The sequence below is a fragment of the Xenopus tropicalis genome, chromosome 4, assembly GCF_000004195.4.
Source record: "Xenopus tropicalis strain Nigerian chromosome 4, UCB_Xtro_10.0, whole genome shotgun sequence".
Lineage (NCBI taxonomy): Eukaryota > Metazoa > Chordata > Amphibia > Anura > Pipidae > Xenopus > Xenopus tropicalis.
In genome coordinates this window covers 124,885,607-124,957,695 of record NC_030680.2, presented here as the reverse complement: position 1 = coordinate 124,957,695, position 72,089 = coordinate 124,885,607, and the positions used below count along the sequence as shown (strand labels likewise).

The 72,089-nt window shown below is 38.6% G+C and overlaps 1 protein-coding gene across 1 annotated transcript; it reads left to right on the top strand.

Moving 5' to 3' along the window:
• The first annotated feature begins 31,502 nt into the window (after nt 1-31,502).
• On the top strand, nt 31,503-58,345 carry LOC116410508. The gene is made up of 4 exons (XM_031901348.1): nt 31,503-31,545; nt 31,787-32,140; nt 34,109-34,462; nt 58,185-58,345. Exons 1-4 carry the CDS (start codon nt 31,503-31,505, stop codon nt 58,343-58,345), a joined length of 912 nt encoding a protein of 303 aa, XP_031757208.1.
• The last annotated feature ends 13,744 nt before the right edge of the window (nt 58,346-72,089 follow it).

Below are 72,089 nucleotides of genomic sequence, written 5' to 3'. Positions count from 1 at the left end.
AAAGTTTTAGGGACCTATGCGTCAAAGATGATACTCCGAATGCAAAAAAATGGTTTTCGTACTGTGTGTATTTTTTTTGTGACTTTTTCGTAATTTTTCTCGACTTTTTTGTACTTTGCAACAATTCGTGTGACAATTTGTGCGACAAAATCGTAATTTTGTGCAACAATTTGTGCGAAATTTTTATTTTATAGTGCAAGTATTCAGTTGTTGAATTGACAGGTAGCTACCACTAGATTCAAATAGTTCATGTTTATTATTATACATAATATGCACACATTAACTTCTAAGTATTTCTGAGTCAATGTTTGGGTATCTTTAAACATAAATGGATATGGACTTGTTATATAATAAAAATCTAAACACGTTCCCCCTTCTTTATAGGCTTCTCCACCAGGGACATGTAAGTCAAATTTCCTTTATGCGCAACTTTAGAATTAGTTATATTATCTGTACATGGGACACATAAAACCATGATTTCACTTTCTCCTGATTTTTGCAGAGGTCCCATTGTCTACGCGGATTTTACAGCACAAGGTAAAACTGACGCACAAATTTAACAAATACAAAAACAGATTATTTCTCGAAATAACTGCCCTCTATTGATACTGAAGGATTAGACATTTTTACTCTGAGATTTTACTATACTATACTTGTCATTTATTGCATTAGGCAAATCCATAATGGAGAAGGACCTTGGAGTCCTTGTAGATAACAAACTTGGCTGTAGCAAGCAATGCCAGGCAGCAGCAGCAGGGCAAAAAAGGTTTTGAACTGTATTAAAAGGGGCATAGATTCACGAGAGGAGGGGGTTATTCTTCACTTTTAGAATATGGGTGCAGTTTAGGTCTCCAGTGCTCAAACCAAATATTAATCAAAAAAGAGGGTGCAAAGAAGCTGATTTAGGGTTTGGAAAGTCTGAGTTATAAAGAAAGACTGGCCAGGTTGGAGTTGTTCATGTTGGAGAAGAGAGGCTTAAGGGGGGATACTATAACTATTTAAAAATATAAAAAGGGAGCATATAAGTAGATTCAGGGGCTGGTCTTATTGCCATCTAAAAGTCAGAAGTAATTGTTTCACCCCTCTGAGGCAAAATGCAGAGGCTTCAGATGTAATTTTTGAGGTGTCATTTCAATGAAAAGGTTGAACTCGATGGACATGTGTCTTTTTTCAATCTGGGTGCAAAAATATGGTGGTTTGTACCCTGCTCTGCACTATTACACATTATTAATACTTTTTGAATGTTAGGTGCGATGCCGGTATAACAATTTACAACTAAAACTATACATTAATACTGTTGCTTTTATTAATTTCTTTTATTCTAGCCTCCGGATCTGGCAGGGCACCCAATCAGCCGTCACAACAGGTAATAAAGATAATTGTACACAAAAAAATCTGCATTGTTCACTGCTCTGTAGCAATTCACTTCAGAATCTTAATGAAAAACTCTCATCACATATAACATTTTGTGTATTTATGGGAGTGATATATCAATGGTAGAGTTTAGCTTTTTATTTTGATTCAAGTTTTTTTTGCACTTAAAAATCTCAAAATTGAGTGATGGTTTAAAAACTTGAATGTCTGGTATTTATAAAGTACAGACAATCCGAAAACTTTAATGTAAAACTCCACCATCTAAAAGCTTAACTTGTAAACTAGAGTATAACATTATAGCACATTTAAAGCACATGTAAACCCTACATTATCCTACCATGTACATACTGTAAGTTGGGCACTTCTCCCCCACCCAAACCACTCCATTAGTGATGAGCGAATCTGTCCCTATCACTTTGAAAAAATTAGCGAAATGCAAAAATGGCGTGCCTCCCATGAAAAATTGCGTGCAACAATTTTATTTTGATGCGGGTTATTTTTGTTTGATGCGTGCAACTTTTTTTTGTGTGAGGTGTTTTGCTCTCATATCTTTATTTTAGGGATCACAGAATGCTGAGAATACCCTGTATAATATGGACAATGATCAGTACATTTATTCTGGACTTCGAGGCAAGAAAAAACCCCAGATCCCCAGAAATTACCATGAAGTTTCTTTGTACAGTGAGATTCCCTAAATGGCAAATGAACATTCAGACATTAACTCCCTTGAATAAGCTGATGTAACACAAACTAAAGTGCCATGTAGCACAAATATTAATTGGATTCCCCCTTAAATCTCTTAGCAATAAACAATTAATAAAATACTGGGGCTGATTTATCAAACTGAGGATTTCAAGCAATCTGATCAATCATAAATTTGACACATTTATTAAAGAAGACAGATGTGTAGGTTCAGTACAGTGTTTGTGCTCAGTGCTGCTCTAGAGTAGAGCTGAGCTCTTTCACTTGTCTGAATTCTTGTTGTTTTCTATGCAAATAAAGCTGAATAAAATATTAACCAGATGTCTGTCTTACATGTTGCTTTCTGTAACTAGTGAACAGCAGTTTACAAGCTCTTGGGTTTTATATAATTTTTTTCGGTCCTTTGAAAATTTAAAAGGGGCTTCTATTGTATCTAGCATTTTCTAAAGGGCAACCAAAAATAGAATAGAAGAAAAAATATTAAAATGATTGCACTGCTAAACATAAACATTGACTCTTCCTGCTGGTTTTGACTCTTCCAAAGATCACGTAGCTCTCCGTCTCCTGCTAAGTCAATGCCTCACAAATTATTTCAGCCACAAATTACAATCCTGGCTTTGGCACTCACATTAAGCACTTGCACACTCTGGGAGGCCCATTTATCAATATTCTTATTTTTGTGGTTTTAGTGGTCACTGAGGTAACTGACTTGACCTCAGTTGAGAAAAGAAGTCCCAGCACTCAGCACTTTTGCTGGTGCAGTCCTTTGATTATTGAGCCTTTTGTCAGGTAGAAGTTGTAGAGCCACTGAAGCAATCTTTGTAAATGGGTTGGTGCCTTATAAATAACATATGTAAATAAGCTATAACACAAATAACACCAGAAATTGAATGGCCAAGGACTATCACCTGCCATTTGCTGTGACAACTTTTAACAGATATAGAGAAACAATACTTGAAATTGAGACTGATACTGGAGGAGCTGTCTGAACATAAATGTCACAAGACAAATGTGCCTTACAATTTTTTTTAGTTCCCAGGTATTGCAGAGGAGAGTCCAGGATAGAACAGGGCAGGAGGGAGGGGGATGCAGCTCTGGATGCAGAAGCAGAGGAGGGGGAGTGCTGCGTGGGAGACACCAGGCGGAAGAGGAGGGGAGGGTGAGGAAGCACAGGGGTCCCCTTGCGATAGGCTGCTGTGTGCGGGAAGGGATTGGCTAAGTTAACCTTTTTGTGCATGGAGGGAATTGAGCAGGCAGCTTAGCTCTACAGTCCCTCCGCGCTTTCATTAGGCTTTTCGGCGCTCTCCAGACACAAGGTAAAGAGGATATGCTTCCTTAGATATTACTTTAGACCTGCTTAAAGGTGACCTATTTTTAAGCCATATGGTATGAGCAAGCATCTGTGTAAGCCTTGTTTCCGTCTGGCAAAAAATAGCCCAGTTTTTAGCATAAGAGGATTATTAAGAGGCATCAGAATTGAAAATGAGCAGTGTTTGTTAATGGGAAACATCTAGTACTCCTTTCAAGCCCACTGAGCATTGACAATTTGTCACAATGAGACATTGTGTCATTACCTCAGCTTTACAAGTTTCATTGTAAATATCAGGGAGATTCCGATGTCCTGTTGGATAAAGAATACTGAACATGAATTTCTTGACCAACTGGGTACTTCCACTTATACCCAATTACGTAGTGATCCTACCAGCAGGTTTAAGAAGATAAGTGATGCCATGGGTGCATAGATAATGATGTCAACATATTTCTGACTATGGATCATCCCAAAACACCCTTTACATACACACTTCCTAAAATACACACGTTCCCCAAGCACCCCAGGAAGGCTCAATGTATTGCTGATGGTGGCCTTACATAAGCCCATGTTAGTCTTTTTGGATTCATTTTTACGCCTCTAGTTCAAAATATCTCAAGTTACTCTCTAGACAGTGGCTTTTCTAGAGCGGAAATAAAGAAAGTTCAATGTTTACCAGAGAACTATGTACTAGCAATTCTTCATTTCTAGAGTCTCTACATGGTGATACCATGCTATGGGTATTTCTGTTTGCAGAGGTGTTTTAACAAATCAGGCCACACATTTCCCTCTACTGAGTTTGAAGATGACACTGAAATTAAATAATCTTAGATTTTTAGGTAGGTTTTAGTTAAAATGCTCTGTGATGGCTATAGGACCATCCATACATCCATACATATGCAAACCTTTTCATGTATTTGTTTGAGACTGAGGTTTTTGACAAGCAACTTAATATTCTATATTGTAAATGGAAAGGTCCAATTAACAAGCTAGAGAGTTTTGTTGAGTCTCTCAGTAGCACAAGACAGGTACAACTTGTATTAGTTTATACACAGTAAGGGGCAGATTTATCAAAATGTGAGTTTAGAGTTTAGTGCATAAAAACTCATCCACGTTCTGTTCATTCCTGTGGGATTTTTAGAAGTGTATTTATTAATGGGTGAAAATTAGAGTTCACATTTTGATAAATACACTTCTAAAAATCCCATAGGAATGAATAGAATGTGCGGGAGTTTGTATGCATTAAGCTCTAAACTCACATTTTGATAAATCTGCCCCTTAGTGACAGTGTAGATCAGGTAATAGGAGGCTTGGGTAAGTGGGATCCTGGTACCCAGATAACAGTTTCAATTGCAAACTGAAGAACTGCAGAATATAACAAACAAAAAAAAAAACAATTATAAAGTTGTGAGAATTTATATTGTATAGACAGTTCTGTAAATTTCTTACAATACATTCAAAGCACAGATGGGGAAACACTAAATAATTAGAGTGTCTGTCCTGTAGGAATTAGTCTCAGTCTCAGTAAATGTGTAATGTCCAGGCACAAACAGAGGTAAAGTGAGCGCAGTGATTCAGCGTTTTTGGCACTGGTTCATACGTTCCAAGACTTGAGCCCCTGTCTTGCAAATTAGCCCAGAGACTTCAAAGTGAAGGGTAGAAGTGTGGGTATTGTGCCCAATGCATAATAAAAAGTGCAGAGGGTAATACATGACTCAAACAATGCAAGTTGGTCTCGGGGGTCATCAGGTATTGCTCATTTTAATTTAAAATTGTTGAAGTGGTGAGTTTGTTTGGCTAAAAAGCACCAGTATTGGTGATATCAAGTGAAACGCAGGCTGCATGGACTGAATTATCAGCCATTTCTCCCTCTGGATTTCTTGACCCCAAAACAATATTACCTGGTCACAGATTGTGAGATCTAGGCTTTTACCAGGTCATTGTTAGAAGTTCACCTTTTTATCCTTAAAGTGGTTGTTCACCTTTATGTTGACTTTTAGTATGTTATAGAATTGCCAGTTCTTAGCAGGTTTTCGATTGGTTTTCATTTTATATAGTTTTAAGGTATTAACATTCTTCTTCTGCCTCTTTCCAGCTTTTAAATGGGGGTCACTGACCCCAGCACCCCATAAACTATTGATCTGTGAGGCTACAATGTTACAGCCATGTTACTTTTTATTACTTTTCTTGTATTACTTACCTCTCCTATTCATATTCCAGTCTCTCATTCAAACCACTGTCTGGTTGCTAAGCTAATTTGGACCCTAGCAACCAGAGAGCTGCTGAAATTCCAAACTGGAAAACTCCTGAACAAAAGGCTAAATAATCCAAAACTACAATTAATATAAAATAAGGACCAATAGCAAATTGGTTTAGAATAGCACTCTCTACATCAAACTAAAAGTTAATTTAAAGGTGAACAACCCCTTTATAACACTCTTGGACTATACAAAATGTAGCCATTTTTTTTTAATTTTGGGTCCACAAGTTGCCTTGAAAGTATGTTCCACGTGTTACTAATTGTCCATGTTTACGTAGCAATATTTCAAAATAAATAGTTGCGCGCGTCAAAAAATTGCCGCGGCGTCAAAATAAATAGTCGTGCGTCAAAAGAATAGTTGCAGCGTCAAAATAAATAGTCGCGGCGTCAAAATAAATAGTCGTGGATCAAAAGAATAGTTGCGCATCAAAAGAATAGTCACGTGTCAAAAAATCCTTAAATATTAACCACAAAAAGGGTTTTCAGTTGGACTTGTTGTGGCAGTAGGATCTTGCCAGAGTACTGCACAGGAAATTTTAGAAGAGGGAGAAAGGAGGTTCTCTCCTGTGACTGCACGGTGGGTTGATTGATACAGACACTACTACTGCTTGTGCTAGGTGACAGCCTGCTTGGATTTCCTATCATTGAGACACTGCAGATTCAGGAGTGGCAGCAGGGCTGCTGAACTTTGCTCATGGTGGGAGATACAGTTCCTGCTGGTAGCAGAGTTTGGGGCCATCTTCTCTGTAGGTAGAGGCAGCCTAATACTGTGTGTGCATAGTGGTGGATATAATGACATAGTGCTGATCTCAAGTCTTCAGTAAGTAACGGCAGAGCATAGTAGCGATCTCTTATGGAATTCTGGCTTTAAATGAGGCTGGCAAGATCCTATTTATTGAATAAAATGTGAATAAATGCTGTGGCCATTTTTCTGGCTCTTGGTGTTTCATTAAGGTATGTAACAATGAGGTTCGGAGGGATGGTTGAGGAGTCCCCTTGTCATGGCATAGGAATGACACCATCAGGAAGCACATAGGGACAACACCATCCTACCAAGCAGCACATTGAAACACCTGCGTACCAGGCAGCACATAAGCATGACAACATTTTATCAGGAAGCGCATAGAAATGACGCCATCCTACCAGGCAGCACATAGAAACTTCATCCTACCAGGCAGTGCATAAAAACTACACACTCCTTCCAGGTAGAACAAAGGAACATAGGGCTTTTTGATGTTTGGTACTATACAAATGTGATTTTATATTTTACTTAAGCATTTAATACAGTATCACACAAAAATGAAAGCTGCTTTATTTAAGGAATATTGGCCATGTACATATTATTCCTTGGACCATCACATAGAATTGTGAAGAGGACAACCTTCACTGAAAAGAATTTGACTTATATTGTGTGTAACAGATTTTTCAACCTAGGTAGTTTCAGTGTCCACTAAAGCTAATAAAGCACTTTTTTTTGTATAAAAAGGGCATTACTCAAGGGATAAAATAATATAATATTGTGTCATCATATAGCACTGGTAAGGTGCCACCTTGACAATATAGTGCAGTTTTGGGCAGTAAGCAGTATGAATTGTATTATCAGCTGAAACAAACTAAGGCTATACAAGATAAGGATATTTTCCCTGGAACAGAGGAACTTGGGATGGGACATGATTACTGGCACTGGGGAAAGTCTTTCTTTTGCAAAGTTCTATCACATCCACCATTTTACAGGAAGATACAATAATGAACTTCACAAAAACTCACTCTAAATATTTCTCCTAGCAAATAACTCCTATGACATCCCTTTCAATATACACAAAGGACCAGACTGAACACAGTGTCTTGCCAACTTGTCAGGATTACCTAAATAGGCAAATAATACTCCCTGTTTAACAGAAACACCTCTGGATAAAACAATAGGGGGGGAGAAAGCTAATTTATACACAACCTTCTGATTGATCTTTCTGTACTGAATAGATATTCATCAGAGACCCACTGTAATTTCCTCAGGAAGCTGAAACCTGGGGTCCTGAACAAGCAGAGAACTCTATGTTGTTAATTCACAAGAGAAGATGAAGTGGTCAGAGCTCTTGCTGATACTGGCGGCAGTGCGAGGTGAGGGAGCAGAAGCAGCACAATAATGTGGATATGGGGGGATTATCTCAGGTGTCTCTTTTCATGTAACAACCATTTTTAAGGTTGTTGATTTGATAAAGCTAAAATGTTTGCCTCCTTTTGTATATGTTTATTTGTGGACACAATCTTTGTAACTTATTTCCTGCTGTAATTACTAAGGACTGATATAAATGCATGTCTGACTTGTATGTGTATTTCAGGTTCCCTCTCACAGAACATAGAAGTATCCCAGATCCCTGAAGTGAAAGCCACAGAGGGCAGCACAGCCAATCTAGAGTGTAGCTACAACTCAGACAATTTGGATCTACCAATTGGCTGGTACAAATGGTACAGACATTACCCGCAAGGAACTGATATTTTTAACAGTGATGATTTTAAGGACAGAATTACCAAAGAAAGCAGAGAAGATTTCCTGAACAAGGGATCAGCCAGCATACAGTTGTACAGAGTAACAGGCACAGACACCGGAATGTATTTCTGTGAAGTGGAGTTTTCTGGCCAGGAGCAAATTAAAGGACACGGTAAAGGGACTTTCCTCAATGTGACAGGTGAGGGCTCTTTATTTATATTCATTCATATTTATTATTTTTAACAGCCTATTGTTTAATTAAATTTGTTTCTTCAAGATAAATGCTGTATTTTGACTACATTCTACCTGGGCATGTACCATATATGTTATTCTTGTGTACTGAGCATTACATGGCACAGACTGCGACAGACTTATATTGTGCCCCAGGGGGTGAGAGATACTGATTAGGAACATCAACAACCTCCTTTCATGTCATACCTTGTGGCTCTGTCAGGTGGGTGGAGGAATATAATAAAAGTTATACACAAAAAACCCCAAAATTGTATATATTACAAATATACACAAATACCTGATTGGGTGCCATTGGTTACTGCCCAGGTGCAAATGTGCCCAGTCTTTATAAATAACCAGCTCAGCCCCAAGCAAACTCTAATTTGTGAGGCTTTATAGATCTCTCTACTGTCTCTCTACCCTGAATAAACTCACAATTTTAAAAAACTGGAATGTTTGCTTATTTATTAAAAAATCTGAATATAAAAACCCTGACTGAATAAAATAGTGAGAAAAAAAAACTCAAATACTGATAATACTGAAAAAAAACCTAAAAAAAATGGAAAATCTCAAATGTAAAAAGAAATGGCTTGAATTTTGCCTAAGACAGCTCCCGCAGACTTCTACATGAACTCTCAAGCTTTTAGATGCTAAAGTTTGTCGAGTTTTCTGTCTTCAGAAAAAAACAAAGATTTGAGATTTTGAATATATGATTTGAATTTGTAAATTTTTGTGCAACAAAATTTCAAATTGTGGAAAAAATTCTAATTTGAAGGATAAATCACCCCCATTTATGTGAGGTAATAAATACACATGCATATAAACCCAGCACCATCAGAAGTTTTTAATGTGTATTTAAAGTTCAACTGGCATTGATATGGCAACTAAACTAATAAGGCGATATGAAATGACAAAGTGTATATAATAAGAATAGAGGATAATGACATTATAAAACACATATAATCATAATAGTAAATATGATTGTAATGGCCCTATGTTAGTGTATATAATAACAACTAGTGATGAACGAATCTGTCCCGTTTTGCTTCGCCATAAAATTTGCCAAACGGCGAAAAATTTGTGAAATGGCAAAAAAATTCGCGAAGCGCATTTGTCGCATTTTTTTTTTTTGTCGCTCAGGTATATTTTTTTTGTCGCCTGCATTTTTTGACGCGACCGTGCCCTTTTTTTGACGCGATCGTGCCCGTTTTTTATGTGACTGTGCCTTTTTTGACCTGCCTGCGCCGAATTTGACACGTGACAAAATTTTTTTTTTCCATTGCGAATGTTCACGGATGTTTCGCGAAACAAATAGCTAATGGTGAAATTTTCGCTGCAAATCCATGCCTGGTGCAAAAATTCGCTCATCACTAATAACAACATTAAACCATTACCTGCTAATAACTATGTACACATGTACCAAAACTACTATTTGTACTAAAGACATTTGTACCCTGCTCGGTCTAAATTAAAACAGGGGTTAAAATTAAAGTGTAATAGGCGCAATAGAGACCAAAAGGTTTCTTTCTGCCATCCCTGGCAGTGTGAATTGTTTATTGCTGCATTATTTCTTCAAGATCTTTAACATGATTGGATATTGCCTCTCTAAAAAGCAATCCATCATAAAAGTAATAACTGTCTTCCTTTGTCTCATCACTAGTATTATGTACAACCCTTAACATCAGGGACATCAGATATATATGATATGGATGGCTGCTATGGTAATGCAATAGGGTGTTCCTATCTCTACTATCTGCCTATCCAAAAGGAGAGGTACTTTGGGGCAGGTAGCGCTACCTGGGGAAACTAAAGAGCTCTGGGGAAGGGACTTTGCCAGAGGCTGAACTGGACAAGGGTATTTCTACCAGGAGAGGAGCGTGGGACTGTATCCTGGGAGAGACTGAGCCAGAAGTTGGTTAACACTACAGGGGTTTCCCAAAGCAGGGTTATATTGTTTGTCTTTTACAGTTATTGCATTGTTTCTAACTGTTCAACTTATATTTCTGAGACCAGTACAGTTTCGGTATAATATATTAATAATATATGGTGCAAGCTCTTTTTTAATAAATTGCTGTTTCTTCTCTTAGTTTCCCAGAATTACTATACTGTCTACATGGTAGTTGGGGCTCTGGCCATGTTTTCTGCACTCTTAGTTGGTGCTTGTTGGGGCTATCTGAGAGTTACTAAATCTGGTAAGAACAGAATTTGCTTCTTATCCATGTGCCTGAAAATAAGTGTGTATAATAAAGCTCAAACATGTATTACTATAATCTCAATTCCTATGAAAATCCAACTGTGATTTAGCCAGGTCAAAGGTCTAGAATTTGGGTTAATAATGAAATAAATTCTGAAGACCATCAAGATGCTGAGGGAAAAGAGGAAAAATAAATACAATAAATGCCCAAGTAGTGAGGGTTTAACAATAATTAGTCAGCGCCAACCCTCTCCAACTATTATTTATTAGTCCTTATTAATTGGTAGACTGAGAGACCCTCAAGACCTACCGTAAGTAAAAGGGTGTGAATGAAGTTATTTGGATTCTATTTCATGCATAGTCTGTCATGCATAATCAGCTAAGGTCTTCAATCCTAATTTCCTCCTATATAAAGGAAAGCGAGAAAAAAACCTAAATGCTACCACAACTAAATACTAAAACAATAAAATAAGGGGATATTCACTTATTAAAACCAATATAATATCAGCCTTGTGCTGTTTCTAGTTTTAGGGACCTATGCATGATACTTAGTAATTACACCTTGTCACTACTACTTATAACCTACATTTAGGGGCTGATTTACTAATCCACGAACGGTCCGAAGGCGTCTGAATGCGTTTTCTTCGTAATGATCGATATTTTGCGTTTTTCGAAAATTGTCGCGACTTTTTCGTAGCCGTTACGACTGTTTCGCAAAATGTCGAGACTTTTTCGTAGCGTTACGACTTGCGCGAATTGTCGCGACTTTTTCGCAGCCTTCGCGCCGAGTACGAAAGTTTTGGATTCATTCAAGCTTCAGTATCGTGACTTTTCTTGGGCCAGGTTGGAGCTGCAGAGTGCCATTGAGCCCTATGGGAGACTTTCCTTGGGCTGGGTTGGAGCTGCAGAGTGCCATTGAGCCCTATGGGAGACTTTCCTTGGGCTGGGTTGGAGCTGCAGAGTGCCATTGAGTCCTATGGGAGACTTTCCTTGGGCCGGGTTGGAGCTGCAGAGTGCCATTGAGCCCTATGGGAGACTTTCCTTGGGCCGGGTTGGAGCTGCAGAGTGCCATTGAGCCCTATGGGAGACTTTCCTTGGGCCGGGTTGGAGCTGCAGAGTGCCATTGAGCCCTATGGGAGACTTTCCTTGGGCCAGGTTGGAGCTGCAGAGTGCCATTGAGCCCTATGGGAGACTTTCCTTGGGCCAGGTTGGAGCTGCAGAGTGCCATTGAGCCCTATGGGAGACTTTCCTTGGGCCAGGTTGGAGCTGCAGAGTGCCATTGAGCCCTATGGGAGACTTTCCTTGGGCCGGGTTGGAGCTGCAGGGTGCCATTGAGTCCTATGGGAGACTTTACTTGGGCCGGGTTGGAGCTGCAGAGTGCCATTGAGCCCTATGGGAGACTTTCCTTGGGCCAGGTTGGAGCTGCAGAGTGCCATTGAGCCCTATGGGAGACTTTCCTTGGGCCGGGTTGGAGCTGCAGAGTGCCATTGAGCCCTATGGGAGACTTTCCTTGGGCCGGGTTGGAGCTGCAGAGTGCCATTGAGTCCTATGGGAGGCTTCCAAAATCATGCTAAGTCTGAAAGTTTTGCCCACAGTTTACGAGCTCTCAATACGAAAAAGTCGCGACAAGATACAAATTGTAACGGCTACGAAAAAGTCACGACAATTCGCGCAAGTCGTAATGGTTACGAAAAAGTCGTAACGGCGACGAAAAAATCGCAAAAAATACGAAAAAGTCGCGAAATGTTCGTTTTCCAATGGGAATTTTTCCCATTCGGATTCGTGGGTTAGTAAATCAGCCCCTTAGTAGTGCCTACCAGGCAAAGTATATTTTATAATGACAGGATAGAAATGACTGATGAATGGAAATTTTTATTTTATAGTGCAAGTAATCAATTGTTAAATTGACAGGTAGCTACCACTAGATTCAAATAGTTTATGTTTATTATTATACATAATATGCACACATTACTAAAGTGTATTTCAGTCAATGTTTGTGTATCTTTAAACATGAATGGATATGGACTTCTATATAATAAATATATAAACATTTTCTCCCTTCTTTATAGGCTCCTCCACCAGGGATATGTAAGTCAAATTTCCTTTATGTGCAGTTATATTATCTGTACATGGGACACATAAAATCATGATTTCACTTTCTCCTGATTTTTGCAGAGGTCCCATTGTTTACGCGGATTTTACAGCACAAGGTATAACTCCTGCACAAATTCAACAAATAAGAAAACAGATTATTGGTCAAAATAATTGCCCTCTATTGATACTGAAGGATTAGACATTTTTACTCTGAGTTTTTGAAATCTATACATGTCATTTATCTGCATTAGGCAAATCCATAATGGAAAAGGACCTTGGAGTCCTTGTAGATAACAAACTTGGCTGTAGCAAGCAATGCCAGGCAGCAGCTGCAAGGGCAAACAAGGTTCTGAGCTGTATTAAAAGGGGCATAGAGTCACGGGAGGAGGGTGATATTCTTCACTTTTAGAATATGGGTGCAGTTTTGGTCTCCAGTGCTCAAACCAAATAATAATGAAAAAAGAGGGTGCAAAGAAGGGCAAGTAAGCTGATTTAGGGTCTCAGTTATAAAGAAAGACTGGCCAAGTTGAAGTTCTTCATGTTGGAGAAGAGAGGCTTAAGGGGGGATATCATAACTATTTATAAATATAAAAAGGGAGCATATCAAAAAACCATTAGGTATTTCCAGCAGACATAAGGGCACCCATTCCAACTAGGGAAAAAGAAGTTCCATCTGCTGAGAGCAGTAAAGTGAAGGGCAGATACATTAACTTTAATAACTGGCTGGGTGGTAGCAAGTGAGATCATACAGTATTACCAAAATTAGCCATAAGTACAATTGAACTCATACACTAAGTAGATTTAGGGGCTGGTCTGATTGCCATCTAGAAGTCAGAAGTAATTGTTTCACCCCTCTGAGGCAAAATGCAGAGGCTTCAGATGTAAGTGTACAGGTGTCATTTCCATGAAAAGTTTGAACTTGATGGACATGTGTCTTTTTTCAATCTGGATGTAAAAATATGGTGGTTTGTACCCTGCTCTGCACTATTACGCATTACTAATACTATTTGAACGTTAGGTGTGATGCTGGTATAGTAATTTACAACTAAAACTGTACATTAATACACTTTTATTCATTTCTTTTATTCTAGCCTCCAGATCTGGTGGGGCACCCATTCAGCTGTCACAACAGGTAATAAAGCTAATTACACACAAAAAAATCTGCAGCATTCACTGCTCTGTAGCAATTCACTGGGGAATCTTACAGTTTTTTCTGATTGCTTAAGCACATTTTTTGTAACTATTGGCTATTTTTGCAAAACTCTACACACAAATAAGAAAACCTTTCACCCAATTATCAAAACATTGTAGTTCTCTTGCAAAAGCGAACACAGCTAGAATAACTCTTTACACCTTCGTAAAAATGGTGTTTTCGTATAAAACAGTACACACAGGCCATCATCTACTAAGCACACAATGCGCCAACTGCACACTGATGGTATGAATACAAAACACATCTGGCTTTTGCTTTCTCTGTGTACAGATGTCAATTTGAGGTCATACTTTTGTCATAGTGGCATGTAAACGTACAAGGATCCAAACTTCAAGTATTGGTGTTTATTCACACTCATCTAAACCAAGACAAAGTCAGAACACAAAATAGTAATTTCACAAAAAAAAAAAAGGGAAAAAAAAGACAATCAGCCTACATCATGTCGTCTTTCTGGGTTCGGCCACAAAATTTCGTCCACATCGCATGCGATATCCTCCAGTCCAAGGCACCGGGGAAAATATCTCCTTGAATACCGTATCCAGGCATGACATGAGGCCTGGTCAATATCTCCACATGCCTCCTCCATTGCCTGTAAAAGGGCTACCTGTTGATGAGGATGACGGTCGTACACTTTCCAGCGCCAGGCAGAGAAGAACTCCTCGATGGGATTTAAGAATGGAGAGTATGGAGGGAGGTTGAGTGCCATAAAGGATGGGTGGTCTGTAAACCAGTTGCGGACCAAAGCAGCCCTATGGAAACTAACATTGTCCCATATGATGACATATCGGGTATGCTCTGGTCTCTGAACAGTGAGCATGTCATGTAAGGTGTCCAGGAATGCAATAATGTGTGCAGTGTTGTATGGGCCTATGGTTGCATGATGGTGAACAACACCATTTTGGCTTATAGCTGCACACATGGTTATGTTACCACCACGTTGTCCTGGGACATTGATGATGGCACGGTGTCCAATAATGTTCCTGCCACGTCTCCTGGTTTTACTGAGGTTAAAACCCGCCTCATCTACAAAAAGTAGCTCATGTCCCATGGCATAAGCTTCTAGTTCCATCACTCTCTGGACAAGACAAAACAAATGCAACACATCAGGCCCATGCACAGCACTACAGTATGCACTTCCAAATTCAGAACCAATGACACTATAGCTTACCTGCACATAGTCATATCGCAGTTGCTTTACACGTTCTGTGTTTCTCTCGAAAGGAACTCTGTACATTTCCTTCATTCTTATTCTGTGGCGCGCAAGTACACGACTTAGTGCAGAAATGCTTGCACTGTGTATATTTTGAAAGATGGTGTCATTATCAATTATGCGCTGCTGTATTTCGCGCAGTCTTATTGCATTATTGGCAATCACCATGTTCACTATATGGGTCTCTTGCTCTGGAGTGAACATTCTTCCTCTGCCCCCAACATCTGGATGTCTAGCAATTCTGTAAAGTAACAATTTCAGTATTTTTGCATGTGTGGTACTGTTGTGTTTCTCATTAGAGTATGGCAGTGCTACAAAGTACTTACCGATTCTCATTTTGAAATGTCCTAATGATGCTTGCCACAGTGAAGCGGCTCAAATTAGGCTGAACCCGTTGGCCAGCTTCCCTCAGGGTCATCCCATGGTTGATGACATGGTCCACTATTGTAGCTCTGATGTCATCAGTTATTCTATTTCTTACTCTTCTTACCCTTCCTCTTTCCTCTCCTCGACCTCTTCTTGCTCCTCCTTGTCCTCTTCCTCTAACTTCCTCTAACCCTCTTGCTTCTTCACCTTCACGTCCTCTCCCTCGGCCTCCTCTGATTCTCACTCTTCTCACTCTTACTGCTCCTTCCATTGTACTCCACATAGACAGCTTACTTGTGGCTTATTTATAGCACTTAGGCTGATTGCAAAGTGAACTAATTATCTAAAACAGTTTTCACATGTGAAAGTGTGCCAGACAGTTGGCAAAATAGTGTTAATGATAGCCATACATGTGTATAATTTTGCTAGGAGTGTGTTGGAAATTTGGTAATTGAGTGTAAGCAGTGAGTTGTGTTTAAAGTTCTGCAAAATAGAGTGTTGTGCAGTGAATTGTGCCTACAGTTTTGCAAAGTGTGTGTTACAAAATTGCAAACTGAGTGCAAAGCAGTGTTTGTGCTTTTAGTTTTGCAAACTCAGTGAGTGGTTTTGCTATAAGTATTAATAGTTTTAGAAATTGTGCTATAAGAATCACAGTTAGGGTTTAAGCAATCAGAAAAAACTGTAATAAAAACCATCATCACATATAACATTTTGTGTATTTATGGAGGTGATATATCAATGGTAGAGTTTAGCTTTTAGGTTTTTTTTGCGCTTAAAAAACTAAAATTTGAGTGATGGTTCGAAAACTTGAATGTCTGGTATTGGAATGTCTGGACGCGTGCAACTATTCGTGGGTGTGTTTGGTAACTGAGCTGAGAAGAACTGAGCCAAAGTTGGTTCCTACGGAGGGGGGGGGGAAGGTGGTGGGGAGGTAGGTTAGAGGAGGAAAAGGATGTGATAAATGAGATGCTGCAGCCTTACTATTAAACCTTTTAATAACAGGAGTGGCAGGTATTTAAAAATTTTAAAGAGGCTGTTCACTGATTAAATTTTTTGTGTTGGGGGGTTACATGTCCTTTAATAGAATTTTCATGTAAAAATTTGTGAAAATGGGAAATAAGGGCTTGTGCCCAACATACTATTAGCCTATTTTTTAATCATAAAAATGTATGTTTTTTTAATTCTTGCAAGGTAGATAATAAGATTCCCAGTGTACAACTCTCTCTCTTCACCCTTTGTTGTGACTATTTTGTTAGCAGTGGTCCATTATGCAGGGAGAATATCTGTGCACTGGTAATCGATCAAAGATTCCCTGATTTTATAGCATCATTTTATGTTTAATTGAGTAATCTCTTATTTTTAACAAGAACCAGTATGATACATATACAGAGGGGGGCTGGCTAAGTTTAGTGATGCTGATATGCTTTAATTCCCCTTCTCCTCTTTCTCTCTCTTTTTCTCAACTCCAAGGGGCCTTGGATTTGTGTTTTTTTAAGCAAAATAGTTTTATTAATTGAAGTAAGGAAGGTTATATACAAGTCCCTGGCCCTTTTGGGATGTCTTAGGGATTATATCACAATACCAATAAGATAGTTGTTTTAGGAACATTTCCACTGTCTATACATTTCCTATTACCTTACTTTTATCTGGATGAATTACAGGCACAAAAAAAAATCTCTTTATATTATTATTTTTTTGGCAATTAATTCTAATTTTAATTGGAGCACTGGCATTTTTTAATAATGAATTAAGATAATGAATTCTCAGTTCAATTGGTATGAGCAGTTTATGAATTATCATAGATTATATTGTCATTGACGAATCATCACAAATCATTTTTTTATATATTGATTGTTTGTTCATTCATTAGATGGGCACTAAGTAGTAATGGGCGAATCTGTCCCATATCGGCAAAAAAATTCATGAGACAACATGAAAATTTGAGAAACAGCAAAAAATCCACAAAATGCATTTTATGTAACAAGCATCTTTTTTTTGACGCAACCGCACCTATTTTGATGCAGCTATTATGATGCAACCATGCCCATTTTGACGCTCATCTGTAGCACTAAGTACCTTTGAATTACAGCCTTGTAAAAAGGTGTTCTGTTCTCATATCTTTATTTTAGGGATCACAGAATGCTGAGAATACCCTGTATAATATGGACAATGATCAGTACATTTATTCTGGACTTCGAGGCAAGAAAAAACCCCAGATCCCCAGAAATTACCATGAAGTTTCTTTGTACAGTGAGATTCCCTAAATGGCAAATGAACAGTCAGGCGATAAATCACTTGAATAAGCTGATGTAACACAAACTAAAGTGCCATGTAGCACAAATATTAATTGGATACACCCTTAAATCTCTTAGCAATAAACAATTAATAGAAGTTGGCAGTCCATGTGCTGAATTATCAAAGATCAAACTGAGGATTTCAAGCAATCTGATCAATCATAAATTTGACACATTTATTAAAGAAAACAGATGTTTAGGTTCAGTAGAGTGTTTGTGCTCAGTGCTGCTCTAGAGTACAGCTGAGCTCTATCACTTGTCTGAATTCTTGTTGTTTTCTAGGCAAATAAAGCTGAATAAAATATTAACCAGATGTCTGTCTTACATGTTGCTTTCTGTAACTAGTGAACAGCAGTTTACAATTTTTTTTCAGTCCTTTGAAAACTTAAAAGGGGCTTTTATTGTATCTAATGTTTTCTAAAGGGCAACCAAAAATAAAATGGAAGGGAAAGTATTAAATTGTATTTTGTAAGATTGTACAGCGCTGCATACCCTTGTGGCACTTTATTTATAAAGTTATACATACATACATACATACATACATACATACAAATGATTGCACTGCTAAACGTGTGCCTACATAGGAGTTTTCTAATGGTTTGGCTCTCCCAAAGATCACGTAGCCCTCCCTCTCCTGCTAAATCAATGCCTCACAAAGATTTCAGCCACAAATTACAATCCTGGCTTTGGCACTCACATTAAGCACGTGCACTCTGGGAGGCCCTTTTATCAATATTCTCATTTTTATGGTTTTAGTGGTCAGCTGCCCATTGACTTGACCTCAGCTGAGAAAAGAAGTCACATCACTCAGCACTTTTTGCTGGTGCAGTCCTTTGATTATTGAGCCAGTTGTGCCACACAGAATATTTCAGGGTGTTTACTGTACATCTCCCTTCATCAGGTAGAAGTTGTAGCGCCACCGAAACAATCTCTGTAAATGGGTTGGCACCTTATAAATAACATATGTAAATCAGCTATAAATACTAGATGTCAGGGGACAGCCATGAAAGTGCCCCATTTTCCCCCCTAGGTGCTCTTCAGTGCTTGGGAAAAAAGTATGTTTCTGTGTTCTTCTTTGCTTCTTACAGCCTAGCTTTCCAAATTTTGCTTATGGGCAACAACATTGTAGAACTACAATTCCCTGCAATAGATGGTACAGTTTTATGCCCCTAGCCGTAATCAAAGAGACCATAAACTTAACAAATAAATTAAAGCTAACTGTCAAAAATATTAATGCAAGTTACAGAATTAATACATGCACTATTAGCCAATTTGTTTCAATCGTAGGTTACCTTAAAAGGGTGGTTCACCATTTAGTTTAGTTAGTTTAGTAAGTTTAGTATGTTATATAATGTTTGATTCCTAAAAACATTGCAACCAGTTTTTATTATTTCATTTTTAATAGTTTTTGAAGTATAGCTTTTGAAGTATTTGCCTTTCCGGCTTTCAAATAGTGGTCACTAGACCAGCAAAAACTATTGAACTATTGCTCTATGAAGCTACAATTGTATTGCTATTGTTACTTTGTATTACTTATTACCTATGCAGGCCCTCTCCTATTAAAATTTCCATCTATCACTCAAACAATTGCCTGGTTGCTAGGGCAATTAAGACCCTAGCAACCATATTACTGCTGAAATACTAAACTGGAGAGCTGCTGAACAAGAAGTTAAATAACGGAGAAACCATACAGTTCAAAAATCAAGACCAATTACAAATAATTGAATGTCAATGTCTACATGATACTAAAATGTAATTTATAGGTAAACAGCAGACCTTCATATCTAACTCAGGTCTTCAAGAATGGTAAGTGATGTTAATGTTCTGAAGGATAATGCATCTCCTAATAAATGACCTATCTTATCAAATTAGCATGCACATAAGAATAAATATTTCCCATTTACATTTTTTCCCTTGAGTAGCCATTTTGGGATGGTCTCTGCTTGTCACTCATTGGTCACCTGACAGGAAGTAATGCCAGTTCTCACAGTAAGAAGAAGAAGTGTGGGAATAAGAGACAGCTCTGTCCATTCATTGCCTATGTGTGAGCACAGAGCTACAGAGGGACTAACATTACTACTTAAAACTGCAGTTTCTTCATTATGGGATTATCCAGTGGTGCATATTATAGTACTTAATTCTTTATGAAACAGATTTATTTATTTATTATTATTTATTTGAATCTGCAATGTTCAGTTGTATAGCTCCCCTTTACATAGTTCATAATATGGTTAATAGGATCAGCAGGAAAATTAAATTTTTCAACAATGTCCCCCCAAAACTGATACAACTATGTTCTTCAATTGAAACACCAGCAGCAGAGGATACTTTAGAGGAATATGAATGTATGTGGGTAAATATATGTATACATTCTTACTGCTGACATCATGTGAGTGAAAGCTTTGCTGTTGGTGTTGACCGTAGTTCAATACTTCAAAGGGGCAGTTCATCTTTGAGGTAACTTTTAGCATGTTATAGAATGGCACAAATATTTATCAACTTTTCAATTGGTTATCTAATAGTATTTGAGTTATTTGCCTTCCTCTTCTACCCATTTGCAGCTTTTAAGTTAACTGTGACCCACTAGCAGCCAAAAGGCTATTGCTCTGTGAGGCTACAATTGTATCATTATTGTTACTATTTATTAATTATCTTTCTATTCAGGCCCTCTTATTTTCATCGTCCAGTCTTTCATCTAAACCACTGCCTGGTTGTTAAGGTAAGTTGGACCATAGCTACAAGATAGCTACTGAAATTCAATGTTGGAGTGCAAAATCATTAAAAAAAAAAAAAAGAAAAATTAAGTCAAACTGCAAATTTTCTCAGAATATCATTGTCTACATCATACTAGACATTAATTTAAAGGTGAGTTGCCCCTTTTACTGCTCACACATAAGAAATGGTGAGCAGCATTTCTTAAATATTTCAGTCTCAGGTATTTAGCATTTGTTGCCTGCATGACAAGGGGACTCCTCAATTGACCCTTCGCCTTGAGGCACCCCACTGAACCCCCTTGTTACATATCTCAATGAAACACCAGGAGACAGAGGTGGAGAAAATGGCCACAGCATTTATTCACATTTTATCAAATAAATAGGACCTTGCCAGCCTAACCCAAGGCAATATTCTAAAGCCATAATTCCATAAGAGGTCGCTACTATGCTCTGCCGTTCCTCGCTGAAGACTTGAATGAGTATTAGACTGCCTCTACCTACAGAGAGGATGGCCCCAAACTCTGCTACCAGCAGGATCTGCATTACCAACCATGAGAGAAGTTCAGCAGCCCTGCTGCCGGTCCTGGATCTGCAGTGTCTCGATGATAGGAAATCCAAGCAGGCTGTCACCTAGCACAAGCATTAGTAGCGTCTGTATCTATCAATCCACCGTGCAGTCACAGGAGAGAACCTCCTTTCTCCCTCTGCTAAAATGACCTGTGCAGTACTCTGGCAAGGTCCTACCGCTGCTGTGACAAATAAAACTTAAAATATATTATCATATATCCACTATTTTGATCCAGAGGAAGGCAAAAAACCCAACCTGAAGCTAGTGCCAATTATGCCTCAAGAGGGAAAAAATTCCTTCCTGACCCCCATGGCGATCGGAAACATTCCCTGGATCAAGAAATCGTTAACATGAATTAAACACAAAGCTGACTCTCAAGTTTATACCATATAAAGATACAGAAAGCACAATATAACAATGCATTCAGGTAAAATTCCACATTCAGTTATTAATAGAAAATATGAAAACAAAAAGAAGAGAAACTCCTGACATTTCGCAAAATATGCAAAATATGCAAAAAGAGGGAGGGTGGGTGGGATGTTTCTACCTGCTCAGTAGATAAGGAAGTGAGTGCTTTTCTGACATCACATCCCTCTCTTTCTCCGCCCCTCCCCAGGCCAGCCTTCTCCTGCCTTAACTCTTTCCTTCTCACCTAATCACAGTTGCACCTGGTTCTGCCAATCTCTAAACATAAACCAGTGTAATCTGGCTGCTGGTTATTCGGATCCCTTGTCATGCAGCCCCTACGCTTATATCTCCAGGGCTTTCCTTTTCAGAAGTGTATTCTAGGGTTAAGCTTAGGGATAGGTTTACTTTAATGGTTAAGCAAGTCTAAATTTCACAACATTTCAAGTAAGTGGAGTAATAGATTTTCCATTATACACATGACACAGTGATTTGATTTATTGATTTTATAAGGTTTAAATTCTCTAATTTATTCCTCCACAGGAAACACTAAAACACATTCAACAGGAATATCATTTTATATCCAAGAGAAAAGCATTAAGGGTGAAGACACACAGAGCTACTAGTAGCAGCTACACAACTGCACCTATTTTGCTGTGACTGTGCCCAATTTGTAGCGACTGTGCCCAATTTGACGCCACCGTACCAAAATTTTATGCGGCAAATTTTTGTGGAACAATTTGCCAATGGCGAAATGCGGAAATTTGCTGTGAATCCATGCCTGGAAAAAAATTCACTCATCACTAATTATAAAATGACAGAAACCAAATTAGTAGCACTTTTTATAAGTTATAAGTACACACTTCACACACAGGCAGTTTGAATTATCTGCGTGCACACACTGGGCATTGAGAAAATAAGAAGAGCAGAGAGCTGTCCAAGGAAGTAATACAGAAAACTGTAAGAAAGCATGGACAATATGAAGGCTAGAATCCACCTCCAGAGACCTTAAAGGGGACCTGTCACCCAGACATAAAAACTGTATAATAAAAGTAAAGGCATTTACAATCCCCAGCTGTCAATTATCTATTGCCTTCTCTGCCCTATACCTTAGGCACAGAAGTGGCTCAGACAATTACTTTTACTTCATTCAGCACACCCTTTCCCCCTTCCTCCTTACCATCTAATTGCATAGCCAGGGCATTGACATGGGCATGAAGTCCCTCATTCTGGCACATAAACAAGATTTTGGCATGATGCAAAGTTTGCCTTAGTAACAGTGTCCACAAAATGGCATCTGTCTGCTTGTTGTGATTGTGTAATCACTGAAGGAAACAGGATTTATATTATTTATATAGTGTGAGTGAAGTTTATTTTGCTTGACAAACACAATAGAAAAGAATTTGGAAATGTTTTTAAGGTGACAGGTCCCCTTAAATCCTGTGTCAGCCCTATGCAATGATAGAAAGTTTGAGTAAAAATAGAAAAAATATCAAAGATTGCAGTGAAGAATTGCTTAAATTGTGGTTGAAGAATCTTAAGGTCCCCATACACTGGCAGATCCGGTTACTTGGCGATGTCACCAAGCGAGCGGATCTTCTCCCGATATCCCCACCTACGCGTAGGCAATATTGGGGTCAAACGATCGAATTATAATGACGGGCATAGGCAAAGTCGGTCCGGGGACCGCATCAACGAGCCGATGCGGTCTCCGATCCAACTAGATTTTCTAACCTGCCCGATTGAGATCTGGATGATTTCAGGCCAGATATCGGTCGGACAGGCCCGTCAGAAGTGCCCATACACGGGCCGATTAGCTGCCAAATCGGTCCAAGGGACCGTTATCGGCAGCTACTATCGGCCCGTGTATGGGGACCTTTAATCAACCATTAGACAGATTCAAGCTGCCTCCAGATACCAGGCACAGCAGTTTCAATTCACACTATCCATCGCCATCTCATCAAAAGGGGGCATGGGAGACCCAGGAACACCTTATTGCTGACAGAGAAATGTAAGAAAGGCAAAACACACATACAAAAGTTAAAAATTAAAACCAATGTAAAATTAGTGTTTTTTTGGAAAAGCACAACATCTTTCTGTTTGCAGACAATCCCTATGGTCAGCCTGAAGGACAGTTGCTGATATTTTGGGGTTGATTATTGCACTTTAAACTGTGTGAGATGTGTCTATGCATCATGAAATGAGGGGATTACCAAGTGTCAGGGCCATGCAACCTTTCAAACCAGGAAGTCAGGACATAGAAGGAAGCATGACAACAAAGAACACACCACAGCTATCTATCAGAAGGGCTCATCAATATCGAGACCCAGATTCAGGTAGTCAGAGCAAGCCAGAAAAAAGAGTCCACCCAAAAACTTAGAAAGTAAGACTTACATGGAATTTAACTGAGGTCTTTGGGCTTTTTATCTTGAGTTTGGCAGCAGTAGTATGTCAATTGACAAAATTATATCACTAAGTCACACTAATTCTAGTGATCATTGAGACCTTACTGTACATTAAGGCACTTTGGAGATCAGTATAGCCAGTGACTAGAACACTCACATCATGGGTTTCTAGACAGAAAATGACCCTATCACACTTCAAGAAGCACCCAGGAATGTTGAATGACAAAATGCTGAACTGTAATTAAGCAACCAGCAATGAGTCCAGATTCAAATCCTATCAAGGACTTATAGAGATCTGAAAACTGGGGTTGGAAGAAGGCATGCTTCATTTTTAGACGAACTGGAGCACTTTGCAAAAAGTAGAAAGATGTAGAAAGCTTATTTATATCTACAAGATGCTCTTGATTTCGCTTATTCTTTGCAAAGTCAGTGCTACCAAGTATTAAATCTGCGGTGTCAATATTTTTGTCAGTGTCATTTATTTTCACATTCGAAAGCATATGTTAAGTTTTGCATGGAAAAACAAAGTTGTGTAATCTTAATAATAAAAAAATTAAAACCACTTATTTTTAGACCAGTTTGTGTGATATTTGTGTAAAGGTGCTAAGATTTTTACCATGTATTTTGGATAAAAGTCATTGGCCATATTGTTTTTATCAAAATATATTTTCATGCTTTTTATTTATTTTTTTTTTCCTAAAACAACATAAAAATCTATGCTAATGTTATTTCAGCAATCAGTTCTTACTAGTACAGGACTTTGTCAGTTATTCTCTCATTTATACATTGCAGATCTGTATTTCCTGTTTCACTATTATTCTGTATTCCTTGGATAATAAAAAGAATATATTTTTAAAGATCCTCATTGCAGAACAGACAAATCATTTCATCCATTGTAGAACAGACATATTTTCTTTAACTATTTTCTGAACAGTGTTAGCAGAATTACTTCTTAACCTACAAATGTCCAAAGACATAACCCCATGACCCTACCACCACACTAAATTTATACATGGCAATAAACCTCCTTACCAAGCAGTAAACGTGGTATAGAGACTCGATGAGAAACAAAGACATGTTTTTGTCAGAGGGAAACTAAACATCACTAAAAATAGAAGAAGACCACTACTGTACAGGAAACTAGAGCTATTACACCTGCATTATATCTAGAGCAATGTATGAAGCATACAGAAGATGTATGGGAATGTGGTGCTTTGCAGGGAGACAGTGCAGTTTTAATAAAAGCAGAAGAGGCAAGTGGTTTATTTGTGTATGGCTACAAGTAATGTGTATAAAGTCAGTGATGTCACATTCTAACCTTGCTATATGAAAGCAGCTTCTGGTTAGCACCACAGAAGGTCAGCAACCACAGAAACCACCCAGCTCTTGTAAATTACTGAGTTGGAAAATGGTGTATATACATTGACATTCTCAAATGTTATCTATTTAACTACTGATTAAACTGTCGTATGTACAAATTGGCACTTTGATTTTTCCAAAAAGAAAAACTGTATGTTATAGTTTTATGTACAATAATATTAGAGAACAGTTATCTCATTTTGGAGCTATAACAGTCACAAGACATTACTGGACTAAATGACATACAAGCTACTTAGCACCAGTGCAGTAATACTTAGTAGCTAATTAGAATTTTGCTTTCTTTCCTTTTCTAAGTTATGGTAGAGTGATTATAACTACCTACTGATTGCTGAGGTAGAGTCTCCAGCATCCATTAATAGTCCAGTATACTTTATTACCTAAGTGTGACCCTAGGAAGTGTGTATTGATATCTATTTATTGCATTTATTATATAAATATAAATATGTGTCCTCCCTGTGTGTACTGTTGTACATTTTAAGATTCTACAGAGCTTTGTTTTCTTGTAGCACTTTATAAATAATTATATATAATAGTTATGCATACATACATACATACATACATACATACAATTACGATCTAGCCAAATGACAGTTATGAAACTTTTTTCAGGTGATACTTCTCTATTGTAAATATATCATAACCTTGACTGATATGCTCTATAATTTCTGTTCCTTTATTCAGCTACTTCGATCATTCCCACAAATAACATCTGCTTGGAAATCTATTTTAATAAGTAAGCCAACAGTTTAATCACTTGCACTTAAAACAACAAAACGAGAGGCGTGGAACTTCTTATCATAGGAGCCTTACAAAGTAAGTGCCAGGGTATATGGTAAGGGTCACAGGGTTAAGGAAAGGGTCTTGTGTTTATTTTAAGTTAAAACTTATATTTTCTTGCAGACACATGACTGTAATAATAAGGTTTAATTTAGTTCTTGCTAAACTTTTAGGTTTTTGGATCTACAATTCTATAAGCCATACCCCAGGGTCGGATAGACTTACTAGGAATCAGTGCCAGCAGATTTCGTAATAGCTTTGTCTCTGTACCAACCAGATGACCTAAAGTCCCTCCTGCACCAAGTTACTTCCCTTAATGCCCTAGGTCACAAGGTATCCAACATTGATGGAGAGTTTGCTGGCCAGTGAAGCTGCCACAAATGATTTCACAGAAAAACAACCAGCCAGCATTCAGCTACACTGGGTGAAAGTATCAGGTTTTGTACAACTTTAATGTCAGTGGCAATGAGATATTTCTCAATGTGGCAACGTGAGAGTCTCACAAATTCCATTAAATAAACTTATTAATATAAGAAATACATAGGACAAACCTTCCTACATACAGCCTTAAAATAGGAAACTTTTTTTTGCATGGTGTTCTGGGTGTGTAAGATGTATCAGTGCATCAGATGAGCGCTTTGTATTGACAGCTCCAAAACTTTTCAGAATAAAAATGCACATAAGAAAAAGTCCTTATAGATGGGCTATAGATGTCTACACTTACTTTAAAGGAACAGTAACACCAAAAAATGAAAGTGTTTTAAAGTAATTAAAATATAATGTACTGTTGCCCTGCACTGGTAAAAGTTGTGTGTTTGCTACAGTAATACTACTATAGTTTATATAAATAAGCTGCTGTGTAGCCATGGGGGCAGCCATTGAACCTGGAAAAAAGGAGAAAAGGCACAGGTTACATAGCAGATAACAGATAAGTTCTGTAGAAGATAATGGGGGTTTATCTGTTATCTCCTATGTGCCTGTGCCTTTTCTCCTTTGAATGGCTGCCCCCGTGGCTAAACAGCAGCTTTGTTTATATAAATTTCTGAGGCAAACAAACCAGTTGTACCAGTGCATGGCAGCAGTATATGTTATTCTTATTACGTTTATACACTTTCATTTGTTGGTGTTACTGTTCCTTTAATAAGGTTTACTCCATCTGTATAATAAAGTGTTTTCCTGTTATTTTCGCTTTATACTTGTTTTGAGCTGAAAAGTTACCTATTGCTGCACTAAATATTTTAGCTATACATGGTCTATCTGCATGGTATAAACTTGTTTTGGTGGTATCCACTAAAATTTCAATAAACTAGATATTTAGTATTTGGACTTAACTTTAATTAAACTCTATCGAGACCTGAATTATTATGTTGTGTAATAATATTATCAAAATGTTTCCCTTGTGTTTTTTATGCCAGCAGCAGTTGCAGATTATAGAGAATGCATTTGACAGGATGGTCAACTTGCCATACACAATAGTGTGCTGATAACCTAAAGAGGAAGAGAGCACCAAATGCCAAGAGTATTATGAAATGGCTACATATTATAAAGCACCTTAGAGTTAGGATATTCTAGAATAAATATACAGCGGGGTCATTTATAAACCTTAATGCACAAAAATCTAAATTATCTCAAAGCGCTATGTTCATCGCATTGCGATAATTATCTAATAAAAAAAAATACTAACGCATAATTCACAGACATCTTTTAAAAAAGCATGAAATGTTGTGATAATTTGTGCTAATATTAACACCTACTTTGAGTAGGCATTACTAAAAAAACATTTGCGGTTCGTGAGCATTTCTGAAAACAAGATCGAGTTTGCAGTCGGATTTTTGTTGGATTGTGAAGAGAATCAAGTATGTGATCGTCCTAGAGCAGGGGTCGGGAACCTTTTTGGCTGAGAGAGCCATAAACACCACACATTTTAAAATGTAATTCCGTGAGAGCCATACAATATGTTTAGCCGCGGATGCTGCGGGGCAAGGTAGGGTGGGTCCCAAGGATGCCGGATGCAGAGGAGGGCGTGGCCTGCGCTCGACAGATGGAAGACGTGTTCTAAGGCTTAGAACACGTCTTCTATCCGCCGAGCACAGGGGCAAGGTAGGGTGGGTGCCAAGGATACCGGAAGCGATGCGGAGGAGGGCGTGGCCTGCACTCGGCGGATAGAAGACGTGTTCTAAGGCTTAGAAGACGTCTTCTATCCGCCGAGTGCAGGCCACGCCCCTCGTTATTTTTTTTATTTATGATTTGGCAGAGAGCCAGATGCAGCCATCAAAAGAGCCACATCTGGCTCCCGAGCCATAGGTTCCCTACCCCTGTCCTAGAGTGATGCATCCTCGAGTTTTCAGGGAAAGATCAACTCTAGAGAGAGGAGGAAATTTTTAGGTGCTATAGATTAAGTAGAGCAGCAATCTATGGCCTGTATGAGGTACTGGAGCCTTATCTAGAGCCAGTAACTAACAGAAGCCATGCTGTTCCTGGCATAGTGAAACTTCTGTGCTCCCTTCATTTTTTCGGATATGGAAGTTTTCAGAGTTGGAGGGATATATCATTGGAGGGATATATGGTGGAGTGTAACAGCCCACATTTTCACGTTGCCTTGGTCAGGTCCTGGATGCAATACGTTCAGTGTTTGGGAATTATATAAAGTTTTTTTCAATAGAAATGACTGGAACATTGTAAAAATAGAGTTATATTGTGTGAGTGGCATCCCAAATGTCTTAGGTGCCATAGATTGCACCCATGTGGCATTTAATCCGCCACTACACAAAGAGCATATTTTCCAGAATCGCAAAAACTACCATTATCTGATACAAGTCGTGTGTGACACTAAGATGAATATCATGAGTATTGTGTCAGGATTTCCAGGCTCTTCACATGATTCTTACATCTTAAAGCAGTCTGGATTATATGCTGATTTTGAAATCATGCATGAAATAGAGCATAAACATATTACATGCTTTAAAATATTGCTTAAAAATATGTCATCACAACATAAATAACAACAATAAAAACGCTTCTTCATTCAGACAAGTGTCCTTTTTGTGAATCAATCGTTAATTCTCCAAATATAAGAAGTGATAATATTTTTAATGCATGCTAAAAATAACACTTGTTTTTTCGACCTTTTGTGAATCGTACTTTTGAAATGTAATAAAAGCTTTGGCCAGTATTATTCCAGCAATTATATCATCACACATGGTCACAATTGGTCAGTTAGGTGGATTGGGTCATGCTACACAACTAGAGACCAAAAATTTACTATCCAACACACCTCACTGAGCTGAGTAAAAAACTTTGTAAACAAAATTGTGGTTGGATGTGAAACAAGTGAATCAGAAATTGAGGCACTTACCCTACTAATTAGCAAATATAGGAAAGTTGCTTACAATTACATTTTGTTTCATTATTTTAAAAAAATCACTTATTGGGTGTGGAACCATCTTTGGTACAAGTGACTGGTTGTTTTTAAGTAAATTCAAAAGACACTATAAGTTATGAAAATAAACAAAGGTCCAGGACTTAATAGTATTCACCCCAAAGTTTAAAAGGTGCTTAGTCTGCTGGTTGACTATTTTACTTAATATTCCTGAATTGTTTGATGTCTAGTATGATGTTGAAAGATATGCACATTGCTAATGTGGTGCTATCCACAGCCAGATAACTTCAGCTAGTTTGACAATAAGAGATAAGATACTGGAATACATTTCAAATCACAATACAATGGGGCCAATTTAGCAATATTCAGATTTGTTAATTTTCAAATTTTTTTCAGCTCGAAAAAACTTGAAAATTCACTATCATCTAATGTGACCTTATTTATTAAAAAAACACAGCACAATCCTACTTATTTTCAACAGTCTACCAACATTCAAAAAGACACAAAAACCTTGAATTAAAAAATGAACGTACATTTTGGCAGGACATTTCTATATGAATTTGCCAGCTTTTAGATGCAAGATTTTTACGTTAAAGTTTTTTGCACTTAATAAATGAGCTCATCTGTCTTTTTCTTTTTAATTTGTTAACATTGTAAGTACTGTCTCTATTTTTGCTGATGGTACAAAATTGTTGCTGTGTTCCACAGAGATTTGACTGGAGAGCTGGTTCAGTGTTGATAAATGCAAGTTTATTCTCTTGGGCCAAAATTAGAATAATATACTAAATAGAATTATATTGTGGCACTCCATAATTGAGAAGGATTTGAAGGTTATTGTGGCTAACAGACTATACAACTCTAGGCAGTGTTATTTAGTGGCTACTAAAGCTAATAAATACTTCCTTGTATAAAAAGGGCATTTTTCATGTATGAAAAACTAATTTAGTGTTATTATATATCACTGGCAAGGCATCATGTACACAGGCCATAGGAATAACATTTGTGAGCTGGGAATTACACTTTTGGGCGTGTTAATGCTACTTGCACATGGATAGGAAACTGACTAAAGAATCATGCACAGAGAATGGTTATCAGTGGTACATTTTCTATATATTTTCTATATAGGGGGTACAGAAGAGAAGAGGGGGACATAGGGGGGAAAAGCAAACATGAGATATAAGATCTCAATTCAAAACTAAATACAGTCTGCGCGGCATACATGTATTACTTTGTCTCACAATAAGTACTGTAGGTTTATAAACATGAAAGAGAAGGAGGGTGTGTGGTCCCATGTTGCTCGAATGATTAGTCACTGTATCACTACAGTTTTAGCCATTTGGGTCTAGGTATTTTTACAATGGCAATAGTGGATTAAGGAAAATGTTTTCCTTCAGTGAAGTAGCTGAAGGTGTTCCAAGTTTCCCAATATTTCTGGCTCTTATTATGGAGTATTGCTGTAATTTCCTCCATTTTTCTAGTCTCTTCCATAAGTACTAGGAGTAGGGTTCTTAGTGGGGTGCCACAGGGCTCTGCATTGGGTCCAGTTTCATTTGGTCATTATTCACTTCAGGGTTGGCATTGTAAATAGCCTATCAGTGTTTGCAGAAGACACAAAACTATGTGAGCATGTTAATTCCATCCAGGATATAGCACTATTGCAGCTGGATCTTGACAAACTGTCAATCTGAATGCTTCATTGGCAAATATTTTAAATATTCAAAAATTAAACATCCAATAGGTTGGTGAGCAACATGGGGATTACTGCATTAGATAGCTTTAAGAAGGGGTTGGATGGCTTTTAATCAAGTAAGAAAATAGAGGGTTACTGAAATTAGCTTTTAGCATACAGTTGATACAGGAACTGGAGATATTGGAGAGGCTTCAGATGGTGTTTTGTGCCTTTCTCTGGATCAACTGCCAGCTAGGCAGGTTTCAATTAGAACAAAAGGTTGAACTCTTGTCTTATGTGAACCTAAATTAATATGTTATTATGTTTAACAGGAACACTTACACACCTGCTTATTACATCTTTTATACTGACCAAATATCTTTCAGAGACCTACTGTAATTTCCTCAAGAAACTGAAACCTGGGGTCCTGAACGAGCAGAGAACTCTATGTTGTTAATTCACAAGAGAAGATGAAGTGGTCAGAGCTCTTGCTGATACTGGCGGCAGTGCGAGGTGAGGGAGCAGAAGCAGCACAATAATGTGGATATGGGGGGATTATTTTAGGGTTTTTTAGTCACAATAGTTTTAAGATTATAGATGTTAAACTTTATAAGGCTTAGATCTTGTTGAATTGGTTAAGCTAACATTTCTGCCTTGTTTATGTCTATGGATACAATCCTGCATTATTTACTGTTCTGTTCTTATCTACTGAGGGCTGATATAAATACATGTCTGACTTGTATCTGTATTTCAGGTTCCCTCTCACAGAACATAGAAGTATCTCAGATCCCTGAAGTGAATGCCATAGAGGGCAGCACAGCCAACCTAGAGTGTAGCTACAACTTGAGCAACTTGAATGTATTCATTGGCTGGTTCAAATGGTACAGACATGTACTGCATGGGGTTGAAATCCTTAAAAGTAATGATTTTAAGTACAGAATTACCAAAGAAAGCAGAGAAGATTTCCTGAAGAAGAGATCAGCCAGCATACAGTTGCACAGAGTAAAAGTCACAGACACCGGAATGTATTTCTGTGAAGTGGAATTTTCTGTCCAGGAGCAAATGAAAGGACACGGAAAAGGAACTTTCCTCAATGTGACTGCGACAGGTGGGGGAGCTTTATTTTTATGAATTATTCATATAACAGAATATTGTTTAATTAAAGGTTAATGTTTTTAAGATACATGATACATGACTTAATCACAGTAGGGGACAGTTATCAAAAATTAGCTGAGTTGTAGTGAGGATATAAGCAGTACATCGTTCATATCGGTCCCTGTCTCAGTGGATCTTACAATCTAAGGTCCCTATCACCTTTACACACAGTCGGGTCACTATTAGGAGCCAATTAACCCAACCTTTGATGCACGTGAGCCACATTCAAATGCAAATAAGTATTGGGGAGCAACACAAGCATGAAAATGGTTCCAGGGGTGCCAAAAAAGAGCCGGCTACATGCAGCCTATGGAAGGTTCTGTTTGGCATGATAATGGGTTTTAATACAACAAAAACTTGTCTCCAAGCCAGGCGTTCAAAAATAAGCACCTGCTTTGAGGCTAAGGGGTTGGTGAGCAACATATTGCCTATCAGCCATTGGTTGGGGATCACTGATATAAAGGCATGAGTAGCGATGAGTGAATTTTTGCCAGGCATGGATTTCTGTAAAAAATCTGCATTTCGCCCTGAACAAAAATTTGCAGGAAAAAAAATTGTCAAAAAAGCGAGAGAAATACCACTCATTTACTTTGTTGCATCTGCAGTGAGAAAAAACTTAAGAAAAAATCCCAATTGACTTTGTGTCAATCTGGAGTGAAAAGAAAAGTTGTGCGCATTACAAAATGGTGCACACATTAAAAAAATAAAAAATTGTGCCTCAACCTTTCGCAAATTTTTAAGCAGTTTATTGAATTTTTAAGCAAAGTGAAACAGGACGGATTCGCTCATCGATAGGCATGTGCTTTTATAAATGTCAAGGAACCGAGGTGACTTATACTATCCTTATATTTTACAACAAGGGATACATTATTTTTATAATATACACGTTTCAGTGAGCCATGGGACAGAGAGGGAATCATTAGCTTCTATCACTAAGCACTGTTTATAAGGATACAGTTTAAAGGGTTTCATCCTAGTCATGCTCTGGGGAATTATATATATTTTGACTCACAAAAAGTTATCTCAGTGCTTTGTTGCCCTCTGGGTTGGTTGCATTCCACCTGGACATATACTATACATGTTATTCTTGTGTATTGAACATTAAATGCCAATGAATGATATTGTGTAGATGGGCAACAGCAGCTAAGTTGCTTTCCAAGGGGTGAGATTTACTGCTCAGGGCCTAACATATGGCCCCTCAGAACGGTAAATGCAAGTAGGACATTCTAGTTTAATAACAGTAGAAAGGCTATAGTTTGGGCAGTTCAACTGCAAGATAGAGAGATAGATAGATAGACAGACAGACAGACAGACAGACAGACAGACAGATAGATAGATAGATAGATAGATAGATCAAAACTTGTTGGACAGGTCCAAGGTGGAAAAGTGTTCTTTCCAGAATCGAGTTATCCAGTAAGCTCTAAATTGCAAGAAGGCCATCTTTTACAGCCCTTTTTAAGGAAATAATTTTTTTTTTTTTTAATTATTTCCTTTCTCTCTGTAACAATAAAACTTAAGTTAAGGGGATCCAAATTACAGACAAAAAACCTTATTCAGAAAACCTGAGGACTTCATTCTGGGAAAATAGATCCCATACCTGTATTTGCATTTTACAAGGGGGTGAAGTTTATAACCCAGGGCCTCACAGCAGCAAATGCAAGTAGGAAGTTGGAGGGATGGCAGAAAAGGTGGAATAAAATGGAAACATTAATGTTTCATGTTGCACAACCTGCCAAAGGCTTTCGAGCAATGATGAACAACAGTTTTAGGGTTATCTTAGATGGTGTTGAATTGATTAGGCTAAAATGTCTGTCTTGTTTTTTAAGTTTATCTATAAATACAGTCCTGATTTATTCACTGTTGTGTTCTGACCTACTGAGGGCTAATATAAATACATGCCTGACTTGTATGTGTATTTCAGGTTCTCTCTCACAGAACATAGAAGTATCCCAGATCCCTGAAGTGAATGCCATAGAGGGCGGCACAGCCAACCTAGAGTGTAGCTACAACTCAAACAATTTGGATCTACCAATTGGCTGGTACAAATGGTACAGACATGTACTGCAAGGAACTAATATTTTTAAAAGTGATGATTTTAAGGACAGAATTACCAAAGAAAGCAGAAAAGATTTCCTGAAGAAGAGATCAGCCAGCATACAGTTGCACAGAGTAACAGTCACAGACACCGGAATGTATTTCTGTGAAGTGGTGTGTCCTGGCCAGGAGCAAATTAAAGGACACGGTAATGGAACTTTCCTCAATGTGACTGTGACAGGTGAGGGCTCTTTATTATGTTGGGTTGAAAACCCCAACATACTGTTCTTCGACTTTAGCTTATTCTTCCGCTTCTTCTTCTTCTTCTTCTTCTTAGCGCCCCCCATTTTCTAAACGCTACTCCTCCTACAGTTTTAGGGGTACAACACCCAAACTCCCCACACATCTTCGCCCTATAGCGGAGCAGGTTGCTTGTGCTTTTCTAAGCGATTCTGCCCCCCGTCTTTCTGTGGCGCCGCTCCGAACCCCCCAATTTTCCCATTGACTTTGACAGGGAAGATTTTCAAACTGCTGCCACACTTACAGCTTTGAAGCTACACCCCCCAAACTTGAATAACATAATCATGGGGTCACCCCGAATGAAGCAGCAACATTTGTTGGATGACCCCAAAGTGAGAGGGGCCAACAACAGCCAATCAAATTTTAATCATTGACTTTAATGGGGAAATTGAAACTGCTGCCAATCTTACAGCTTTGAGGCTACACTCCCCAAACATAAATCACAAAGTCATGGGGTCATTCTAATGAAAATAGGATGATTGTTGGATGCCCAAAAGTGGGCGGAGCTGTGAACCGCCAATCAGATTTTACCTATTGACTTGGCAGAAATCCAACCTGCTGCCATTCTCACAGTAATAACATCGGGGTCCCCAAACTTTGCAGAGTTAGGCACCAGGTAACTGTGGTTCAAGGTAAGAAAAAGTGGGTGGAGCCACCAACAGCCAATCAGAGTTTACCTATTGACTTTCAATGGGGAAATCAAACCTGCTGCCATTCTCACAGTACTAACACCAGGGTCCCCAAACTTTTCACAGTTGGTCACTAGGGGGGCTGCAGTTTTAGTTTTGAAAAGTGGGCGGAGCCATCAACAGCCAACCAGAGTTTACCTATTGACTTTCAATGGGGAAATTCAACCTACTGCCATTCTCACAGAATTAATACCAGGGTCCCCAAACTTTTCACAGTTGGTCAATTTTAGTTTTGAAAAGTGGGCGGAGCCACCAACAGCCAATCAGATTTCACCTATTGATTTTTATTGGTTTGTTGCCAGGCTTCCCAAACTTTGCACAGTCAGTCACTGGGTGACTACGCATTTAAGGTTTTTTGTATTTTTGTAAGTGGGTGGAGCCACCAACAGCCAATCAGATTTTACCTATTGACTCTAAATGGGGAAATTCAACCTGCTGCCATTCTCACAGTATTAACCCCCCCCCCAAACTTTTCACAGTTGGTCACTAGAGGACAACAGTTTTAGTTTTGAAAAAGTGGGCGGGGCCACCAACAGCCAATCAGATTTCACCTATTGAATTTTATTGGTTTGATGCCAGAGTTCGCAAACTTTGCACAGTCACTGCGTGACTTTGTACTCAAGGTTAGAAAAAGTGGGCGGGGCCGCCAAAAGCCAATCACATTTCTTTCATTGTTTTCAGTGGGAAAATTTTAACTGCTGCCATTCTCACATGTTTAATGTCAGGGTCCCCAAACTTTGCACAGTTTGTCACTGGGTGACTATGTTCCAAGTTTAGAAAAGTGGGTGGGGCCAACAGCAACCAATTAGATATCACCTATAGACTTCATATGTCTAAAATTTAAACTGCGGCCATTCTTTAAATATTAATACTCAGGTCTCCAAACTTTGCAGAGCTAGTCACCTGGTAACTGCAGTTCAGAGTTAGAAAACTTGGTTTCCTTGGAACAGTATCTTTGTGTATATTCTTTACTTTTTGCTTTTTTACCAACAATCTGTATTGCTTACACTTGAAAAACTATCACCAGAGCCATATTTTTTTCCACCATATGGGGTTTACCTTGACGTGGTATGGTGGCTTGGCAATTTTATGATCATAAACTCTTTCTTTTTTTAGCCTCTCTTTTGTATATTTTTATTTACTTTTGATTTAAGTATATTAAAGTAATTAATTTGGTATGGAGGCTGGGCAATTTTATGATCATAAACTTGTAACTAAAAACCCCTGTTGTAAAACAATTCAAATAATATTGTTCATATATATATATATATATATAATGGTTCATATAGTATCCTGTCTAAATAAAATCATTATAGTATAATAATATAGCAGCCATGTACAGCTGTCCAAGGGTTTATATAAACGTTCCTTCCATGTCCCTCTATAAAGATATTTTTTACATTGTAAGTTCTTTTGTGGAATTAGCCTCCTTATATCTTGTATTGGTTATTGGTTGCTTTTTATTATGTAATCTGTTCAGTATATGCACCCATTTGTTGCACGGCACTGCAGAATGTGTTGGCACTTTGTGAATACATATAATAAAATATAATAATAATAAGGAAGATACTATATTTCTTCCAGGGACAGGACATTGTTATTCTGCCCGTTATTAAAATACAATCTTGTTTGGAAGCTGCATTGTCCCTGGAAGCACACATGGTGCCACCTTCTCATCATATCCCCCTCACCTCTCTGATACCGTTGGATGGGGCATCTTTACCATTTAGAAGCAATGTAAACCATTTGGACCATTCAAGTTCTGAATAGCTTGGTATTCACCGGAATTTCATTTCTCCTACCCCATATACTGTTAATGTAATTGTTGTGTTTAAAGTTTCCCAGGGCCTTTCAGAATCTGCTAGAACTCTCTGTAGTAATATTTGATTTCTCGTAGCATTAAACCCATGTTTGAGCTGACTGTGCCTGAGGTTATTTAAAAAAAATCATTGAATTTCTGGGCACAAGATCACAGATTGGTGTGGGTAGTGAAGAATCTTAAGGGCAGATTAGAGTGTACCTCAGAAAAATTCATCTTCTTTCTATTCAGTTTCTTGGGATTTTTATTTATCAATGGGTGCAAGTTAGAGATTGACATTTATTGAATACCCTTCTATCTACATAGAAACTGCCAATTACTTAGCCCATGGCCATTTAAGGATTAGCTAAGATGGGTGTCAATGGATCTAGTGAAAATGTTTGGCCCTAATGAGGGTCTCATGAAAAATAAAAGCTAGACTTCCCATGGGGGGGGCAATGAAAATCCCACTCCAAGGGCATTTGAGTTTACACTGTATTGCCTGTTTATCAAAGTGTGTTACATGATTTATTTTAAAAAATAGTGCAATCATAATGGCGGGTATCTACCTTTAAGTGGTCTGAGTGCCATATTTGAAGCCATTATTTGACACCACCTTAGACTTTGTATAAGCCTCTAATGTTAATGGGAAAACCTCAGGGGACCATGGAGTAAAACACAATAGATCAGTGGTTTTATACAGCATTTTCATGCAGCTGCTGCTTTATATACTGTCATTTTATGTGACCTTGAATCATTAACTTTACATCACTTTAGTAGCACAAATTGCTGCCCCAAGCTTTTAGATGGTGTTTTTTTACATTTGAGTTTTGTGCAGTTTTGACATAAAAGAAATAAAGAAAAATGCACGGTTCTTAAATTGAAAAAATATTTTTAGTGAATTTTACTGCACTGAGGTTTACAGGGCAACATGTAAGAAGGTCAGATATATATAAATATAAATACAGTACTGGTTATGAACAAGCAATGCACTGAGGGAAAGAGCCCAACAGCACTGAGTTAGGTACTTCTCTTTGTTCTGCTTCTCTCCCATTGTTCTTGAATGATGTATTGGTGCTTTTTATTTACAGTGTAATTGTACAAAAAGCTGATTAACCCTTTATGTAGCCTCCATCTTTTTACACCATCCACACCCACTGCGCTCTCTCGTCTTAAACCTTTCTATCTCGCTGCTCCTTACCTCTGGAACTCTATCCCTGAATCCCTCCGTAGGGAAAACTCACCCACTCTCTTTAAGATAAAACTCAGACTCCACTTTCTGGGGCACTAAAACATTAGCAAATGCCCATACCTGGTGCACTCTTACCTTCCAGTTTGTGCCTGTATGTTACCCAACCACTTAGATTGTAAGCTCTACGGGGCAGGGACCTCCTTCCTACTGTGTCTCATACCACATGGCACTTATTCCCTGTGTATTTATACTTATTTATTGTATTTATTATAACACTTGCCCTCCCTGTGTGTAATTGTGTATAGTGTAAGATTGTACAGCGCTGCGTACCCTTGTGGCACTTTATAAATAAAGTTATACATACATACATACATACATACATACATACATACATACATACATACATATACCAGCCCTTCTGCAGCCAAAAATCAACCTGCATTTTCCACAGAACCAAAGTTCTAGTTCTTGTGTGTCACTTCTATAACTGACATGATGTCAAGGGTTTAATACAGGTCCCTAAAAAGTCGGTATTAAGTACAACAAGAAAGTGCTTTTCACTTTACTGTTTTCAATTAAAACAAAATTCTTTAAATACAAACTGTAGGCAGAATATATCTGTCACACATACTGTGCATTTGGCTTATGTTAAATACATGTGATAGAAACCAAGTTGTGGAAAACAGATATACATTAAAAAGAGTACATTACTGACCTATCTATCCACTCACATACAGACCCACACTGACCTATCTATACACTCACATACAGACCCACACTGACCTATCTATACACTCACATACAGACCCATACTGACCTATCTATCCACTCACATACAGACCCATACTGATCTATCTATCCACTCACATACAGACCCATACTGACCTATCTATACACTCACATACAGACCCATACTGACCTATCTATCCACTCACATACAGACCCATACTGACCTATCTGTCCACTCACATACAGACCCATACTGACCTATCTATCCACTCACATACAGACCCATACTGACCCATCTATCCACTCACATACAGACCCATACTGACCCATCTATCCACTCACATACAGACCCATACTGACCTATCTATCCACTCACATACAGACCCACACTGACCTATCTATCCACTCACATACAGACCCATACTGACCTATCTATCTACTCACATACAGACCCACACTGACCTATCTATCCACTCACATACAGACCCACACTGACCTATCTATCCACTCACATACAGACCCACACTGACCTATCTATCCACTCACATACAGACCCACACTGACCCATCTATCCACTCACATACAGACCCACACTGACCTATCTATCCACTCACATACAGACCCACACTGACCCATCTATCCACTCACATACAGACCCATACTGACCCATCTATCCACTCACATACAGACCCATACTGACCTATCTATCCACTCACATACAGACCCACACTGACCTATCTATCCACTCACATACAGACCCACACTGACCTATCTATCCACTCACATACAGACCCACACTGACCCATCTATCCACTCACATACAGACCCATACTGACCCATCTATCCACTCACATACAGACCCATACTGACCTATCTATCCACTCACATACAGACCCACACTGACCTATCTATCCACTCACATACAGACCCATACTGACCTATCTATACACTCACATACAGACCCACACTGACCTATCTATCCACTCACATACAGACCCATACTGACCTATCTATCCACTCACATACAGACCCATACTGACCTATCTATATACTCACATACAGACCCACACTGACCTATCTATCCACTCACATACAGACCCACACTGACCTATCTATCCACTCACATACAGACCCACACTGACCCATCTATCCACTCACATACAGACCCATACTGACCCATCTATCCACTCACATACAGACCCATACTGACCTATCTATCCACTCACATACAGACCCACACTGACCTATCTATCCACTCACATACAGACCCACACTGACCTATCTATCCACTCACATACAGACCCACACTGACCTATCTATATACTCACATACAGACCCACACTGACCTATCTATACACTCACATACAGACCCATACTGACCTATCTATACACTCACATACAGACCCATACTGACTTTTAGCTCTAAACCAGTAGTAAATGAACCCCTCAGAGTATAGAGCAGTCAATAACTGTCTGGATTTCTATTATAGGTTGGTGGCTCAGGGTGCATTAGTGATATCATAAAGTACTGATTGAGAATTCATTTTTTTATTACCTTTACTCGCACCACCTAGTTTCATGAGTAATAAAGTGTACTCTGCTTCCCTTATTTTTCTGTTTGTCAGACTTTTAGGAAGAGTTACAGTATATATATAAGATATAATTACCTCTTATTGGGGGCAGAAAAGTCCTAATGGGTTTATTTCATGTTTAAATTATTCCCTTTTCTCTGTAATAATAAAACAGTACCTGTACTTGATCCCAACTAAGATATAATTACCCTGGGGTATAGAGATCCAGATTACAGAAATACCTCTTATCTGGAAAATTCCAGGTCCCAAGCATTCTGGATAAAAAGTTCCATACAAGATCATTGGCATGTTAGTTACTGTCCTTGGTTGAAGATGTGGAATGTATGGGACCCAAGATTTTTTAAAAATGATGATATCTGTACAACATTTTCCTATGGAGAATATATTGTGCTGCCAGGGCAGTAAAGTATTTAAACTCTTGTTATCATATAAGTGGCCTGATACTTACTTTTGTGTTTTGTCTAAAGCACTGGATCTGGCACAGTTAGAAAATGTTTTTGTTTGGGGTTGCACCATGGGGGGGTATTCTGGGAAACTACATTCTGTAATGTTTTATTGTACCTAAAGGCCTGTTCGCACACCAAGGCTAGTACTTTCAGGGTAGTTGGAGAGCAGGCCTTTTGGGTCTCCCCATAATGGGGCATATTTGTGAATGGCTGAACCTGCTGCCTCCACTGAAATAGGAAAGATGTTATTTTTAGCTGATAACTATCTGACTAATAGTACTGTAAATATTTGGGTAAACTGATCAGTGCACTAATTGCAATTAAGGGTATGTACATAAGGCATTTCATTACATGGTTGCCGGACAGCGCAGTGTCTCCTACTGCATGGCAACTTTAGTTGGATCCATTCCTCCCTGAGGTTCTGTACCCAATGGGGAGGAAATTGCCTATAGCTGATGTTCCCCTGGATACAGACCCAGAGGGATGCACTGGACCCGTTATTACACATGTAACTAACACACTGGAAGTCACTGTATATGCAAATGTACTCGGTTTGTACCCCAACGGCTCAGATAGAGAAAGTAGGAAGGGTAATATTTCATTTTTTGTTTTTATTACAACATTTTCAAACAAACACTGGCAAGTAACAACCATACATGTAGCCCATATGTGCCAAACATTTGTGTGCAAGAAATTGTCGCCCTAGTTAATTGCAGTACCGGCTTCCCAGGTTGCTATTGGTCTTTCAATTTAAACCTGGAGATGAACTCAAACTAAGAACAATACAACAAAAATGAGAAAAGTAAGTGAAGAATCACAAAAAGGCAATATATAGGACAGATTTAACCTCGCACTATAGTATATTAGGGTGCACTAGTGTTTATGAAGTTATACAAGTTGAGAAAGCTAAAGAATACTTGAAGTTTAGGCACACCTATTTAAACTTTCTATTAAAACGTAAACTTTTATTTAACCTAAATTAAAAACTTAATTTTTAAAATTCCAAAAAAAGGGAAAGAAGAAAAAGAAAGGTGTTAAAACCTGAAGTTATCCCTATACCTATTGGAGGAGTATCGCTGGCTGAGCTCTAGCCAGCAAATTCTAGCTTTTATTGCTATGTTACAAATTGCCTTGGGTGCAACAAAACCCCTTCTTTGTAACTTTGTTACCATTTGGGCATATGTAGGGAGAATCGCTCTTAACCCCTTCTTCGAGAGTAAGGGCTTAGTGAGCGAATAGAATGAATGGGATTACTCTGTTTAATATCAAGAGGGAGTTTTTGTTATTATTATGCTAAGTCCCTTGCACATGGCACACACTGGTTATTCTAACTTAATGTATTCAGCTCGTTGCTGATTCTATTTTTTAACAATGACGGACCGGAGGATATTTAGTTTGTGTATATATATGATAGTTAGGCTTCATTCATAGATCGATCGCAACCCAGGTAAGTGTTTTGCTCCAGTACGAGTGCGTGTTTTGCTCGTTCTTAACCTATAGATTCGTGTAAGAACCCGGTGGTAAGTATATTAAAAGGTTCTACTTCATTACCTAAGAATCGTAACACCAGGAGGGTTTGTTAATTTACTATGTTCAACTATACGATTCGCGGAAACTGGATATATTAATCGCAAGAGTAAGTATATTTATGCTCAAACCAAATGAATATTAATGTTTCCGGATTTTTATTTTATTACATATCAATAAAGCCATTTAAAACACAGGATGTCATGTCTTTATTTAGATCATACAGTCTGAAAAATATGTACTTCACTTGATGGTGTAATTTAGTGCGATGTGAGAGATATACAAATATACATAGCACGATTTAGGCTGGGAGTTTGAGGTGTTTCATAGCTTTTCGTGCCTATATTGTTTTAGCAGAGTTAGTCTTAGTATTCCAGAACACAGAAACTGAGGTCACTTTTTGCGCACCCCCAAAAACTCTCAATATAAATTCAGGAACATAAAACATGTCCCATACCCGGCGGAAATACAGGTACGCCTAACCTCAAAGTGGTCAATCGCCAAACAGTGAAGGAGATTACGAAGCAGTGAGGTTGAAGTTAATTTCACACACCCTACCATTTAGTACAAGTGCATCTGGCCCTGCTTGGACAGATCGCCAAAGCAGTATCCGCATTACAGATATCCACGGAAGAGTCCCCTATACGTTACGCACTTGGACTATTAAATCGCAGTACACTGCTAATGCTAATTATACTGCCATTTTGGCACAGCCTGCATCCAGTTACTATTGCAACATACAAATCCTCCAGGGTGCTAGCAACTAGTCGTTGGGTGTGGCTAGTAACTTCCAAAATAGCACAATCTGTCTGTCACTCAGTTCAATTACGTGCATAGCAAAGAAGATCGCGCCTCCATGCCTAGCTTTTAGTGTATACGAGAGCTTGTTATAGGTCTTTCTGCTCCCCAAGAGACAATTACTTGCATGCTACCCGACCCACTTATGGTTCCGATTCGTACCTGTGGGCGATGTACCTACGAACCTTGTATATACTTCGGCACTCACTCACCATGGGTTCTACACAAAATGTATATGTGGATATTTAACCTCCACTACAGTACTCCCAAGCTATTCGGCACTCAGTGCCTCTATGATCCAACCGCAGCCCAAAGGGAGCTTCTATATTTAGGCCGGCAGACCAATTACAGCATCTAGTGCCTCCGCACGGATTATCAAAACCCCACCTCTGCCGCTTCAAATTCGTAACTCGCACTGCGATTTGTATTAATAATCGATTTTCAACCCAGATCTTTAGCAACGAGACACATTGAGGAAGTTGAAAATCGGTTATCAATAGACATCGTTGTGAGGGTTAGCAATTATAACCGGCAGAGGTGGGGCGCTGATGGTCTGGTCAGAAGCACTAGCAGCTGTAATTGATTTGTCGGTTTAAATATAGAAGTTCCCGTTGTGCTGTTGTCGGATCATAGGGGCACTGAGTGCCGAATAGTTTGGGAGTGTTGAAGTGGAAATTTAAAATTTACGCCGAACCCTTATGTAGTTTCCATAGTGGGTGAGTGCCGAGGTATATTTAAGGTATGTAGGCACATCACCCATAGATACGATCCGGAGCCGAAAGCGGGCTGGGTAGCCCGCCAGTAATTGAATCTTGGGGAGCTAAAGATCTGGGTTGAAAATCGATTATTAATACAAATCGCAGTGCGAGTTACAAATTTGAAGCAGCAGAGGTGGGGTGATGATAATCCATGCGGAGGCACTAGATGCTGTAATTGGTCTGCCGGCCTAAATATAGAAGCTCCCTTTGGGCTGCGGATGGATCATAGAGGCACTGAGTGCTGAATAGCTTGGGAGTACTGTAGTGGAGGTTAAATATACACGGAATTTTGTGTAGAACCCATGGTGAGTGAGTGCCAAAGTATATACAAGGTTCGTAGGTACATCGCCCACAGGTACAAACCGGAACCGTAAGTGGGTCGGGTAGCACACAAGTAATTGACTCTTGGGGAGCAGAAAGACCTATAACAAGCTCTCGTATACACTAAAAGCTAGGCATGGAGGAGCGATCTTCTTTGCTATGCACGTAATTGAACTGACAGACAGATTGTGCTATTTTGGAAGTTACTAGCCACACCCAACGACTAGTTGCTTGCACCCTGGAGGATTTGTATGTTGCAATAGTAACTGCAAATAGTAACATTAGCGGTGTACTGCGATTTAATAGTCCAAGTGCGTAACATATAGGGGACTCTTCCTTGGATATCTGTAATGCGGATACTGCTTTGGCGATCTGTCCAAGCAGGGCCAGATGCACTTGTACTAAATGGTAGGGTGTGTGAAATTAACTTCAACCTCACTGCTTCGTAATCTCCTTCACTGTTTAGCGATTGACGACTTTGAGGTTAGGCGTACCTGTATTTCCGCCGGGTATGGGACATGTTTTATGTTCCTGAATTTATATTGAGAGTTTTTGGGGGTACGCAAAAAGTGACCTCAGTTTCTGTGTTCTGGAATACTAAGACCAACTCTGCTAAAACAATATAGGCACGAAAAGCTATGAAACACCTCAAACTCCCAGCCTAAATCGTGCTATGTATATTTGTATATCTCTCACATCGCACTAAATTACACCATCAAGTGAAGTACATATTTTTCAGACTGTATGATCTAAATAAAGACATGACATCATGTGTTTTAAATGGCTTTATTGATATGTAATAAAATAAAAATAAGGAAACATTGATATTCATTTGGTTTGAGCATAAATATACTTACTCTTGCGATTAATATATCCAGTTTCCGCGAATCGTATAGTTGAACATAGTAAATTAACAAACCCTCCTGGTGTTACGATTCTTAGGTAATGAAGTAGAACCTTTTAACATACTTACCACCGGGTTCTTACACGAATCTATAGGTTAAGAACGACCAAAACACGCACTCGAACTGGAGCAAAACACTTACCTGGGTTGCGATCGATCTATGAATGAAGCCTATCATATATATACACAAACTAAATATCCTCCGGTCCGTCATTGTTAAAAAATAGAATCAGCAACGAGCTGAATACATTAAGTTAGAATAACCAGTGTGTGCCATGTGCAAGGGACTTAGCATAATAATAACAAAAACTCCCTCTTGATATTAAACAGAGTAATCCCATTCATTCTATTCGCTCACTAAGCCCTTACTCTCGAAGAAGGGGTTAAGAGCGATTCTCCCTACATATGCCCAAATGGTAACAAAGTGTGAGTAGGGAGCGGGGAGAGAATACTCCCTGCGATGCCATGGGGTTAGTGCTAGCCGGGGGGGTTAAGTAGACTCCGGTGGGGGTCCTATTGGGAACCGGGTTCACGCCACAGGCAGGGGTAGCGCTCCCATTGGTAGGGCAGCAGGGCCTCGGGATGCGAGGGGTTAAATAGTTGACATATTCGCAGGGCTCACCTCTGCGTTCGGCGAGCAGTGTGGAGGAACTGCAGTCTGAACTTGCCCCACCCACCCGCCCTATTTTGATATATAAATATATATATCTATAAAAAAATAAAAAAAAATTAAATTCATTCTGGTTTGTCGCAGCTTGCATGGAGGAAAATTTGTTAAAAAGATTATACAAAGATGGGTTAATGGCAGGATTTTTATTTGATAATTTTGGTATGATGGCCTGCTGAGGTTAGCAGAGGCTGGTCAGTCAGATAAAAATGTACAAGTTATTATTTACTGAACCTTAAGTTGTACTTTGACATGATTAATAAAGCAAGCTGCGGCCTTACACCACCTCACTCATGGTCTCTGTGTAGTTATTGTGCATCAAAGTTCACTATGTTAATGCGAGTTACTAACCCCATGCTATCTATTTGTGTTGCCCGGACTGTTACATTGCGTGTGCTGATTAGTTACAAAGAAGGGGTTTTGTTGCACCCAAGGCAATTTGTAACATAGCAATAAAAGCTAGAATTTGCTGGCTAGAGCTCAGCCAGCGATACTCCTCCAATAGGTACAGTATAGGGATAACTTCAGGTTTTAACACCTTTCTTTTTCTTCTCTCTCTTTTTTTGGAATTTTAAAAATTAAGTTTTTAATTTAGGTTAAATAAAACACACCACTAAAAACCCTATATAGGTGAATAGAGAGCTGTGCCTTTTCATCTTTTGGCTTTATTGTTATAATGCTACATGTATGTTGGGGATGTAAGCACATAAATAGGCGCCCCCTTACCCTAACCAACCATACCAGACCCAAGCAGTGCCAAGTGCTTAGTGGCACATCGGTACCGACCCCCTTTCCTGCCCCCTGCGCTGTTGCTTTGCAGACTGTACCACTGCTTATTCACACGGGAGCCAGAGTCTCCCAAGCAAGGCGCCTGAGCATTTTCCAGAATCTAAACAACCATTTCTATAGTAACACTTTCCCGGCCTTTTGGCCACCCATGTAGATTTATGCTAATTAGCATATCACACCACCATAGTTACCATGACAACCTTATCAGTGGTCAGAGGTTTTGCATGGTGTCAAGTTTCACAGCTGTTAGACCACCCACATAGATTTAGCATCACACCACCTCTGTTACCATGACAACCAATCAGAGGTCTCTTAACCCCTCTTATGGTTGTCATGGTAACACTCTGTTACCATGACAACCTTATCAGTTAATCAGATAAGAACAGAGTTTATGGCTTCACAGCTGTCATTTGACATCTAGACATCGACGGATGCGGTCACCTCTTAGTACACAGTGCTAAGTACACAGTGACCATCCATTTTCCAGAGTTATGGATCCAGGTGATATGGACCCAAACAAAAACACTAGTTCCCCTTTGGGGAAAAGAAATTGTTTTAGACAACAAGTTAACACAGCAATGACTGTTTTTCAGAATGCCATTGCAAGAGCCCTTGGCATTTCATCAGGTACTAATCCTGTTGCAGCTCCAGTTGGAGCCAATGCTGGCATTGTGACTGGTCAATCATCCAGTGCTAATGTGCCCAGCAATTCCAGTGCAGGTCCAAGGACCAGCTCTTCCAAAAGGAAAAGAGCATATTCTCCTGAGGACCAGACTGACAGTAAGAAACGTCACAGAAAAGATCGTGACGGTAAGGGTTGCACCTCAGACTTAAACAGAGAACAAAGAGGTTCTTCTCGGGCTCATAGTGCCAGAAAAAGACGAAAAAGACAAAATAGGAAACATAGGGGGATGAGAAGATGCATTAGAGAGCAGGAGGCACAAGCTAGTAAAGTCTTCCAGGATGCAATTGCCAGAGCCCTTGGAATCTCATCGGCTACTGGCACGTCAGGAGCAGAGACACAAGTTGCCAGCAGTTCAAAGGCAACTCCAAGTACCAGCTCCTCTGGGAGAAAAAGATCTCGTTCCCATTCAGCGGCAACGCCAAGTACCAGCACTGCAAGAGCAGGTACACAAGTTGCCTCATCTCCTGTGCCATCTACAAGCCTGGCCAGAAGTTCAGAGGCAACTCCAAGTACCAGCTCCTCTGGGAGAAAAAGATCTCATTCCCATTCAGAGGCAACTCCTAGTACTAGCTCCTCTGGGAGAAAAAGATCTCATTCCCGTTCAGAGGCAACTCCTAGTACCAGCTCCTCAGGGACACAAAAAGCTTGTTCTAGTTCAGAGGCAACTCCTAGTACCAGCTCCTTTGAAAGAAAAAGAGCTCGTTCCAGTGAGGAACAGCCAGGAAATAAAAAAAGGCAAGAGGCTGACAATAAACACAATACAACTAGCAAAAATGACACAAACACAAACAGACCAACTTGTAAGAAATCTACCAAAGGTAGAAAGCCCAGCCCATATAGGCGGCAGCAGATTAGTGATTTCAAATTATTCCAGGATGCAGTTGCCAAAGCTCTTGGAATATCAAAAAGTGAAACAAACACAAGCGCTGTCACTAGCCCGACAACTGTTCCACCAGTAATGACTGTCACCAAAGATACTAGCACAATACCAAGTACTAGCTCTTTGGTGAGAATTAATGATGGATTTAAACCGCAGAACATTAACACTGGGAATATTGCTGGAATTCCATTGCCAGCAAGAAATACCAGAATAATACCAAATATTAGTTCTTCTGTGGCCCAGAAAGACAATTCTAGCCAACAGCAATGTAACATTTTAAAATCCAATCGGTGCAATGTTCGAAATAATGACACAGCCCCTCAGAATCCTTCTACTACAACCAGGGGAATATATGAATATATAGAGCGAAGTGATAGGGAACGTGCCATTCAAGCACATCAGCAGCAGATTGCTCTACAACAACAAATGGAACATCTCAGACAGTGCCCATATGAAGATTCCCCTCTATTTAGGAACCCAATTCCTGAAACAAGGAAGAGAAAGTTGCACCCCAACCCTGGTGATGTAGCTTTATGGAACCCCAAGCGTTTCAGGCTGAGACTGGGCAGAGGACCTAGGGTACATCCCAAAGCCCTAGAGACAAAGCCAGACACACAAAATGTACAAGAAGATTGTACATCAGATGATATATTTCAACCCAGATCAGTAATAATTGCAAGATTAAGGGCAAGGGCAGAAGAAATAAAGAGGAAAGAGCAAAAAAAATCTGAGCAGTCTGAAAAAAAAGATGATTTCCCTTCAAATTAATTATACTTGCAGCGACCACTAAAGAAATGCACAAGAAAAGCAAAGGAAAGAAATATAATTTTCCACCACTTTAATTTATGAGCACAATTCTAGACCAAAAGAAAAGATGGATGAACACTACTCACATCTGTTCACCATCTAATGTTACTATTCCACTCAGACCCATAATGGAATGCTTGAGATGAGCAGTAGCAAACAATCTTAAGGCAAATTATTCAAAATGGGAGGTTGGATGGGAGATTGGGATGGATTTCCAGTACTGCTCAAAAATAGAATGGGAGGTTGGATGGGAGATTGGGATGGATTTCCAGTACTGCTCAAAAAGATAAATGCATGAGAAGTAAATATATACTCTATTCAAGTCAAGCTGAAGAAATTAGTACAAATTCAAATACCATTGTTTCTGGGAGGAAATGACAGTCTGGACAGTGCACACAGTCAAACACCATGAATAGCCCAACAAACCCCTCTGGTGTGGTGCCCTATTGAGTTTTATTTTTGCCTACCAGAAGGCAGTAACTTTGAATGTTTCCCTACTAATTCAGTAACCTAAAATATTTCATTAAGTGCATCAAATGCCAGTGTTACTGCTGAGCACAAAGCTAAAGTTAAGGAAATATAACCCAGCTACAGATTCCAGAATTGTGCAATGAACTATTTTATCTATTGGACAGAAACACCATTTCCACACTGACAATACAGCTGCTGACTTCGATATTCATCTCACCATTGTCTATATCTTTCCTATCCAGGTGACCTCTGAAGCCTGTAGGTTCCCTGTCAGAACTGCAGCAGAAAGTTCCGGGGCCCCAAAAGGGCGTCGGTGAAGACCAGTGCTGACAGGGGTTCTCTTGCTTCATGGGAGAGGTCTACCTTCAGCTGTCTCCTTAACATTCCACATAGACAGTCCTTATACTTTTAACATAGGAGAGTAGAAGAAAGTGTTTCTTTTGCACAATATCTAGATTACAGATAGAAGGAAACAAGTCTTTAAAATCTATCACCCTAAGAGAGTGATCCCCAACCCCCCCCCCTTTGATGTTGCGCCCTGTGGCCTCAAAGTAGATGCACACTTTTTATTTCTGCCTTGGACGCAGGTTTTGGGAGCACCGAGTTCTACTCCTAGCTGTCTATATGGGGCTACCAAATAGCCAATCATAGTCCTTATTTGGCATCCCCAAAGCACTGTTTTATGCTTGTGTGGCTCACCAACATTTTACATCTGAGTGTGGCTCACAATAATAAAAATCTTGGGATCACTACCCTAGACTTACCTTAGACTACAAAGGATATAGATTTTCTGCTAAAGTCAGCAGTGGTGCCAAATAATAGGAACTCCCCCTAGTGAGTGTGACTTTCGGAGCGCAATTGCGATATTTTTGTACAACCGAGAAAAGAATTACCGTGACATTTTAGAACATCAGAAATTATCGTGGTTACTACAAATTTTTACCATATCGTGATTTAAGCCCAGAAAACCATCGGATCTTAGTAAATGTGCCCCCAAGTGTTTGTATATTTTTCTGTATGTATTCTTAAGTGGGGTTTATTGGGGGAGTACTCCAGTTTTAAAAACAGATTGGCAGTGTAATTGGCTCTTGGTAACACTGACCATAGAGAGTGTAAATGTGACAGGGATATTAGAGTGTAAGCCCCACTAGGGCAGGGAATGATGTATCATCACTATAAGGTGCTGCTTAACATGTCAGCACTATATAACTAAGAATAACTAAATCATCCCTGTGACTTGGTTTCCTTGGAACAGTATCTTTGTGTATATTCTTTACTTTTTGCTATTTTACCATCAATCTGTATTGCTTACACTTGAAAAACTATCACCAGAGCCATATTTTTTTTCCACCATATGGGGTTTACCTTGACGTGGTATGGTGGCTTGGCAATTTTATGATCATAAAATCTCTTTTTTTAGCCTCTCTTTTGTATATTTTTATTTACTTTTGATTTAAGTATATTAAAGTAATTAATTTGGTATGGAGGCTTGGCAATTTTATGATCATAAACTTGTAACTAAAAACCCCTGTTGTAAAACAATTCAAATAATATTGTTCATATATATATATATAATGGTTCATATAGTATCCTGTCTAAATAAAATCATTATAGTATAATAATATAGCAGCCATGTACAGCTGTCCAAGGGTTTATATAAACGTTCCTTCCATGTCCCTCTATAAAGATATTTTTTACATTGTAAGTTCATTTGTGGAATTAGCCTCCTTATATCTTGTATTGGTTATTGGTTGCTTTTTATTATGTAATCTGTTCAGTATATGCACCCATTTGTTGTACAGCACTGCAGAATGTGTTGGCACTTTGTAAATACATATAATAAAATATAATAATAATAAGGAAGATACTATATTTCTTCCAGGGGCAGGACATTGTTATTCTGCCCGTTATTAAAATACAATCTTGTTTGGAAGCCTGCATTGTCCCTGGAAGCACACATGGTGCCACCTTCTCATCATATCCCCCTCACCTCTCTGATACCGTTGGATGGGGCATCTTTACCATTTAGAAGCAATGTAAACCATTTGGACCATTCAAGTTCTGAATAGCTTGGTATTCACCTGAATTTCATTTCTCCTACCCCATATACTGTTAATGTAATTGTTGTGTTTAGGGTTTCCCAGGGCCTTTCAGAATCTCCTAGAACTCTCTGTAGTAATATTTGATTTCTCGTAGCATTAAACCCATGTTTGAGCTGACTGTGCCTGAGGTTATTTAAAAAAAATCATTGAATTTCTGGGCACAAGATCACAGATTGGTGTGGGTAGTGAAGAATCTTAAGGGCAGATTAGAGTGTACCTCAGAAAAATTCATATTCTTTCTATTCAGCCTCTTGGGATTTTTATTTATCAATGGGTGCAAGTCAGAGATTGACATTTAATGAATACCCTTCTATCTACATAGAAACTGCCAATTACTTAGCCCATGGCCATTTAAGGATTAGCTAAGATGGGTGTCAATGGATCTAGTGAAAATGTTTGGCCCTAATGAGGGTCTCATGAAAAATAAAAGCTAGACTTCCCATGGGGGGGGCAATGAAAATCCCACTCCAAGGGCATTTGAGTTTACACTGTATTGCCTGTTTATCAAAGTGTGTTACATGATTTATTTTAAAAAATAGTGCAATCATAATGGCGGGTATCTACCTTTAAGTGGTCTGAGTGCCATATTTGAAGCCATTATTTGACACCACCTTAGACTTTGTATAAGCCTCTAATGTTAATGGGAAAACCTCAGGGGACCATGGAGTAAAACACAATAGATCAGTGGTTTTATACAGCATTTTCATGCAGCTGCTGCTTTATATACTGTCATTTTATGTGACCTTGAATCATTAACTTTACATCACTTTAGTAGCACAAATTGCTGCCCCAAGCTTTTAGATGGTGTTTTTTTACATTTGAGTTTGAGTAAAAAAAATAAAGAAAAATGTACGGTTCTTAAATTGAAAAAATATTTTTAGTGAATTTTACTGCACTGAGGTTTACAGGGCAACATGTAAGAAGGTCAGATATATATAAATATAAATACAGTACTGGTTATGAACAAGCAATGCACTGAGGGAAAGAGCCCAACAGCACTGAGTTAGGTACTTCTCTTTGTTCTGCTTCTCTCCCATTGTTCCTGAATGATGTATTGGTGCTTTTTATTATGTTGGGTTGAAAACCCCAACATACTGTTCTTCGACTTTAGCTTATTCTTCCGCTTCTTCTTCTTCTCCTTCTTCTTCTTCTTCACGCCCCCCATTTTCTAAACGCTACTCCTCCTACAGTTTTAGGGGTACAACACCCAAACTCCCCACACATCTTCGCCCTATAGCGGAGCAGGTTGCTTTTCTAAGCGATTCTGCCCCCCGTCTTTCTGTGGCGCCGCTCCGAACCCCCCAATTTTCCCATTGACTTTGACAGGGAAGATTTTCAAACTGCTGCCACACTTACAGCTTTGAAGCTACACCCCCCAAACTTGAATAACATAATCATGGGGTCACCCCGAATGAAGCAGCAACATTTGTTGGATGACCCCAAAGTGGGAGGGACCAACAACAGCCAATCAAATTTTAATCATTGACTTTAATGGGGAAATTGAAACTGCTGCCAATCTTACAGCTTTGAGGCTACACTCCCCAAACTTAAATCACATAGTCATGGGCTCAGCCTGAATGAAAATAGGATGATTGTTGCATTCCCAAAAGTGGGCGGAGCTGTGAACCGCCAATCAGATTTTACCTATTGACTTGGCAGAAATCCAACCTGCTGTCATTCTCACAGTAATAACATCGGGGTCCCCAAACTTTGCAGAGTTAGGCACCAGGTAACTGTGGTTCAAGGTAAGAAAAAGTGGGCGGAGCCACCAACAGCCAATCAGAGTTTACCTATTGACTTTCAATGGGTAAATCAAACCTGCTGCCATTCTCACAGTACTAACACCAGGGTCCCCAAACTTTTCACAGTTGGTCACTAGGGGGGCTGCAGTTTTAGTTTTGAAAAGTGGGCGGAGCCACCAACAGCCAATCAGAGTTTACCTATTGACTTTCAATGGGGAAATTCAACCTACTGCCATTCTCACAGAATTAATACCAGGGTCCCCAAACTTTTCACAGTTGGTCACTAGGGGACTGCAAATAGTTTTGAAAAGTGGGCGGAGCCACCAACAGCCAATCAGATTTCACCTATTGATTTTTATTGGTTTGTTGCCAGGCTTCCCAAACTTTGCACAGTCAGTCACTGGGTGACTACGCATTTAAGGTTTTTTGTATTTTTGTAAGTGGGTGGAGCCACCAACAGCCAATCAGATTTTACCTATTGACTCTAAATGGGGAAATTCAACCTGCTGCCATTCTCACAGTATTAACACCGGGGTCCCCAAACTTTTCACAGTTGGTCACTAGAGGACTACAGTTTTAGTTTTGAAAAAGTGGACGGGGCCACCAACAGCCAATCAGATTTCACCTATTGAATTTTATTGGTTTGATGCCAGGGTTCCCAAACTTTGCACAGTCAGTCACTGCGTGACTTTGTACTCAAGGTTAGAAAAAGTGGGCGGGGCCGCCAAAAGCCAATCACATTTCTTTCATTGTTTTCAGTGGGAAAATTTTAACTGCTGCCATTCTCACATGTTTAATGTCAGGGTCCCCAAACTTTGCACAGTTTGTCACTAGGTGACTATGTTTCAAGTTTAGAAAAGTGGGTGGGGACAACAGCAACCAATTAGATATCACCTATAGACTTCATATATCTAAAATTTAAACTGCGGCCATTCTTTAAATATCAATACTAAGGTCTCCAAACTTTGCAGAGCTAGTCACCTGGTAACTGCGGTTCAGAGTTAGAAAAAGTGGGTGGAGCCACCAACTGCATCAGATTTTACCTATTGATTTTCCATGGGAAATTCAACCTGCTGCCATTCTCACAGTATTAACACCAGGGTCACTAGGGAACTGCATTTTTAGGTTTTAAAAAGTGGGTGGAGCCACCAACAGCCAATCAGACTTCACCTATTGAATTTTTTTGGTTTATATTAAAAATGTTGCTTTGCTCAAACTATTTATGTCAGGGTTCCCAAACAAGTGGGAGGAGCCACCAACAGCCAATCCATTTCCACCCATTAGATTTCATTGGTTTATATTTAAACTGATGCCATTATTTAAATATTAATTCCAGGGTTGTTAAAGTTTCCAGAGTTAGTCACTGGGTATTTGCCATTCAAATTTAGAAAAAAAAGTGGGCGGAGCCACCAACAGCCAATAACATTTCACCTATTTACTTTCAATGGCGAAGTGTAAAATGCTCTCAGCCTCACAATTTTTATGCCCCCAAAAGTTGGTTACTGGGGGACTGCAGTTCAAAAATAGGAAAAGTAGGTTGGGCCTCTAATAGCCAATCAGATTTCATCCATTAAATTTTATTGGTTTAAATTTAAAATGCTGTAATTCTCACACTATTTATGCCAGGGTGCCCACTGTTTGTCACTGGGTGACTTCGACTCAAGGTTAGAAAAAGTGGGTGGAACCACCAATCACAATTCACCTATTGACTTTTATTGGTTTAAATTTTAATTGCTGCCGTTCTATAACTATTAATCCTAGGGCCCCTAAACTTCGCAGAGTTAGTCACTGGGTAACTTCAGTTCCAGGTTAGAAAAAGGGGGTGGAGCCACCAACCGCCAATCAGATGTCACTCATTGACTTTCAGTGGGGAAATTTAAGTTGCTGCCATTCAGACACTATTAAAACCAGGGTCCCCAAACTTTGCACAGTGGTTTTTACTGTATAACTGTGGTCCAAGGTTAGAGAAAGTGGGTGGAGCCCATTCAGTGACTTCATGTTTTTCAACCCAACATGAAGTTTGTTCTCAAACTTCCCTTTCTAGTTTATATTTATTATTTATAGCAGAACATTGTTTAATTAAAGGTTAAAATGATACATGACTTCATAAAAACAGAAGGGGACAGTTGTTAAATCTTTTGTTATCTTTTATTTTTATCATTTATTTATATAGCTTCAACATATTCAGTAGCACTTTACGGAAATTATACATCATCATATTACAATCTAAGGTCCCTATCACCTTCACACACAGTTGGGTCACTATTACGAGTCAATTAACCCTGTTAAACTGTATGTTTTTGAAGAGTGGAACAGTAGTGGAAGGAAGACCATGCAAGTGAGGGGAGAAGATACAAACTCTTTGCCTTAAATGCATGAGGCTTAACGTCGAGTGCTTGTATAAAAATCAAGGAACTCCAAGGATATAAGGATATGGTTTAAAGAATATTCATCCTATTCATCTTCTTGTCAATTATATATATTCTGACACAAAAAACTATCTCAGTGCTTAGTTGTCCTCTGGGTTGGGTGCATCCCCAGCACATGTACCGGGTTATTCATGTACTGAGCATTAAATGACACAAAATGGTTTTATGTAGATGGGCAACGGCAGCCGAGTTGCTTTCAAAGTGAGAGTTACTGCCCAGCTCCTCACATACGGGCCCCTCAGAACAGTAAATGCAAGTAGGAAATTTTAGTTTAATAACAGTAGAAGGGTCATAGTTTGGGCAGTTCTGCTACAAGATGGGTGCCAATCACCTCACAAAAGTCCTCATAGCTTGTGGGACAGGTGTATGGTGGAAAAGCTTTCTTATTCAAAAACTCTTGATAAAGAAATTTCTAAATTACTAGATGGCCATCGCCCATAAAGCCTATTTTGAAGAAATCATTCCATTTTTTAAAAAATAATTTCCCTTTTCTCTGTAATTGTGCATTGTACTTGATGGTAACTAAGCTGCATAAATCCATATTGGTGGCAAAACAATCCTATTGGAATAAATTTAAGTCGTTTTTTAATTATTTAAATGTTTGATAGTAGAAGTTATGGAGATACCTAAAAAAATGTATCCAGAGAATGTCAGGTCCCAATCATTCTGCAACACAGATCCTGTACCTGTATTTGCATTTTACAAGGTAATATTGATCTCTATACTTTGCACCTGCCTAAAGTAAACTTTTTTGGGCACACTTTCCAATACATATTAATTACAAATGTAAAGTTATTTATAAATGTAATTGCGATTGAAAGCAGAGTCCCTCTGACTCCTGAATTACCCAGAGAACAGAAAAGGGATAAACAAATGCTCAGTAAGAATTACATTTACAAATAAATACAAAATAAAAAAAAACAGTTTAATTGCTTGCACCAGTTTTGAGTATATTGAGTATACAGATTTGTACATATGCACCTTTGGAGAGTCAATGAGTTGGAGGCCCCACTAAAATTGTAATGATTTAGTTGGAAATAGAATTCTAGTGGGCAGTTGGCTGTAGTCTTACCCATCTTTGAAGCAGGAGACCTCTCCCATACTACTCTACTACTCTTCACTGATGCCCTTTTGGGGCCCAGAACTTTCTGCTTCAGCAGTAACAAAAAACCCACTACAGTTTAGAGATCAGTCTTAGTATAACAGTGAGATACAGATAGGGAGGAGGCAAAATCATATTCAAGACCAGGCCAAGAGTCAGGACAGGCAACCAGAACCAAAATTAAGGACTGGCAAGATTCAATAACCAGAAAAGGAGGATGGAATTAACCCCAGAGCATAAAACAACCAATAGCATGTCTACTGGCATCATTACACCAATCCCCAGCAATATTTCATAATTCCATGCTATGACGATGAACCCATAATAATCCTGCTGCCTACATTCAGAAGCATAGGAGCGTACATGTTGCTTGGTGCTCCTGGGGATAGAAGAGGACCAACCAACATTGTGAAAATATTGCGCTGTGAAAACTTGTGTTTATATAATACTTTCATACATATAACAATAAATAATGGTTTCTCAGTGGTGTAACTTTAGAAAGTACAGATCCAGCTTTTCCATAATTTGGATCACTGTTCTATAAGTCTACAAAAAATTGATTCAACATTAAACAAACCCAATAGAATTGATTTGACCCCAGTAAGGATAAATTATCTTTGTTAGAATCAAGTACAAGGTAATGTTTTATTATTACAGAGAGAAAGGAAATCATTTTTAAAAATTTTAATTATTTGATAAAAATTGAGTCTATAGGTGATGGCCTTCCTGTAATTCTGAGCTTTCTGGATAATGGGTTTCCAGATAATGGATCCTATACTGGTGCTTCATTTTGCTTCTGCTTCTATGTCCTATCTGATCTGTTTCATCTTTATAAGATGTAAGGGCCCTGGTGTCCAAGTTTAGAACCCACAGAAGCCAGACATCTATAAAAATATCATTTCATCCTAATTCCTGAAGCAAAGAACCATACATGTTGCTCAGTGCACCTAAATAAATATATATAAATATATATATACATATATATATTTATATAATTAGGCCTGTTGCATTTAATAGTGATCTGTATGTTGGCATAGTATAGTAGCAGCCTAGGTAAAGTCCTTCTATCATTACCGTTCTGCTGACCAGGCCCAACAGCAACCTTTATGTTATATACTATGTTTTTATACTATATTATAATAAAATAATTTTATTTTTCTATAATTTGTATGAAATAAAATTTTAATTAAAAAAAACTCTTCTTTATGCTGACTCTCATGTTTTCCCTTTTTCAGTTATAATGAGTACTTCATGGGGATGCTTCACCCTTTATCACTGGATTGGAGCAGTCGCCCTGGGTTTACTAATGTCATTTGCACTTTATGCAAACTGCAAGGAACATAAGCAGGTCCGTATTTGTCTGTGCAAAGAAACATCTCATCTCAGCTTGATTTGATTTACCAGTTCATAGAATCAAATTATACAGTAAAGAAAAATGGGTTCTTTTTGTTGAGATTATCTCAATAATACTGTCATAAAATCATTAATACAAAATACTGTGATGTAACATGTAATGTTTTGACATTCTATGCTTGGGAGGAGGAAAGTGAAACCCTAAACAGCAGTTGGTGAAAAAGGACGCATGACTGGGCAGGATAACCTGCCAGACAGGGGTTAAGAGCTGGGGCTTAGTTATTTACCATTTGGGGGTGGAGCATATGATATGGAATTTGAAGCAGGCGCAGTTAAGGAAGGCATCCATGTTGGAGAGAGAAAACAGAGTCCCACCCGCCCTCCCATTGTTACCCTTTGTGTTAGTTGTCACAACTGTGGCCTGGGTAATGGGATACAGGTTAAGTTGACCCAAGAAGGTGAGTTTTTTGGGGATATGGTGAGGCAAGAGTTAAGAGAGGATGGCCCTTGTCACAGCCGGGCAGCGGGTCCCTGGCAATGGAGATAGATTTTGTTGGCAGTACCGAGTTTAGCAAGTACCACTTGTTTGATGGCACATGGTTTTTGATGTTTCCTCTCTAAGAGCGATGAGTCTCTGGGAGGTGTTACATTTTATATATATATATATATATATTGATACCTTGGTTGAAGCAGGCAATCCTGCGTACCCACCATGCTGGAAGGCACGAAAGGCTGGTGGCCGGCACGGTTGTCATGCACTTAGTTTGCACTTAGTTTGGTCCATTGCCAGGGACTTTTGAGCTCGAAGTATTACAGTTTTATATTTGTTAATAAACTTGTTAACACTGTTATTATTTACTTCACTTCACTGCCGATAATAAAGATCATGGAGAAATCTGTCTGGTGTCCCTGTCTCCTGTCTGCCTTAACTCTGCCATTACCAGCTGAGCAAATCCTCACACTGTGTGTATATATGGATATGAATATATATGAAAACAGCAATAAATTCACAGATGTGCAGATACTAATCTGAAAGGTGGGGAACATTTTATGAAATTAAGTAACATGAAACATTTTGGATTTTTAGATTAAATAGTTTGGCAACAAACAGAGGCATTCTGGTCTCAAATGGGCATTTGATGGTAGGCAACCCTGGAAGACCCCACTGCTGATACAAAAACACACAACGCAAACACAACTGAAGTGAAAATCCTTATGAAAGAATATCCTGACAGATGAAATGAAATCAGATTTTCCTTTGGTTACAAGGCAGCTTCTTGTTTGCAGACAATCCCTACAGTCAACCTGAATGACACTCAGTGACATCTTGGGATGGCCCCTGTAATTGGGTGCATTGTAGGTAGTGATGAGTGAATCTGTCCAGCTTTGCCTTGCAAAATAAATTTGCCAAACAACAGGAAAATTCACGAAACAGCGAAAAATCAATGAAACACGTTTGTTGCACATGTCAGTTTTTTACGCGCCTGCGTAGATCGGTCATCACAATGGGCACGGTTGCAGCAAAATAGGCGCATTGTGGCAAAAAATAGGCATGCACGACAAAAAAACAAGCAACAAAACAGTTGTGCAACAAACATGTTTCCCAGATTTTTCACTGTTTCATGAATTTTTTTTGTCGTTTCATGTCCAATCAGTATTGTTTTTCCAGGATTTATGAAACGGCACAAAAGCAAAACACAAACTTTATTCTTACCATATAGTAATATATATACGTATATCAGTAATAAAAATACAGGGGGAGAATGTGGCTCCATTAACAAATGAAAATAATGGTTATAAAGGGCTTGTAAAAGACAAATATGCTAAATTAGCGCCTGGGATATAGAAATATGCAGGCTACTAACATCCTTAATGGGACTAACTGGGTCAGACTGTTGGATCAATGTGATATTGCCTCCCCCAAGGTGGCATATTGAAGAAAGATTTGCTAGTTTTGTGACCTCGCCAAACAATTTGTGGCCAAGTTGTGTTCTGGCTATTATGCTATGACATCTGTTCACTCCAGCCCTTATAGCAGTGGTCTCCAACCAGTGACTTGTGAGCAACATGTTGCAGCCCATTTTTAAATTTCTGGCTTGGAGAGAAGTTTTGGAAGCACAGAGACACAGTTTTACTCCAAGCAGATCTCCTGCAGGCTAGCAGTCCTCATGGGGCAACCAAATAGCCAATCACAACCCTTATTTAGCATTCCCAAAGAACCTTTTCATGCTCACCAACATTTTTTACATCTGTGTGTGGCTCACAAGTAAAAAAGGCTGGGGATACCTGCCTTATAGATTACATTTTTGGCTGACTATATTCAAAACTGTTTTTTTAATGAGTCTATCTATTAACCAAGGTTTATTTTTGCACTGAACTGTTCTTTTAAGGTTATGGAAAGTCTCAGTTATGAGGAAAGGCTCCAAAGTTAGAAATGTTTACAATGGAGAAGAGGAGCTTTTGGGAAAATGGGATATCTATGTATTAAAACAAGATTTAGTGACCACAAACTTTCTGATGCTTAATTCACTAATAGATTCTTCAGGCACAAAGGCATCCAATGAGATTCGAAAAAAGAAGGTTTCATCTGAATATTTGAGAAACATTTTTTCGGACAAGAGTTTTGAAGTTGTGGAATTCCCTGCATGAAGTGGTTGCACTGGCAGATATGATGATAGAAAGGCTTAAGAAGGAGTTTCATTTTCCTTGCTAATGAGAAAATATAGGGCTACTGAAATGAGATTTTAGCACAAAGTTAATCCAAGAACTGGAGTTGGAAAGGATTATTGGAAAATACTTCAGATTATGTTTTTTGCTTTCTTCTAGAGAAATAATAAGACAGGTTTTATTTACGCCAAAAGGAGCCTTTATACAACCTAAATTACTATGTTTAACAGAAAGACTTACTCACCCATATGTTTAATCTTTTTTACTAACCAGAAATCTCTCAGAGACCCGCTGTAATTTCCTCAGGAAGCTGAAACCTGGGGCCCTGAACAAGCAGAGAACTCTATGTTGTTAATTCACAAGAGAAGATGAAGTGGTCAGAGCTCTTGCTGATACTGGCGGCAGTGCGAGGTGAGGGAGCAGAAGCAGCACAATTATGTGGGTATGGGGGGATTATCTCAGGGTTTTTTTTTATGATTACAAAAGTTTCAAAATTATCTTAGATCTTGTTAAATTCATTAAGCTAAAATGTCTGTCTTGATTTTTATGTTTATCTATGGATACAATTCTGACGTATTCACTGTTATGTTCTGATCTCCTTAGGACTGATATAAATACATGCCTGACTTGTATGTGTATTTCAGGTTCCCTCTCACAGAACATAGAAGTATCCCAGATCCCCGAAGTGAATGCCATAGAGGGCAGCACAGCCAACCTAGAGTGTAGCTACAACTTGAGCAACTTGAATTTATCCATTGGCTGGTACAGCTGGTACAGACATGTCCTGCACATGATTGATATCCTTCACAGTGATGATTTTAAGGACAGAATTACCAAAGAAAGCCCAGAAGATTTCCTGAAGAAGAGATCAGCCAGCATACAGTTGCACAGAGTAACAGGCACAGACACCGGAATGTATTTCTGTGTAGTGGAGTTTTCTGGCCAGGAGCAAATTAAAGGACATGGCAATGCAACTTTCCTCAATGTGACAGGTGAGAGCGCTTTATTTATATTGTTTCATATTTATTTTTAACGACCAACTTGTTATTAATGGGTCATTTTTAAAAATAAATAACTTCATAATCACTTCATTTATCAAAACTGAGCTGACTTGTTTTTGTTATTTATAGAAGCCGTTACTTATATAGCGCTAACATATTCTGCAGTACTTTACAGAGATTATACATCTTTCATATCAGTCCCTGCCCCCCCATAAGTCTAAGGTCCCTATTACATTCACACACAGGGAGGGCAATTTTATCAGGAGCCAATTTACCTGCCTGAATGTTTTTGGAGTGTGGGAGTGAAATGACAATAATGGGAGGAAACCCATTCAAATGCGGGGAGAACATACAAACTCCTAGATATTTACAGGGAATAAGCCCCAATTATAACTGATCATATCACGAAGCATCCTTTATAATAATATAATGAAAAGGATATTCATGGCTCAGTCAACATTATAATTAAAGGGGTCTGTTTATTTCAAGTGAGAGAAAAATAGCTTTGGGTGCAGGACTCCTTTAAGAACTGCTTGCACTATTGACTATACTGTGTGACATTGGGAACTACTTACATTTGTTAAGCCTTTTGTAATCCCTTTAACTTTACTATGATTTTAAAGGAGACATATTGGATAAATGAAAACCTCGTAGGCAATTATGAATAATATACGGTGCTGGTTTCACTTTGGGCTACACATTAATACTGTCTGTAACAATGGCCCCTTTATTGGATTTCCCTATAGATCCTCTCAGGTCCCTGTCTGTGTTTCAAATGAGGGGTGAGTATGTCCTTATGGTCCCTGCAAGAAGCACAGTAGGGGAGAGTCAATAACAGCCATGCAATCACACAAGCAAAGATAAGCTTCAGTTCCCTATCAGGTTACCCTAGCTGCTGATTGGTTTTTATAATACAGTGCAGTATGCAGAGTGCTGCTGCCCCCCCCTGCATAGCCTGGGAAAGGAGACAGCAAGAAGTGGAGCAGATTGGCTTGACTAGGGGGGGTTTTAAGAGAATTTTCAATAAATCAGCCACGAAACATTACTATTTAGAGCACACTTCTTCTGTAGTAAGGTGAGTGAAATTCACTGGCACAATATTGTTTTTCACAAAAATATGTCCTCTTTTATATTTGGTTTATTGGCTGTCTAGTGGTCTATTAATTGAAGTTGAAAAGTGAGGTACATGACCAAATTCACTTTAACTATTATTTCTTTGAAGTATCAAATAATATGTATGCTCTTGCTTATTAATATGAGTACATTTTTCAATTATGCTATTACCACTATTCATCATATTAATATGTGAATTACTACACAGAGCAGCACTTGTGCTTTCTGCCTTGCCTTGTCTTTAATTACACATTTGCACTATTGATACGGCATCAGCATATTTAAACAGCAAGTACAAACGTGGAAAGACTGTGACCAACTGTTTTGCAAACAAAAGTATATCATACAATTTTATATATTCAAAGGACGACTCCAAGCGCACCGGACAGCAAAGGAAATCCACTTTAAAATGTACTTTTATTGATACATTACGCCTAACGCATTTCGTGCTCACGCGCACTTACTCATAGGCAAAAGACAGACAAGTCACGAAACATTTAAATAGCATCTTATCAATAATAGACGTTATTATATTTTCAAGACTCATTACCAATAAAAAATGTGCAATATTAATAAATATTCTTTGCATCATTTTGCTAGTTTGAGCTAAATCAGGCACTAATGACAGTTTAGAAAAAATATCTCAGATTTGTATCTTACATAGAACTTCATACGACCAACTCATGTGGTATTACATATTGACTTAAGAGATCAGTTAATACCCCTCCTTCTAGATGATAAACATGAATTATCTCATAACAATCTAAATTAACTATACCTCAAGTGTTTTCAAGCAGGTTTCTTATATGTAAGACTAAACTATGGCTTCATTAAGAAATAATTATTTACCCCTCTGAGATGTTATTACCTTCTAAAAATTCTTATGCTTCCTATGATTCTTACAACCTGTTTCATTATCCTTTGCTAGTACCTTTATAAAATACACCATTAAAAAAACATCTTAAACTGAACTAAAATGTAGACAGATACAGGAATATATCATTCTATCATCATCATAACAACTGACCCATATCAAAACCACATTTGATTTGATTATTTACTGATCTCAAAAGGATCACCCTTCATTCCTTAAAAGGAAGTTGTAAAACTATTTCTGTTCTTACATCTCTGCTGTCAGGGCCAGATTTAACGTTTCGGCACCCCGAGGCCGCCCCCCCCCCCCCCCCCCCCACGAGTGTGCATGCGCAATTGCGCGGCGCCCTCTCCCCCGAGTGCGCATGCGCAGTCAATGCGCATTCACAATCGCATATTTAAACTCCCATACGGAGCAGTGGGGAGAGGTCCCGACTGCTCCGTATGGGAGCCAAATTTTAAAAATTCTGTTGCGGCAGGGCGGCAAGCCGCCCCTAAACTTGTGCCGCCCTAGGCCCGGGCCTTTGTGGCCTTTCCACAAATCCGGGCCTGTCTGCTGTCAGGCAGTTCTGGGCACTAGCTACTTTTGTAATACAATCCATAGCTATAGATAACTTAGGGATCCTGGCATGTAAAACAAAAGAACCTTTGAAAGACAGTTGCTAAGTGGCAGACCAACATGTCACTCGGCAGGCTGTCAATTTATGTTAATCACCCCTTATCCACATCAACCACCAACCACCAAAAAAGTATTTCAAATAAGTAAAGACATCATTCTTTTACCTTGGATCATCCCAATTACAGTATAACTTATTATTTCGCAAATCATTCATCTATTACAGTACATGAGCACAAACCTACAAATCTTACATGCAGTCTGTTCCCCATGCACTTTCAAAAGAGGGAAAAAATACAGATCATATAATGTCCTTTCCCACGTGGAATAAACCATATTTCCTAGGGAAAATTCAAGAAAACATTAAAACAAGTTTCAATAAATTAAAGACATAGTTTCAGAAATAATTTCTTTCAGCCATATCATACTATGAGTTGGCTATTTCCTCCCCCTCACATAGGGAAAGTATATACTTAGGGGCACATTTACTAATCCTCGAATCCGAATCCCGAATGGGAAAAAAACAGATTGGGAATGAAAATTTTGTGATTTTTTTCGGCGCCGTCACGATTGTTTTGTATTTGTTGTGACTTTTCCGGCGCTGTCGTATTTTGCGCGATTATTTCGTATTGCGCTATAGTAAATGGCGGAAAAACCAATTTGAATTTTTCACGACGGCGACGAAAAAGTCATGCAAAATACGAAACTATCGCGACGGCGATTCAATCTGGAAACAACCTTGCCCATGTAAAATTATATGGGACATGCTTTAAATATATTTATGTGATATATATTCATGTATATATTAACTTTGCATTTACAACAACACTGAAACCTTTGGTTAATTAATTCAAATTTTTCAAACATTTAGTGAATAATTTAGGTCAACATTATCCCTTTGATTTTATTTATATTAACCATTATAACAACAGAGAATAGCTCCTTCTTTCCTGACCTCTATGGGTTGTGCTGGCCATTTTTGGATTGCAGCTGTTGCTATTCTGTATACCAGTATCACGCCATTGTGAATCCCTATTCATCTGACCATCTCCTTTTCTCATAGAACTATTTTTATTAATTCTATTTGTATGTCAATGTAAATGAAAGCACTTCCGGATTAAGTGCACCATTGTTCTGCAAAAATGACAAACTGAAAATGGGAATCCCATCTGCTTGTCAGTAGATTCTTAGCTTAGCTGTGTGACAGAAGTTCCAATATATGCTTCCCAATATAAGCTATTGTTTCTTGGAAAGCAACTGGATGCATGAACAACAGCTACATGATCAAGAAATATACATTTTTGCACAAATTCATTGATCGTGGATTTGGGTGCTGGTTGATTTACTTCAATTTATTCCAATCTGTATGCTTTTTCAAACATTGCTGCAAATGCAAAAACATCATCCCGTGTCTTACATCTGCTGATTAATTCTGCAGAAGGAATCTCACCATTAGCGATTAAATACAGCTGTTTCAAACTCATTGCACTCACCTCAATTTTGTGTAAGTACTATGGTCAAAGTACCACTCACCAAAGTGATGAAAATTTCTTTATTGTGTGGAGTTACAATTTGTATGCGAAGTACAAATAGCCAGTCAACCATACCTTTGGCAGCTGTACAATTAATGCATATAAGTGGTACAGGTAAAGACTACATTTGCCTACAATGTATATCAGTTGGGCACGTCTCCCCCACCCAAATGGCATCATTTGTACTGTGTATATCCCCTCCGCTTGCCAGCACCATCACATTTTCCTAAAGCAAATAGCAGCTTTCACCCAGTGGCCATTTTTCCTCTGATACATAATCTGATACCTTTAAATCTGCAAACAGCCTACACACACACAGACCCTTATTCAGCATACATTTAATCAAGAATACAGGCTCGCACAGGCACAACTGTCTCTGATAAATGTTCTGTATTGTTTGAGCTGAGCTCAGGAGAGGAGGTTAGGAGAAAAAAATTGAAGCAGACAGCTAGAGCTGAGTTTCTATGGGAACCAGCAGCGCCATCTCTTCACTGGCTGCTAGACTGGAGGGCGTGTCTAGTGATCTGAGCTTAGAACAACTGAGCATGCCCACAAGCCAGAAGTCAAAGCAAATTCCTGAGGGAGGGGGCCAAGTGGGTTTCAGTGGAGAAGAAAATCTAAGTTATTAAGGAGATTTTCAGGTTGAGGTTGGTATGAACATTGTCATTTTATCCTTGAGAAAGGTCCTGTTGAGGACTGAAACGTCAGATTTTTTATGTTCGCAATAAACTTGTGATCATATTAAAAGGATGTGCCAGTCGTGAAACCTTTTTTGCTAAACAATTAAATTTGGCTGTGCACCCCGCAAGATACAAAGTTTTTGGCACTGGAGTGCAGACACTGCAGAGACTGATCTGTATGTTGGCATAGTATAGTAGCAGCCTAGATAAAGTCCTTCTATCATTAACGTTCTGCTGACCAGGCCCAACAGCAACCTTTATTATATATACTATGTTTTTAAACTACAAAGTATATTATAATGAAAGAATTGTATTTTTCCATAATTTGTATGAAATAAAATTGTGATTAAAAAAACTCCATGCTGACTCTCATGTTTCCCTTTTTGCGGTTATAGTGAGTACTTCATGGAGATACATCACCATTTATCGCTCGATTGGAGCAATTGCCCTGGGTTTACTTATGTCATTTGCACTTTATCTAAACTGCAAGGAACATAAGCAGGTCTGTATTGTGTGTTTGTGTAAACAAACATCTCATCTCAGCTTGATTTGATTTACAGGTATGGGATCCCTCATCCAGAAACCCGTTGTCCAGATAGGTCTGAATTATGGAAAGGCCATCTCCAATAGACTCTATTATAAGCCAATAATTGTAATTTTTTAAAAATGATTCCCTTTTCTCTGTAATAATAAAACACTACCTTGTACTTGATCCCAACTAAGATATAATTACCCCTTATTGGGGGAAAACAATCCTATTGGGTTTATTCAATATTTAAATGATAAGTTATGAAGATCCAAATTACAGAAAGATCCCTTATCCGGAAAACCCCAGGTCCCAAGTCTTCTGGATAACAGGTCCCATACCTGTACCAGTTCATAGAATCAAATTATACAGTAAAGAAAATGGGTTCTTTTTGTTAAAATTATCTCAATAATACTGTCATAAAATCATTAATACAAAATACTGTGATGTAACATGTAATGTTCTGACATTCTTTTAAGGTACTTGGCCATATTTTGTATGGGAGGAGGAAAGATTTTAGACCCCATCAGAGTGTGGATCTATCCCATGTTTAATTAAAGACTCTGGATAAACTGAATCAAAATAAACTTGTACTGCTGATAATAAAGATCATGGAGAAATCTGTCTGGTGTCCCTGTCTCCTGTCTGTCTCAACTCTGCCATTACCAGCTGAGCAAATCCTCACACTGTATATATATGGATATGAATATATATAAATGGATATGAATGAAAACAGCAATAAATTCACAGATGTGCAAATACTAATCTGAAGGGTGGGGAACGTTTTATAAAATGAAGACAACATAAAATATTTTGGATTTTTAGATTAAATAGTTTGGTCACTTATGTTCTAAACAGAGGCATTCTGGTCTAAAAAGAGAATTCTATGGTAGGCAACCCTGGAAGACCCCACTGCTCATACAAAAACACTTACACAACACAAACACAACTGAAGTGATAATCCTTCTGAAAGAATATCCTGACAGATGAAATGAAATCAGATTTTTCTTTTGTTACAAGGCAACTTCTATTTTGTAGACCATCCCTACAGTCAACATGGATGACATTCAGTGACATTTTGGGATAAATTTCTGCATTTAGCCAGTGATGAGCAAATCTGTCTCATTTTGCCTTGCCGAAAAATTAGCGAAATGACATAAAATTTTTGAAAAATCAGTAAAGCATTTGTTTGTCACGTGAGTCATTTTCTTTATACGGCTGCACCCATTGGCTATAAAAAAAAAAGACATGTGTGGCAAAAAAAGAAGCACACAACAAAAAAAGAAGTGCATGACAAAAAAACGGTGCAACAAAGAAGACAAACACGTGCCGCGGATTTTTGTTTTTCCAGCATTTACTAATTGGCACAAAACCTAAAACACAAACGTTATTCTTACCATAGGGTTCAACTATCTCAAACATTACTGTCAAGACCCTATACCAGGGTTGAAATCTGGACCAAGGAGTACGATGTGTCCAATTTGCAGTAGAACGTCAGAATCTAGCAGGTCAAGTCAAAATAGTAATATAGGCGCACCCAGGAACTCACAGAGTAAGATCTATATTCGGGCATTGAAAATCTGGAAAGTGTGTGCTATTAAGCTCTGGTGGTCCACGAAGATGGTTGATTGGCCAAAGCTGGGCAGTGGAGGGTTCAGGTTGGTGGCATATATCATCTGTACTAGGAAATTGTTAGCTAGAGGATATTGCTTTCAGTGTTGTGGAATGATTTATGTATGTTCATATGCAAAATATATGTTGAAGTTTGCTCTTACTAAAGCTGTGACTAGTGTTTCTCCAGTGATGACATCTAGTGATGAGCGAAAATTTGCGAAACGGCAAAAAATTTGCAAAATGCATTTGTTGCACGATTTTTTTGTCGCCCACGTCTATTTTATTGCCCACGCCTATTTTGGCGCCCAATTTGATGCGCAACAAAAAAATTTCCGTGCGACAAATTTTTCCGCAGCGAATTTTCACGGACGCTTCGCAAAACAATTCGCCAATGACGAAATGCGGAAATTCGATGCGAATCCATGACTGGCAAAAAAATTCGATCATCACTAATGATATCATCATTCTCATGCTACACAACCAGTGTCCAAAATTTCATAACTCAGCACACCTCTCTTTAGTGCATATAATTAAATTGTGATCACATGTGAAACCAATACCTTAGATACAGGTGGATCAGAAATTGTGTCGATTACCCTACTCTGTAAGAGAGACATCAGGGATTGCTGCCCTTATTGCAATTATTACTCATGATGGCCTCTGTTTTCCCCTAATGGGCTAGCTTCAGCTTCTAGTTGTTTTTAAAGACTGGTGTCTTCTCTGTGACATACCTGGTGTACAGTGCTACTTGGGATATATAATTGTCTATTGCTGTGGCCCAGCTCTGGATCCTCATGATAAAATCTGTTTTAAGAGGAATTGAATCTATAGGACTGAAACTAAACCTTTTTAAATATAATTTTAGACAAACTTAGCTATGATTTCTGGGTCATATAATTTCACAAGATGAACTACTGCCTGACGCTAAGCATGTCGAAGCTCACAGTTTTTATTTAAGCACCTGCTATTCCAAGTTTTTCCAAAACTACACAAATATGAAACAATTATAAAGCAACTATGAAACAGTTTGAACAGTACAGCGGTAGCTTTATTTGATCCTGCAATTCCCACCATGGTTAGAACCGCAAAAATAATAAATGAGGAACTAATTGCTTCATGTCCAAAGTGAAATACCCAAACCTCAAATATATAAACTGTAAAAATGTGAGGGTTAACTCTATTAACGGACTGGATACTTTTGGTTATAGCAGAATCTGAAAATACCAGGGGGGTGACAAACTGTATCATATGCCATTACCCTAAAAGACCAAGAGAAGAACTGACTCCTTTTACATTGTATATAATAGCCAGACCCAGAGAGTAGAAGGACATAAACAAACACTGATTTCAGAAACAATTACATTAGCAAATAACTTTTAACCCGTTCACTGCCAGCCGTTTTGGACCAAAGTTTTTGGACCAAAATTCTACTGCCAGACAGTTTTTGAACATTTTGCACTGTTACACTTTAGGGGCCTTTCCTCAGGGGGACTTTTAGTTTACCCAGGAAAACAATATATTTTTTCAGGACAAACAAAGCTTTCAAAATATGGTAGAATTTTGGTGTAATTCCAATTCTGTAACAAGATATAGGCCTCTAAATGTCTAAAAAATTTTAAAAAATCATATTTTTCATAATATGACATGACATATTCTGGTATGACACACATACCAGAAACAAAAATTATTTTATGCACGAATATACAACTGATTTGGAAAGTCCCATGTCTCCTGAACGTCAAAAACTCCCAGCAGTACACTACCAAATTTCCAAAGCACTGCTTCACAAAGCTGCATACTTAAGATTCCAAGGCCAAAACTTCCACTAACTGAAGGTTTATCCCAAAAAATTACACATTTCTGGAAAGAACAGATTCTGGGGATTCCAGAATAGGCACAACTGTCTGTCTACTCCAAACTATCAAGTTGCAATGCTTTCCTAAATTTATAGGTTTTTATCAAAATTTGTGAAGTTTTTAAAAAAATTGCTTCAAAGCTTCCAGTCTATAGTATCTTATCTCCTACAGGTCATAAAGTAACCAAATAAAACACCCTAAATATGAACGCCAGGGGTCCACTGAACAGTTTGATGCCTAATATGTATAGGTTTACCTAAGTATGTGGCATGTAGGGGCCCCAATGGGAACATACCCCCATATGATCTATCATTTCTGTCATTTCAGCTCCTGCAAAATCAACAAATTTACATCATTATATGTAGGATAAAGCTAGTAAAAAGTATGTTCACCCCAGAAAGTCATACATTTTTGGAAAGTACACATTCCCCCGAATCTAAAATGGGTACCCATGTCTTTCTACTCCAAAATACCAAGCTACAAAGCTTTCCAAAAGCTGGCAATTCTAATGACATTTCCAAAAATCTGCTCAAAGCTTCCACTTTGCAGCATCTTATCTCCCACATAGCATTAGGTACCAAGATAAAACACCCCCATATGATGAGTCATTTCAAAAAATCAACACATTTACATCCTTTATGTGGGATAATGCTACAAAAAAGTAAACTCATCCCAGAAAGCCATATATTTTTGGAAAGTACACTTTTCCCCGAATCTAAAATGGGTACCCATGTCTTTCTACTCCAAAGTACCAAGCCGCACAGCTTTCCTAAGTTTGCCGATTTTTATGATGTTTCAGAAAATCGCCTAAAAATCTTGAAGTTTGCCGCAGTTATCTCACACAATTTCTTGTGTACAAAGGTAAATCACCCCAAATAGGAACACCTAAGGTCTACTGAACAGTTTGATTCCCAATATGCATAGATATACCAAAGTCTGTGGTATGTACTGACCCCAAAATGAAAATAGCGCATAAGGATTTCTCACCTGCAAACCCAGCGTTTGCACACAGAGCCCCCTGTCAGCGTATTATGTGCTGTAACACCCCCTAACTATACAGAAAAATCCAGAAAACCATATATTTTTGGAAAGTACACATTCTGACAAATCCAACAAGGGTAAAGAGTCCTTTCTACACCAAAGTACCAATCTGAAAAGCTTTCCTAAAGTTAGTGGTTTTTATGACATTTCAGAAAATCGCCTTAAAATGTTGAAGTTTGCCTCATTTATCTCACACAACTGACCCCAAAATGAAAATAGAGCATATGGATTTCTCGCCTGCCAACTCAGCTTTTGCATACAGAGCCCC

Excerpts from the sequence above, each read along its gene's own strand:
- LOC116410508 (XM_031901348.1), top strand. The coding sequence starts at position 31,503 with ATGAAGTGGTCAGAGCTCTTGCTGATACTGGCGGCAGTGCGAG. Across the intron at positions 32,141-34,108 it reads CCTCAATGTGACTGCGACAG|GTTCTCTCTCACAGAACATA; the intron begins GTGGGGGAGCTT and ends TGTGTATTTCAG. Across the intron at positions 34,463-58,184 it reads CCTCAATGTGACTGTGACAG|TTATAATGAGTACTTCATGG; the intron begins GTGAGGGCTCTT and ends TCCCTTTTTCAG.